Here is a 72,089-nt window from a genome sequence, read left to right on the forward strand (position 1 = left end):
CACGGACTTTCAAATTGGTTAACTTCTACTGTAACCTGGCAATATCTGTACCCCAATCAGGCGGTTGACCATAGACATGATATATTTCATCTATACTTTTATTAGTGTTATCTACATGTTGATGAATAAAAATCAGTTCTAATATGAAATATTTTACATTGGGTGCCATATCTAGTAGAGTAGTGTTAAAGGTTGAGATCTTCATATATAATTAACTTCCTTAAGAATCGTGGTAAGTGTGTCTGTTTCTGCCCTTGAAAACACTAGACCACCTTCAGCCATATTTCCAACACCTGTATTGACGTATGAAAGTTTACGGTTAGCCTCTAATCTGACATGTATATTTTGCTCCACAACAAGTTAAACTCTGATTTAACTTAAAAAGAGAACAAATAAAAACATTTTAAATGATATGACGCAAACACATGTTCACCAATAAATGAAAATTAACACACAGTCTCAGCATCAGTTGCTGCGAATACAGTTATCAATGATATTGGAGGATTACCCACAGTCCAACCGTCATGATCTCTGGAGGTGGGGGCATGAGGGGTGGTTAAAAACCCATTGCACTCAAAGATGTATCTAAAAATATGAAAGTAAAATATGTTTGGAGACCGCCCGCCTCAGACCAGAATTCCAGCCCCTTGGACTCTAATGGTCCTTCTCACTCACCCGTGGGAAAGACTGGAAGATCTGCCCTCATTATACCTCCAGGGAACACAAAGATTACGGAACGCCAAAGGTGTTGCAAAACAAGCATTGGCAAAATCAATAGATCTCACATATGCAGGGGTTGTGGAACCTCCGTTAGGTCGGAGGAGCATCGCCCCCGCCAGCAGCAGCAGCTGCCAAACCTCTACAATACAGCAATAATGAACTATGTTTATTATTGTTGTATTGTAGAAGGGGTGGGGCCACGGGCCCTGACGAGCACAGAGGGGGAATACTCAGTACTCCCCCTCAGTACGCATGTATGTTAGCCGGCCGTCTCAGGCTGGGCAAACATACATGCGCACTAAGCTCTGTCCAATCCAGCAATGCAGTGCTGGGTTGGAGAGAACAGGCAGACTCTCACAGTCTGCCTAGGAGCACCCTGGCTTGGCACTCCCCCAAATCTGAACACTTGTGTCATGATGGTAACATTTAGATTGGCCGCAGGGCAGGCTGGGAGCCTGTGCCTGTTGCCAAGGAAAGAGGTGATGCTTGGTGGTGGTGATGGCGGCAGCGCATTCAGTTAAGTTTTTTTTCTTCAATTATTAATTTTTCTTCACCCCCGCACCAGCCGCCCCCGCCACGCACTGCTCCTGCACATATGTAAACTATATTGATTTAGAAGGAGTGGAGTGGCATTGTGTTGCATGGCACTGTGTGGAGTGGAGTGTAGAGGAGTGAAATTTTATTAAGTGGACTTATGTTATGTTGCAATAAGTATAGTGCACTGACTGAAGTGGAGTGCCTTGGCTTGGGGGAAGTGTCATTTTGTGGCCTGGAGTGTAGTGTATTGTCATTTAGTGGACTGGCATGGTTTGAAGTAGCATTGTGCAACATGTAAAAGAGTAGCATTGTGTGGATTAGAGTAGTGTGGTACATTGTGGGATGGAGTGGCACTGTGTGGCTTGGAGTGTACTGGAGTGGCATTAAGTAGTGTGGAGTTGCACTTAGAGGAGTGAAGTACGGTGCCATTGTGTAGAACAGGGGGCCTTTAAACTGGGAGGTCGGTTCCCCTGGGGGGGCCTCAAATGATCCCAGGGAGGTGAGGCACCAGGCTATGGCCAAGAGAAGCATTATGATGAGAACCGTGCTGTGTCTTAAGCTGAAGAAAATGAGCAGTACATGCCTGACCAGAATAGTATGGTTGGCATCATGTATTTGATTGCATTTTTTATAACAGTAACACAAGTTATCTGCAATATTTAAAAAAGTTTAAACATTGCACATTTAATAGAATAATTGTGAAAAAGTTGGTGTGGGTGTGTGTGTCTGTGTGGGTGTATGTGTCTGTGTGGGCCTGGGGTTAAAAAGTTTGAAGATCAGTGGTGTAGGGTGGAGTGGCTTAGTGCTGGTGGAGTGGAGTTGGTATTGTGTGGTGTGGTATTAAGAGCGGTGTAATTGTGTGGTGTAGGGTGGCATTGTGTGGCTTGGAGTATAGTGGCATGGAGTGTAGTCATTATGTGTTGTGAGGTGTGAAGTGGTGAGGCACTGAGTATAGTGAAGTGGCACTGTGTGGCTTGCAGTTGCATTGAGTGGAGTGGAGCCATACTGGAACCCACAGATATACATGGACTTATGAGAAAAAGAGGAATAGCAATATTCCGGCCATAGACACAGAGGAGTACACCAAGTACAAAAGAGGACTACATGTTGGAATTTGAATAAGACACTATTAAGTCAATGCAGTAGCAGCAGGACAACAATAAAAGGGCAAAATAAAATGCAAAGAGTGCAAAAGAAACACACAGACCCACCAGCCAAGACATAACCGACAACAAGCATCGAGTAACAGTGCCTAGGGGCCGAGCTGAGCAATGAAAAGAGCAACTGCAGACCAAAAACGGTGCTAGGAGATGGTGGGGCAGAGAAGGAGCCTTGCTAAACAACAAATAACAAGGCATCAACTGGACTAGCAAGAACAGCTAAGGTCACACAACCAAGGGCAAAAAGAGGCCTACCTCTCTATGTCAAGAAAGTTACATAAACACAAACCAGGCTTGGCTACTATTGAGTCTCCAACAATGTAAGTGCAAGAAATGCATCCCCGCAAGAGTGAGCTACACACTAATGAAATATACTATCATGAGGTGTGAATAAACTGTCATACAGCATGAGCATTGATACATTAAGACAACAGCTCAGCTATATAAGTAAAGATAGATGCAAATGAAGCACCTTGCAGCTGATGCACGTCTCAAAGGAATAAGTCTGTGTTGATTGCGGTAGATAGGATTGAGGTATATCCGGGTAGGCTGCAGTAGAGTGGACTGAGATACACTGGAATAGGGTAAATTGGGGAATAGTGGATTGGGGTATACTGGAGTAGATTGGAGTGGAGTAGTTTGAAGTGGGTTAGATTATAGTGGAATAGTGTAGGTTGGAGTGGAGAAGAATAGGGTATAGTGGAGTAGATTGAGGTGAAGTAGATTGTAGTGGAGTATACTGCACTAGACTGTAATGCCGTAGATTGGGGTGGAGTGGGTTAGATTGCAGTGGTGTGTGGTACATTTTTAGTGGGATTGATTGGAGTGAAGTGGGGCAGATTGGGGTTAAATACAGAGTGGTAAAGGGTATTAGAGTGGAGTGGGCTAAACTGTAGTGGAGTACAGTGGGGTGGATTGGACTGAAGTAGAGTGGGGGTAGATTAACATGGAGTGTGATACACTGGAGCAGAGTAGATTGGGTAATTTAGAGTATGGTAGATTGAAATGGAAGGTTTGAGTGGAGTGGCATAGATTGTAGTGCAGTGGAGTGGGGTAGATTGGGTTGTATTGAATTGGAGTGGAGTGGGGTAGAATGGAGTATAGCGGTGTGGAGTGGAGTGGCGAGCCGTGTCATAGAAAGTCTTACAGTGGAGTGTCTTGGAGTGGAGTAGCACGGTATGAAGTGAGGCTTGCATGGAGTAGAAGGGCATAGAGTGGAGCAGAGTGTTGCAGAGTGAAGTGATGTAGAGTGTTGTAGGGAGGAGTAGTGTAAAGTGGAGTGGTGTGGTGTTGCCCTACGTAGGAAGCTTATGCCCAGATGTTTATCCTGTGGTCACTGTGCCACTGAATTCAAGCTAGCCTGGCCCATAGGTGGTGATACCCTAAAAACGGTCCCAGAATGCTTGTTTATGGTCCAGGGAGGATCTGGCCTGGCATTTCAGGCTGGACTGTTCCTTGAGCAGTAGGGTAAAAACTGCTTTGCATATGGCAGGTTCCAAACTGGGGTGATATGGTGGCATGGTGGGCAAACGAAATGTTGTAATGGGATGCTGCCCGAGCAATTTCCATGGGCCGGGATTAATTCAAGCATTCCATCCATCACCTTGTCGTTTTTGCGTCCGGTCCAACAGCAAGCAATGAATAGGCTACAAACCCCAAAAGGTATGCTGTATATATTGCAGAGGCAGTAAATGCACTGTGGGTAGTGCAGACCTAAGAATGGAGAGGAGGTGACCCCTAAGACATCAGACGTACGTACACTCCTAAATCCCATACATTCTTCCAGGCACCTGTGGAATTCAGCTTCCCAGAGTCCCAATAAAAACATAAAAAGAAAATGTAACGGGATATGTATAGTCTAACACACTAGCTTTGGTCCAGGGGTCCCCCTGGGACCCCACCAGGGCTTAAAGGTATTTTGTTTTTAAATATCTGCAAAATCTGCGGCTGGATCTGTAGATTTTGCAGAGGTTTAAAAAAATGGTCTCCCAAGTTTCACAGTTATTTTGCCCCAGGGTTGGCCAGGTCCTCAGGGCATTATGGCTTAAAAATAGGATGGGGGCACACAGGATCCCCCCTACTAGTGCTTTTAGAAGCCCCAGAGACCACCACCTCCCAAGGGCTAAGCTTAGTAACTATGCAAGGGCTGCGCCTAGCCCCCACACCCTGGAGACCACCACTTCCGCAGGGCTAAAAGTAAAATAATATGATAGAGGTTAAATATAACTTGTGCACTCGCCGTGCGCTGATAATTAACCCATATATTACAGCACTCATTACATCTGTTATAACAAAATTGATGTGTGGCCATAACATTTGTAGGAAAATGTTCGATGACATAACTGCATGGCGGGGCGGAGGTTCTAGTTACTGTAGCACGGCTGGGTGCGTCGCGCTGACTGTGGACTGTACGGCCTAATGGGGGAACAAAACCTCGTTGCAGCAAGCTGTACAGTTAACTAGTGCGCCAATACCGCGCAGGCCGGGCACCTCTTTATTTTATAACCTCCGCCCCGGACAACGTATGGTGTCACAGCAGGCAACAATGTAGGGGAGAGCCCGGGTGATTGTCTACTTCCCCCACATGTTTTAGTGAACTACTACAAAAACATTCACCCTCGAACAAGGCATATGAATAACAATAACAACCAGAGATACAAAAGAAAAGAGAGAGAAAGGAAAAGAAGATAACAGCAGGAGTTATTGGCTGTACATGCACACCAGTCACTTTTCTTTTAAACACATGAAGTCTCTTAAGACTTTGGCTGGGTTCAGGGTTGGGCAGCAGGTCGTACCTTTCACTTCTCCCGCTCTGCTTCAGCCCTCGTGCGGGTCCCCGATATGGGGAACAGGACCCTTCGAGATCTCTGCTGGGACCTCCGTCACTTCCTGGTCAGCATTCATCTGGAGAACTTGGCTGTGAAACGTAGCCTCCTTCAAGCTCTTCGCCACTCTCCTCCAGCGGGTCAGCTCCTGAATCGCCATCCCGAGGCTCCACCCTCAAGAACCAAGACACATTCCGGGTCACCTGACGCCCCACTTTTGTGGCAGCAGCGATGGTCCCAGCGTTCTTCTCGACTATCTAGATGTCAGGTTCAAAAGGGGTACGGAACTTCCAACCTGGGTGGCGATCCTTCAGAATGACGGATTCCCCCACTTTTAGGTCAGAATGTTTCCCCCTTCTCCTCTTGCTGGCCTAGACATTGGTCTGTTTTCGCTTCTCCTGCGTCTTGAGTATATCCAATTCAGTAGGTTTCCACTGCTCATCAGCGTATCTGCAGTCCTGTGGCGGCGAAAGAAACATCAACGCTGCCGGGGCACACCCCGTCGTGCTATGGGGTGTCTGCCGGTATGCCCTCAGGAACGCATGCAGGCATATCTTGGCGTTCTCTTGTTGACTTACTCCAGTTCGTAAAGCAGGGTTCAAGGTCCACATGAAGTGCTCAACATCCCCGTTTGCCTGGGGATATTGAGGGGTAATTCACCAGTGTGATATGGCGAACAAAACCTAAAACTCCTGGCCGTGAAATGGAGGACCATTGTCCATTGTTATGTCCTCCAGCAGACCCAGGAGAGCGAAAACCTTCTCCAAGACAGGATGGACATGCTCAAATGCCGTGGACGTCACCAGTTCCACCATCGGGAACCGGGCGCACAAGTCAGTCATGACAGCCGTCAGCCATCCATCAGGAAAACTACCAAAATCCAGGCTTACCCGGGGCCATGGTCGAGTGCTGGGAGGTTTGGTCATCACTAGAGCAAGGACGGGATCTCGAGCGGTGATCGCACAGGGATCACCTGTTGGTATCAGGTCATCTACCATGGCGTTCATCCTGGGGAACCACACCTTCTCACGCAAACAGTCTTCGCTGTCCCCTGATGACCCTGGTAAGCTAATTCTACAACTCTAAGGTGTAGACTGCGGGGTATTACTAAGCGCTGGCCCTGGAGAGGAAGACCTTCTGGACTCACAGAGAGCTCCAGCCCTCACATTCCAAATCCACTGCATCGTCTTGCGCTCCTCAGAGTCAAAATCGTACTTCTTGTCAAGGAAACATTTCCATGACCGATTGGCTCAGCCGATGACTGCATCTCGGATTGAGGCATCAATGATCTCCGTCACCATCAGCGCTGTGGGACATGCTAGGTTCACAATCATGTTTACGAAACTCTCTGTCCGTCCATCCTCCTCCTCTTCTTCTACCTGCGAGCGTGGCCGCAACGGATGGCGTGATAAGTAATCTGCAGGATTGTTGACTACAGGCCAGTAGACAATGTAAAACCGGTAGGGCTGGAGGAGCACCGCCCACCTTTCAATTCTTGGCGGGTCAATTCGGGCCGTGCCTGCAAAGAGGGATACCAGTGGTTTGTGGTTGGTAACCATCATAAATTTGTGCCCTCAAAAATACAAGTTGAAATGCTGACAGGCCTGTCGTATGGCCAGCGCTTCCAGCTCAATTTGCGCATACCGGGCATCCGTTGCCGAGAGGGCCATGTTGGCATAGGCCACTGGCGTCCACTGCTGTTGGCTCTGTCCTGCAGCAATACGGCTCCGAGCCCAATGGGGCTGTAGTCCACCATGACTTCCGTTTTCTTGTGCGGGTGGAAGTATGCCATGACCACAGAGTCCAACAGTGAACTTTTGACTGCTTGGAACGCCTTGTCCACTTCTATGCCCCACTCCCACGGGGTGTTGGCCTTCGTGAGCTGTCGAAGAGGTTCGGAAAGTGTGGCCAGATTGGGGATGAACCTCCCATAGTACGTTGCCATACCGAGGAAGCTCCTGACTTCAGTGGCATTGCGAGGTAAGGCTGCTCCTTGGATGGCCTCTACTTTCTTGGGGTCAACCTTCAGAAGTTCCCTTGAAAAGATGTAACCAAAAAAATTCAATGGAGTTGTGGTACAAGGTGCATTTCTTCCGGTGCAACGTTAGTCCTGCTTCTGCTAACCTCTGGAGAGTGGCTCTCAGCTGTTTTTGATGTTCCTCTAACGTGTTGGAGAAAATTAAGATGTCGATTAATGACGCCGGTCAAACCGGACAGTGTCTCCCGTATGGCATTGTGGAAGATATGCACGGCCGAAGAGCCCCCAAAGCTAAGGCACTTGTAACGTTGCAGCACCACCTGGTTTGAGAATGTGGTGACGTTACGGCTTTCTGGGGTTAGCTTCCGCTGATGGTATCCCGAGTATAGGTCCAACTTAGAGAACCACTGGGCCCTGTTAAGATCCACAACAATATCATCCATGGTGGGTGTGATGTGACGTTCTCAATTTATGGCAATGTTGGGAAGGCGCATGTCCACACACAGGCGAATGGTGTCAGGCTGCTTAGGCTTTGGGGCGATGACGAGTGGCGACACCCAGGGCGTCGGGCCGGTCACCTTCTCTATGACCCCCACTCCTCAATTGTCTGTAGTTCACTCTCCACCTGGGGTCGTAAGTGGAAAGTCACCCGCCGGTGCTTTAGGGCAATGGGTCGTACTGCAGGATCAACAAGTAACTGGAACTACTTTCCTTTCCGTTTTCCTAGCCCCTGAAACAACTCCGGGAAATGGGCCAGCACCGGCTCAGCCAGGGAGTCGTGGATTTGCCAGGCGAAAAACACTAGCTCCAGGTCTTCCACTGTGTGGCATCGGAGAAGGGTTCCTTTCTTGCCTTCCAACACATGGCATTTGGCATGTGTCGAACGGCGCTCACTACCAACAGTAACCTCTATCGCCCCTTGCCGGGGTAAAGGGTCCACGCCCCTATGGGCATATATCTTGGTCCAGCATGGTGTGAGCTCTGGTGGGGGAGATATCTTGCTGTATTGTTCCACATCCATAACGTTTACTGACGCCCCAGTGTCTATGAGCACTGTCGTGCCATTTACCGTTATGGTACACATGGGTGGTGGTCTCCACCTCTGGTCTAACCCGTCAGCAAACGAAACAACAAATATCTCCTTATCTTCATCATCCTTGTAGGGTTTGTTGCCTGGGTATGCGTCAACCGCCACCATCCCAGTGCCATCGTCTGGCGTAACTTGCTTTATTGCCGCCTTCCGGGCCAACATGGTCACGGATCTGGGCCACCTCCCTCGGAAAACTTTGGCAAAATCGTTGGGCTTATCACATTTGGAGAAGTTCTTTCCCTTGGCAGGGCATATTCCTGGTATCCTGTGCTCTAGACCACAGCTACCGTACCTCTTTTCCTCCAGTCTCGGTGGTCGAGCCACATGCGGCTGATTGTAGCATCCTTGGACGGCGTCAACCCGTTCTTCCTTTACTGGGCTCAATTTGGCCTGGCCTGGTGCCGGAGCAGATCGCGCTAGGGCAGCATCCATGTCCTCTGCGACTATTGGACAGATTGTGTGACCTTGCAAGGATAAGTATTTCATCCAGCGATATGCCTGTATAACATCACGTTTGGGGAGGCACCGACAGACGTACAAGCTCAAACATACAGGCAGCAGCGGTATTCCTGAGCACCCTCTGACATCAGGGGGAGCGAAGACAGACGGGGATGCGCAGACAGACGGGAATGCGCAGACAGCTAGAACACCGGAAGAGAAATGCTTTTGCATTTCTCTTCCGACCGGGAGGTGGGGCGGGAGGGACAAGAAAGGAAAGGAAAGAACTTACCTTTCTTGTCTCTCACAGCATTTCTGCTGTTTGATCGCAATGCGATTGGGCAGCCGAAATGACCACTAGACACCAGGGAATTTTTATTTTAGGTACTGTCAATAAGGGGAGCAGCCCCTTGGGAAAGGATCGCTCCCTAGGGGTCCATATTATTTTTAGGCCATTTCTGCCGCCCCTGGTGGCAGACAGATCTAATATAATTAGGCCGATCTGCCCCCGGGGGCAGAAAGCCCCTAGATACCAGGGATAATTTTTTTTTTTATTTTTTTTTTTTATGTGTGGGGAGCAACCCCTTAGGCAAGGGTCACTCCCCGGGAGCCAAATTATTTTTAGGCCAATTCTGCCCCACCTGGGGGCAGAAACCACTAGACACCAGGGAATTTTATTTTTTTAGCATGCTGACACATAAGGGGAGCGGCCCCTTGGGCAAGGGTCGCTCCCTAGGGGCCCGTAATATTTTTAGGCCATTTCTGCCCAGTCCCACCAACCCATGGGGGCAGATCGGCCTAATATGAGCCCTAGACACCAGTGATATATATATATATATATATTTTTTTTATATGTGGGGAGTGACTCCTTAGGCAAGGGTCACCCCCTGGGGGGGGCAAATTATTTTTAGGCCATTACTGCCCACAGGGAGGCAGAAAACACTAGACACCAGGGAATTTTTATTGTTTTTATAGTTACTCAGAAGGGGAGTGGCCCCTTGGGCAAGAGCCGATCCAAAGGAGGGGCAAAACATTTGTAGGCCATTTCTGCCCCCACGGTGGCAGATCGGCCTAATATAATTAGGACGATCTGCCCCCAGGGTGGGCAGAAAACCCCTAGAGACCAGGGATAACTTATTTTTTTGTTTCTTTTTTATTTTTTATATGTGGGGAGCCACCCCTTAGTCAAGGGTCACTCCCGGTGGGGCCTAATTACTTTTAGGCCATTCCTGCCCCCCCCCCCCAATTATATTTTGGGTCTTGGTTTTACATTTGGGCCATGAGAGCTTGGTAACTCTCAAAAGTGTGCCACTTGGAATGTTGAGGGCTGCGCTTTTTGGACTTTGGGACGCTGCCATTTAGAAACATCCACAACACCTAGACACATCTGAAAACTTAACATCTAGTTGATTCCAGGATAGTGTGCTTCACATACACCCCACACCATTTTCTTTCCCACAATGCCTTGCAAACCTCCAACTTTGCTGGGAATCACACATTTCTACTACATTTTTGTGATGGAACCTTCCGGAATCTGCAGGAATACACAAACCTCCTACCTCTCAACATTGTCTCATCTATACCGATAAAAATTATGCTGCATTTGTCAGACAACATTTTTTTTATTTCAAACTGCCTTTTTGGACCCGCTTTGTTTCCCCATCGATTTCCACATGTTTTTGGCTCTTCCCTATCACAGGCACTTGGCCCACCTACACAAGTGAGGTATCATTTTTAACGAGAGACTGAGGGGAACATTGGGTGGTAGGAAATTTGTCCCGGTGGGGTGATCCCAAACAGAAATGTTGGAAAATTTAGATTTTTTAGCTAAATGTGAGGTTTGCTGAGGATTCTGGATAAGAAAACATTGGAGGATCCACGCAAGTCAAACCACCCTGCACTCCCTCTAGTGTCTATTTTTCAGAAATGTCTGGGTTTGGTAGGTTTTCCTAGATGGCTGCTGAATCCAGGAACAAAAACGCAGGTGCCCCCCTCCCCACCAAAACAGGTAGTTTTGTATTTAATAATTTTGATGTTTCCAGATAGTGTTTTGGGGGGTTTTCTGTCGCAAGACCTAGGAGTACCCACACAAGTGAGGTACCATTTTTATCGGGAGACTTGGGGGAAATGCACAGGTTTGGTAGGTTTCCCTAGGTGCCGGCTGAGCTTGAAGACAAAATCCACAGCTAGGCACTTTGCTAAAAACAGCTCTGTTTGCTTTAGGAAAATGTGAAGTGTCCACGTTGTGTTTTGGGGCATTTCCTGTTGCAGGTGCTAGGCCTACTCACACAAGTGAAGTACCATTTTTATCAGGACACTTGGGGGAACGCTGGGTGCAAGGAAATTTGTGTCTCCTCTCAGATAACAGAACTTTCTGTCACTGAAATGAGAGGAAAATGTTTTTTTTGGGACAAATTGTGAGGTTTGCAAAGGATTCTGGGTAAAGGAACTTGGTGAGTGCCCCACAAGCCAACCCATTCTGTAATCCCATAGGTGTCTAGTTTTAAGAAATGTCCTGGTTTGCTAGGTTTTCTTAGGTGCTGAATGAGCTAGGGGCCCAAATCCACAAGTAGGCACTTTGCAAAAAACACGTCAAATTTCAATGTAAAAATGTGATGTGTCCATGTTACGTTTCCTGTCGCAGGCACTTGGCCTACCCACGCAAGTGAGGTACCATTTTTATCAGGAGACTTGTGGGAAAACAGAATAGAAGAACAAGTGTTATTGGCCTTTGTCTTATTCAACATTTTTTGTTTCCAAATGTAAGACAGTGTGTAAAAAAGACATCTATTTGAGAAATGACCTGTAATTCACATGCTAGTATGGGACCCCGGAATTCAGAGATGTGCAAATAACCACTGCTTCTCAACACCTTATCTTGTGGCCATTTTGGAAATACAAAGGTTTTCTTGAATCCTATCTTTCAATCTTTATATTTCAGCAAATGAATTGATGTACGACCGGAATAGAATGAAAACCCATTGCAAGGTGCAGCTCATTTATTGGCTCTGGGTACCTAGGGTTATTGATGAACCGACAAGCCCAATATATCCCCGCAACCAGAAGAGTCCAGCAGACGTAACAGTATATTGCTTTAAAAAATCTAACTTCGCAGAAAAAAGTTACAGAGTAAAACGTGGAGAAAAACAGTTGGGTTTTTTTTTCGTCAATTTTATTATTTTTTATTTATGTTGTTATTTCAGTAGGAAAACACTGTAGGATCTACACAAATGACCCCTTGGTGAATTATAAATGTTGTCTATATTAAAATGGGGTATGTCCCAGTAAAATGCCAAAATTGGGTTGAAAAACTGCGTTTTCTGATTCAAGTCTGCCCGTTCCTGAAAGCTGGGAAGATGGTTATTTTAGCACCGCGAACCCTTTGTTGATGCCATTTTCAAGGAAAAAACACGAGCCCTCATCTTCAGCCCTTTTTTCCCTTGTTTGAAAAAACGAAATTTTTGCTGCATTTTGGCAAATTTCTTTGTCTCCTTCAGGGGAACCCACAAAGTCTGGGTACCTGTAGAATCCCTGGGATGTGGGGAAAAAAGGACTAAAATTTGGCTTGCGTAGCTTATATAGACAAAAAGTTATGAGGGCCTAAAAGCGAAGATCCCCAAATAGACAAAAAAATCCCTGGCGCCTGAGAAGGAAAAGTCCTGGCAGCGAAGGGGTTAAACATCGGCAGCGAAGGGGTTAAACATTGGCAGCGAAGGGGTTAAACATTGGCAGGGACGGGGTTAAACACCTCGTTTGAATCTGTGTTGCTGTGAGCCCTCGCGCATGCGCAACATCGCGCTGGGGGAGCGGAGACGGGCACCCGAGCTGAAACATTCAGCAAGCAGCTGAATGAACAAGCCCCCTCTGACGTAGGGGGTGCAGATTCGGACGGGGGAGCGTCAAGCGTCAGTACACGGGCTCTGGGCACAGGCGCTGCAGCCCCGGAGCGCCTCGCCATGGCCGCCGAGCTGGAGTCGGTGGAACTGACCCTGGAGAAGCACCTTCCGGAGCAGGAGCTGCGGGAAGTCAAGAGGATCCTGTACGGGTCGGGGAGCAGGTGAGGGGCAGGTGGCCAAAAGTCCAGGGAGCAGTGGGCACATGGGGGTTACAGTCAGGGGACGCTTTTCCCGAGTGGTCCCATGCCTGCACCTTCAGCCAGTTATTACTCCGTACGCAGCAGCATATTGCAACCGTGGCTATTTAAGCACAATGTTATAATAGTAAAGCCACAACTACAAGTCCCAGAATGCCAGTTGCCCTTGACTGCAAAACCAGGACTAGCTGGAGGTTTCACATATGACACGAGGACACTAGGCAGCCACAATTAAGCAGCCAGGGTACATATGTTGGCAACCGTGCCAAGTTCCCCAATTCCATGCGTGATGTGCTGGTCTAGACCAGGATTTTTATTGGAATTCTGGGACTTGTAGTCTTCTGTATCCCATTATAAAACATTACCACATCACGCATGGACCTGGGAAACCTGGCAGCTATGTGTTGGTTGGTCCAGAAAGCGTGGAAAGAGCGGGTCGAGGGGTTTACCAGAGCTCAGGAGATGTGTCGACTTGAGGACATCAGGGAATACGAGGATAAATAAAATGGAGAGGTCTGAAAGGGCAGGTGACGGGAGGGGGTATCTTGAGGCCGGTGATATTATATCAGCAAACAGATGGAAGGAGATGGGCGAAAGGGAGAACTAGGAATGAAGGGGTGTTGGAGATCGTTAACTGGCCAGTAAGGGGTGTGCGAAATTCGCATCATTTTCTTTTGCTCAGCTCTGCCAAGTTTCCCAGGATACATACACGATGGGCTGCTCTAGTCCAGTTTTTTTCTTTACATGTGGGACTTGTTCATTCCATTTTAGGGTGACCAGATTTCGAGGAGCCAAAACCGGGACAGGTCCGACATAAAAGAAGGACTAAAAACTTTACTCTCGCTTTTATATCTGGCCTGTCCCGTTTTTTTGCGTAGCTTTGTGAATGTGTGGCTATACATGTGTGTGTGTGTATATATATATATATATATATATATACACATTTACAAGACTACATATATAAAATTAGCTATGGCTTGATCTCCCACACTGCACCCCCAACCTGCGCCCACTCACCTCTCTCTGCTCTCCAATCTGTCTCTCTACTGGGACCAGACAGGGGACTGTGTTGCCTGACAGTAACAGATAAATTACTTTAATTATTTCATACTTTGTAGGCGTCTTTAACTCATGCTTCTCTAGATGATCTGACCTTTGTCCCAAAAACCGGGACATTTATTTAAAATTAAGAGAAGCGTCGGGACACCGGGACAGTCCTCTAAAAACCGGAACTGTGTCCTGGGTAATCTGGGACCTCTCGTCACCCTTTTCCATTACAAAAACAGGACTACATGTCCCAGAGTTCAAAGGAAAAAAATCTGGACTGCAGCACATCATCACCTCGGAAATTTCACGCAACATGTGTAATGTGAAATGCCCAAAAATATGCAAAATTACACTGGTATGACCAAGATTTCAACTTGGCCTGCTTTTTATAAAGAGTGCGGCTCTCATTTTGCTACCTTTTATGATAAAAAACGGACCTGTTTAATTCATATATCTTGTACAGCGCTGACTTGTTGCCTCATGAACGCATGTTAGCGCTTGAGTGTGCTGGGTCCATCCAATTGTCTACTTTGGCTCCAGGATGGCGTTGCAGGGTCCTACACACAATTGTCGGTGTGGCCCTGTCCCTTAGTCATGACTGTTAAGTGACACCTCCCCCAATGTCAGGTGAGGATGGCAAGTGATAAGTAATGACTTTTTAGAAAGCATGGATTTCCTCTGCTGTTCTGGTGTCTCGGCGTTCTGGACACCAGCACAGGTTCCCCAGCAATCCTGGTGCTGCTCTCATACTAACCCTAGCATGAGAGCAGCACCAGGATTGGACTGAGCGGCTTGGACTGTCGCTCAGACACTGCCCTGGGATCTGTGCAGTTTCTCCAGCCCGGCAGTTCAACACAGCCGGGTTGGAGAAACCTAAGTGCACATGTGTGGTTGGCTGGCCTAAGACAGCCGGCCAAACACACATGCGCACTTCATGCACTCCATTACTCCTCCCGCCTCCCCTGGCCCAGCCCGGCCCCTCCCTTCTCATGCTGGCGCAGCCGGGGGGGAGGGGACGCTCCTCCGCCATTGCAGATGAGCTACCCGAGGTAGGCGGTGGGGTTTCACAGAGGAGGAGATAAAGACTTTAATGAGTAGATCGGGGTTCTGGGGAGCAGACAAGGATATCTGGCAGCAGGAAGTATGTTGGGATATTGAGTCCTAGCAACAGGCATCACTGAGCACCCCGGAGGGGACAAGGACACAATTAAGGTAAAGACAGTGGGTTCACATGGCTACTAGGGAATAGGTAGGTTGATGCAGAGAGAACGTCATAAAGCGGTGTGTGGTGCACCATGGAGCAGGTGGGTATTAAAGACCAGCAGGAACAGCAAGCAGTTCAACATCATCAGGGCGCAGCTCGGGACACAGTTGTAGTAAGAAGGCAGTTTCAGTCAGCACTGATACGGCTGGTCACTGTGGTTCTGCAGACGCTCCTGCTTTAGGGGATGCTTTTAACCACCCTTATCTCCATTTGTCTTCTTCACCTATTCGTTTGCTCTTTACAAACCTGCAGCAGCAGCTGGTAATATATGAAAGTGGGGGGCATGCAAAGTGCCCCACCCTATCACAAAACACAAACATAACACAAGCATACAAAATAAAAACATTTTCATGCATTACATTTAACAATAAAAATAAAATAAATGTACTTACTCGGGCTGCGTCCTCTGACCACACGAGTGGAAGAGGAAACTTCCCTAAGTAATCCAGGCGCTGATCTCATGCTGTTAACCAGCATGAGAGCAGTGCCAGAATTGGATGGAGTGGGCTGGCTAGATGATCTTTTAGGCGCTTTAGTCCTGTGTTTGGTCTCCATCCAGCTGACCAAGGCAGCTGGGTGGAGAGCTTCAAAGTGCGCATGTCAGTTTGGCTGGCTCAAGTCTTCCGGCCAAACTGACATGCACACTTTGCAGGTCTGGCCAGCACTACTCTAGTCCTCCATTCAGCAAAGGACTCGGCCCTCATTTCTCCCAGCTCTAGGGCCGGCTCACACCTGCAGCGCACCTTGTGAAAAATAAAATGGCAATGAAACCATTTTATTGTTCAGATTTAGTGCGCCTCACAGTGGATGGGGGTGGGGTCGACGCTCCCCCACACTTATGGAGAAACCGCCGCTGCAAACCTGAATTACACAATTCTTTTAGAACTGGGGGGCTATGGCCCATTGGTTTTGACTTCTTATCCAAATGAAGACATTAATGTTTTCATATAAGTGCGTTCCTTCTGCAAAGCGACCCCTTCAAGATTCCACATTCCATTTGTACAAGAAAGCAATCCAACACATACCCTTAATTTCCACCCAACAAACGATAAACAGCCAACACATACCCAACAAATGGAATCACAATATGACTACACCAGCCCTTTTTCTTTGAAATGGCTTGTTTGGCCTTGTTATTGGCCTTTCATTTTTCCAGATGTCAGAACAAGAAACACTGCACTATACTGATGATAATATTGCTAAAATAGCTAGTGGCCAATCTCTGCTTAAGCAAAATAATCTTTCTACAAATGTACACAAAGAATCTCTATTAGCTAATTTATAGCAATTGCTTAAGAGACTAGTGGGAACTGAACTGCATGCAAAATTCCTTACTGATAGTTTAAATGCAAATATCGTCCAGTTGGCCTTCAGGTTTGTCACATACTATTTTCTTTGTTGGTGATGAAGAACTTTAAGAATAGTTCCAGCTTCTAGTCTAATAAATGCTCACACAATTGGATGGCTGTAAGGGCCTGATTGCGAGTCTGGCAGTCAGAAAACCCGACCGCCAGACTTGCCGTGAGGAGACCGCTGCAGAGCTGGAAGTCTCCCCACCATACCCATTACAAGGTTTTCAAACTGTGCAGCAGCATTGGACTCGACTCCACATGGAGTCGAGTCCAGTGCTGACGCACAGGTGGGCTGTCCAGCACCCTCAGGAATGCCCACTGTCTGCAAAGCAGACAGTGGGCATTCCGAGGGTGCTGGGCAGAGGTGCCCATGCCTTTTGATGGGCAGTGCAGGGGCCCCTCTGTGGTCCCTGGCACTGGCTTTCTGACAGTTTTTTCATGGCAGGGTCTCCACCATGAAAAGGCTGGCAGAAAGTGGGGTTGTAATCAGCCAGACGGAGCTGAGTTTAGTGTCGCCATGGCTGGTTACAAGCCCAACCACCACCACCGGGTTGTAATCTGGAGATCGGACCGCTAGGGGTGTGGTGGTCATACAGCCACCATGGGTGTGACGGTTCTTGGACCGCCAAACTCATAATAAGACCCATACTATCGAAACTGTGTTGAAACATAAAATTAAAGTTGAAATTGCTGTACTGGAAAATACAATTTTAGAAGACCAGAGTGTATCAAATGCTAAGGATTGTCTAAAGAATCTGAGGACAACAGTAACAGAATTTAAACAAACTAATGCTCTTAAAAAATCAGACAAATTTCAGAAAGACATAAAAAGATATATTGTAAATATATTTACCCATACTTTAGGAAAGACTTCTTTCATCAGGACATTGGTAGTTCCGGTCAGGGGCGTGGAATTTAATAAAATATCTACTTGTCCATGGGACAGGTTGCTTCTTAAATCTACTTATCAGGTAAAAAAATCTACTTGTCCCTTTGGTGCCATGTACTACAGTGACAAAATATGGCAGCAATCTTATTATATAAGAGCTCTGAAAATAGCCTCTCTGATTATGCCAACGCTACTACATTATTAGGGCATGAATACTTTCAATTTCAATCCGTAGTATAGCAATTTCCTTATTTTGCCACCTTTCCCCAGATCTACATACTGGGGCTGGAGGAAGAGGTAAGCAACAGATACAGGGCTGGACTCCCTTTGAGTCTGCAAACCTACTAACTTGCATGTTTTAAGGATTCTCACCAGCTCTTCACTAATCTTTTACCATAATGAGAATGGTTGGAAATTTACACCTGGCAATGGCAGAAGTAGAAGTTCTTCCAGGGTTGGGAAAAAGTTGTTGGAGGGAAAGTGCACTTGTAAACGCTCAGTAGATTTTCACATGAGCAAATCTACACATGCATATTTGCTCGTGTTAAAATACAGTTGACAAATATTTTCTAGGAGTACAATTTCTTGGTCTACTTCTGTAAGTTCTTGTGAATTCACGAAAGCCACTAACTCAAAGACATATACCATGGGTACACTTTTGTGACTTTCTTTAAGAATTGCGTCCCTAAGTATAACTGACGGTAAGACAGACATTTTGTTTTTATTAAACTTCTGTTTCACTCTATCTAATGGCTGGCTTGGCTGTGAGTGATTGCATTCTGCTCTTCCACAAAGAGCACATTGGCACACAAAGTAGTTATGTTCAGTACCAGGAACTACTATGGCAACCAGTGATGTAACAAAACTGGAGGGAGCCCCCATGCAAAGAACATGGAGGCCCCTCTCCCCCTCCAGACTCACTCAGGGCAGGTACTGAGTGGGCCCCCAGGAGGGGGCTGCAGGGCCTTGGTTATGCCGCTGGTGGCAATGTGGGCATTTTGAGACCAAAAACCTTTTTTTCTTTTTGTCAGTGATTGTTACAATGGTGAGGACCTGGCAGCTCACACAACAACAAAGTGTTACAAATGCTATGTCAAAACAAGATGCGCATTGACAAAACCAAAAGACTCACAAAAAATGGTGGATCAGTGGCTTTCCCAGCGCTTGTTTATTTTCATGCTTTCCATAATGTAATTCAAAATGGTTGCACTGATTTTCCATTAGGAATATTTTTTGGCAAAACTAGAATGCATCAACACATTTTACTAATTGACGCTTCAAAGAAATAGCACCTAAAATTTCATAGTAGCGAAACGTTTTTTTCCTACTTGCATTTTTTTCTGAACATTTTATTTTGAAAGCAAAGAATCATCACTTTTGCTTACAAGCTTCTGCAAACATTTGCCTCTAATCAGAGAGCATTTTGGGAGCATTATACTTAGCCTCATATTGTTAAAGTGTACACACAGTTGAATATTTTTTTTTTTTTTTTTTTTTTTTACTGGAACAACTATCATTTAGTGCAGTGTGACCTTAAAACGTTTATTTACAGCGCTCACCTTAATAATAAAGGCTTTTCATTAATGAACCATAAATACAAGTTCGAACAGCATTAACATATGGGCATGCTTATTACCTCAACTACAGACAGTTCCCTTCTCTGTACACTGGCAGCCAAAGGGTTTGTGCTGCGGGGGCTAGGCTTACTTGTCCCAAGGTCAAAATAAACATGAAAACGTGTTGCCCTTGACCCCAAACAATATATCCTGGGCATCGGGTGATAGGAATTCCACAGCCCTGTGCAGTGGACCCAACAAAGGGAAAACAATTACCTTTTCCCCTCGCCCTTTGTTACTAGCATCTTTGGTCAAATAGGTGGACTTGTTAGGGTCAAACCTTCCCAGTGGTGGAGCATTAATTATGGCTGTTTTTATATCATTAAATGCTTTTTGGCACATCTCATCCTACAGACATGTTTTACTTTTCTTGAGTTGTAGTTGCCAAATAGTTAGGTGTACTGACTTTTTACTATTTAAAGATGGTTCTGCCTTCAAAATTGATAAGTCCTGAAGAGTCATGTTGGTGTGATGCAGATAATCTTCCTGACGTTTTCTCCTTCAGTTGTAATGATGAATGTAGACTCCTAACTGAGTACATTAAGTAGGGGGTGATGGTGTCGCTCTCCCCTCACAGCTTCTCGTCGCCAGTGTTATAATAAGTCCAAAGCACCTAGTAGTTCTTCAGTAATGTTTAATAATACTCCATCAGCTTTTCAGTCAAATAACCTCTCTCACATCCAAATCTAAACAGAATCACTGAGTGTTCCACTGACAGGAACATTCCATTAGAATGGGAAGGGGAGGAGGAAAGGAAAATGGATGAGGGAAAACAGTAAGATAATATACGCAATGGTTCGACCCATAGGTCAAGTGATTACAACAATGTCAATACACCTAATATGTTTGTTGAATGTTCTTAAAGTTACCGCTTTTTCACTCTTGAATTGTGTAAATGCTTCCCTACATTAGTTACCCCATCTTGAGCTCTCGCTCTTCTTGAGAAGCACATAAGTAGCGCTGTCTTTTTTTTTAATGAAATATTATACAAATTGAGCACAAAATTTAACAAGGACCAAAAATTAATTGGTCTTTGTTCTGGAGATAGGTTCATCCTTTACTGCTATTAACAGATTTACTTTGGACCAAGGATGTCCAAGATAATCAACACTTTCTACAGATATCTTGCATGTCTCACTTTTTAGTGTCATTCTACAGTCCTTCAGGATGGTCAACACTTTGATTTGTTAATGTTTACTTGCCCTACACACCAGAATATTGCCTGGGACATAAAATACTCGCCACCATGTTTAAATAGAAAATGCAAGTCTCTTTGAAATACTGCACACTCTGATACTAGTCTGAACATCATTCTTCGAAATTGATTCACTCCCTCTGGAGTCTCAAATGAAGTTAAGTGATGCAGTTATTTGCAGAGCTACATTTGATGGTAGGCCAAGGACATGTCTAAGAGTAGTAAATACGGAATCACCCTTCAGCAAGCACCAGTATTCCAGAGATAATAGGAAGTGGACGGTGACCCAACTAGAAGCTGGAATGGAGGTTATGCAAATGCAAACATATCCTCTCCGTACTATTAGGCATACATGCTAAGATTAATAGTGCCAACCACTCAAAACGTTAATTTTCCTCAACAGGAAGAGAAGAACTTGGGAACTTGTGAGAAAAAGAAACTCCTTTTCTTAAGTTCTCTTGAGAAACTTCAGTGAATCTTCCCAAATGTCTTTCTAAACCTTCTCACCTCCTTGATAAATAGATCTTGGTCAGGATCATTGGGGTCAAATACGAAGTTAAGTGTTTTGCTCTCCCCTGCTTTGAGATACAACCCATAACACTCATCTCAGATGAGCCCTAAGTTACAGTAAAGAGTATAATCATGGCACCATTGACTAACCTAATTCTCACCTCCTACTTCTCATTTTCTCCGTTGTCTTTCCACAAAGCATTGACACCTCTCTTCCGGCTAACAGTGTCGGTGTACTCAAGCAAAGAGACTGTTCTTGATACGTTTGATACAAATCTGGAGAATTCTGCACATTCCCCCATGAAACTTACTTCCATTCTAAATCTGATTTTCACCTGTCATCCCTTGCTTCCTTGTTCCATACCCCTACTTATGTCTTCCAGAGTACAAACTTCACCCTAAGTTCATCCTCAGATGATACTGATACTTCATTCATATACAGGGCAGTGTGCTCAATACCCCTAAGTTATTTTAACCAATTGTCTAAGCTGGGATACTCTGTACGCAGTCGTCTTTCTTGCATCTCATTGTTCATGTCTTCAGATAGCTTGATCTCTGATCGTCTCATCTTTGAACTCAGGACCTCAGATCTCAATGTGCCCACAAGTGCACGCTTTCCCAGCAGAAGTACCCTCTGGAAAAAATTGAACAATTTGAGAACAGAAACCTACTGATCAATAAGAGCCCTTCCCCGTTTTCTTACAGTTATCTCCTCTCTAAATACATATTTAAGTAGATTTCTCCCCTCAGGACCTAAGCTATGTTTTACAAGAGATGGGTTTCTTCTTAGATGTGGAGACATCTACCTCAGTTACATCCATGTAACCTTCAAAACTGCCCTTTTGTTCTCTGCTGCCTGGCAGAGTTCCTTGTACTATCAGGCAAGGCACATTCTGCACAATGTCTGTTGGCTTTGCCACAAAGTTTAGAACACTGGTGGCGCACCCTACAACTTGCTCAGTGGTTCAGCGATTTGCCGCCAAACACCAATATCAATCTCAGAGAATTGACTAGAAGAAATAAGTATAACATAATGAATTCATGGACTATTTGCCCACAAGATCCTTCAAGCGTTATGGTAACAGCTTTAATTACCAGTGCCCTTCAGGTCACTTTGGTAACTTCATCAAAATAGTGGTGAAGACACCATTAAAGATTTTCCAGCCGCAAGTAAAGTAAAAAGTCTGCATGTTACTATAACCTTGCTCACTTCATATTATAGGCGTTAGCTGCTGTTAAGATATACCATGGGGATTCAAACAATGGAGCATCTAAAGAATAGGCTGGACTGTCTAAAATAAGATCATATTAATGTTGGACTCAGTGCAGTGCATGTACTGAGTCTTTATAATGTGGAGCCATTAACCATCTTTATTTTTTAAGTTTGCGCGGGTCGCTGTCCCCATCACCCCGCGCATCTCTCCATGTTCACAGGGGTGATGGCTATCTCATTATACTTGTGCTGTCAGACCAGGATCAGTACAACATGGCCACTGCTTTACCAGATGTGTGATGACATGCTGCACTAACCACCATACTCACAAAGTGCTGTTGTGCGCCACAAGATGTGATTTTTGAAAAGTACATGCTATGCATAACACGACCTGCATGGCACGACCAGTGTCTCTCACTGTAGGAAAGTGCCATCTTGCCTGGCATGTTACCCCCATTTTCACTGTATGTATGTTTGTTTTTGCCCTTGTGTCACTGGGATCCTGCTAGGCAGGACCCTAGTGCTCATAGTGTATGCCCTGTATGTGTTCCTTGTGTGGTGCCTAACTGTGTCACTGAGGCTCTGCTAACCAGAACCTGAGTGTTTATGCTCTCTCTGCTTTCTAAAATTGTCACTGCAGGCTAGTGACTCATTTTACCAATTCTCATTGGCACACTGGTACACCCACATAATTCCCTTGTATATGGTACTTGGGTACCCAGGGTATTGGGGTTTCAGGAGATCCCTATGGGCTGCAGCATTTCTTTTGCCACCCATTGGGAGATCTGACAATTCTTACACAGGCCTACCAGTGCAGCCTGCGTGAAATAATGTCCACGTTATTTCACAGCCATTTTTCACTGCACATAAGTAACTTATAAGTCACCTATATGTCTAACCCTCACTTGGTGAAGGTTAGGTGCCAAGTTACTTAGTGTGTGGGCACCCTGGCACTAGCCAAGGTGCCCCCGCATCGTTCAGGGCAAATTCCCCTAACTTTGTGAGTGCAGAGACACCATTACAAGCGTGCACTGGACATAGGTCACTACCTATCTGTAGCGTCACCATGGTAACACCGAACATGGCCATGTAACATGTCGAAGATCATGATCCCCCGGGTCTCTAGCACAGAACCTGGGTACTGCCAAACTGCCTTTCCGGGGTCCCCACTGCAGCTGCTGCTGCTGCCAACCCCTCAGACAGGATTCTGCCCTCCTGGGGTCTGGGCAGCCCCAGCCCAGGAAGGCAGAACAAAGGATTTCCTCTGAGAGAGGGTGTTACTCCCTCTCCCTTTGGAAATAGGTGTGCAGGGCTGGGGAGGAGTAGCCTCCCCCAGCCTTTGGAAATGCTTTGATGGGCACAGATGGTGCCCATCTCTGCATAAGCCAATCTACACCGGTTCAGGGATCCCCCAGCCCTGCTCTGGCGCGAAACTGGACAAAGGAAAGGGGAGTGACCACTCCCCTGACCAGTACCTCCCAGGGGAGGTGCCCGGAGCTCCTCCAGTGTGTCCCAGACCTCTGCCATTTTGGATTCAGAGGTGTTGGGGGCACACTGGACTGCTCTGTGTGGCCAGTGCCAGCAGGTGACGTCGGAGACCCCCTCTGATAGGCTCTTACCTCTCTTGGTAGCCAAACCTCCTTTCTTGGTAGCCAAACCTCCTTTCCGGCTATTTAGGGTCTCTCCTCTGGGGTATTCTTCAGATAACAAATGCAAGAGCTCATCAGAGTTCCTCTGCACTTCCCTCTTCGACTTCTGCCAAGGATCGACCGCTGACTGCTCCAGGACGCCTGCAAAACCGCAACAAAGTAGCAAGACGACTACCAGCAACATTGTAGCGCCTCATCCTGCCGGCTTTCGCGACTGTTTCCTGGTGGTGCATGCTCTGAGGGCTGTCTGCCTTCACCCTGCACTGGAAGCCAAGAAGAAAACTCCTGTGGGTTGACTGAATCTTCCCCCTGCTAACGCAGGCACCAAAAGACTGCATCACCTGTCCTCTGGGTCCCCTCTCATCCTGACGAGCATGGTCCCTGGAACACAGGAGCTAGATCCAAGTGACCCCCACAGTCCAGTGATCCTTCAGTCCAAGTTTGGTGGAGGTAAGTCCTTGCCTCCCCACACCAGACATCAAAATTGTGCACTGTGTGATTTGCAGCTGCTCCCGCTTCTTTGCACTTCTCCAAGGATTCCTTTGTGCACAGCCTAGCCTTGGTCCCCAGCACTCCGTTCTGCAGTGCTCAACGCTCTGAGTTGGACTCCCACGTCGTGGGACCCTCCTTTTGTGACTCCAGTTCACAAATCTTCTAAGTGCCTGCTCCGGTACTTCTGCGGGTGCTGCCTGCTTCTGCGGGGGCTCTCTGAGTTGCTGAGCGCCCCCTCTGTCTCCTCCTCCAAGGGGCGACATCCTGGTCCTTCCTGGTCCCCAGCAGCACCCAAAAGCCTCTACCACGACCCTGGCAGCTAGCAAGGCTTGTTTGCAGTATTTCTGTGTGGAACCACTTCTGCAACATCCAGCTCGCCGTGGGACATCATCCATCCAAAGGAGAAGTTCCTATCCCTTTTTGTTGTTGCAGAATCTTCGGCTTCTTCCACCCGGAGGCAGCCCTTTTGCACTTCATCCGGGGTTTCCTGGGCTCCTGCCCCCCCCTGGACACTATTGCGACTCTTGGACTTGGTCTCCTTGTCTTGCAGGTCCTCACGTCCAGGAGTCCGTCTTCAGTGTTTTGCTGGTGCCTGTGGTTCTTGCAGAATCCCCCTATCACGACTATTGTGTCTTTCTGGGGTAGTAGGGTAGCTTTACTCCTACTTTTCAGGGTCTTGGGGTGGGGTATCTTGGACACCCTGACTGTTTTCTTACAGTCCCTGCGACCCTTTACAAGCTCCCATAGGTCTGGGGTCCATTCGTGATTTGCATTCCACTTTTAGAGTATATGGTTTGTGTTGCCCCTAGACCTATGTTCACCTATTGCATGCTATTGTGATTCTACATTGTTTGCACTACTTTTCCTACTGTTACTTACCTATTTTGGGTTTGTGTACATATAACTTGTGTATATTACTTACCTCCTAAGTGAGGGTATTCTCTGAGATACTTTTGGCATATTGTCATAAAAATAAAGTACCTTTATTTTTAGTAACTATGAGTATTGTGTTTTCTTATGATATTGTGCTATATGATATAAGTGGTATAGTAGGAGCTTTGCATGTCTCCTAGTTCAGCCTAAGCTGCTTTGCCATAGCTACCTTCTATCAGCCTTAGCTGCTAGAAACACCTCTATTCTACTAATAAGGGATAACTGGACCTGGCACAGAGTGTAAGTACCACAAGGTACCCACTAAAAGCCAGGCCAGCCTCCTACATTGGTGGTGCAGCGGTGGGATAAGTACTTGTAACTGCTTTACCACTTTGTCATTTGGTACTTTTCATAAGAAAATCATATACCAAATAGTTCAGTATATGTACACTTAACCAAAACTGTTTGTTTAATGTTTTAGAGTAGAAAAACAAAGTTTTGAAAACTTCTAAAAGTTTTTCCAAAGTTTGAAAAAGTTTTTTTTCTGTGCTTTCTAAGTTCTAAAACTTTTTCTCTTACTATCCTTAAACTTTTTCTATCATGTCTATTGTAGAACCCACTCCCAAAACTGTTAATTCAACATATGAGAGTTTGAACTATAAAAGTTTGAGGGGTCTCTGCCTGGATAGAGGTTTGAGTATAGGTAAGAATCCTACAAAATAGTTTCTCTTTAACATGCTCATTGTAGATGACCAGAACCAGTCTGGGTACATCTCAGGAGAGGTTAGAAAATGGGGAAGCTTCCCAGTCAGATTCAGAGGAATGCCCTGAAGAAGCTGGGGAGGGTTCTTACAAAGTCCTGCCCCCTAGCAGGGCACCTAGTGACACTGGTAGTGTTAGAGGGTCCCACACCAGTATCTTTCACCCCTAGAGGCCAGGTTACTAGGGTCCAGACAGTTAGGGACAGGTCTCCCTCTGAAACTTCCCACATTTCCTCTATGTCTAAACATTCCCAACCCACCCACCCTGAGGATAACTTGATAGAAAGGGAACTTAAAAAGCTGAGGGTAGAAGAGACCAGACTGAAGTTTAAACAGCAGCAGCTGGCCTTGGATAGGGAATCCCTAGACAGAGAAAGAAAGACAAAGGTTGGGGTTAGTTCCCTATGGTGGCAATAGCAGTATTTCTGATAGTAATCCTGTTAGAGAGCAAGATTCCAGGAATCTGCACAAGATAGTCCCCCCCCTTACAAGGAGGGGGATGACATTAATAAGTGGTTTGCTGCACTTGAGAGGGCCTGTATGGTACAGTTGGTCCCTCAAAGGCAGTGGGCTGCTATTTTGTGGCTATCTTTCACTGGAAAGGGTAGGGATAGGCTCCTTACTCTCAGATAAAGTGATGCCAATAATTACAATGTTTTGAAAGATGCACTCTTGGATGGATTTGGCTTAACCACTGAACAATACAGGATTAAGTTCAGAGACACCAGAAAAGAGTCTTCTCAAGGCTGGACAGATTTTGTGGACTGTTCAGTGAAGGCCTTGGAAGGGTGGTTGCATGGCAGTAAAGTTTCTGACTATGAAAGCCTGCATAATCTTATTCTGAGAGAGCATATTCTTAACAATTGTGTGTCTGACTTGTTGCACCAATACCTAGTGGACTCTGATCTGACCTCTCCCCAAGAATTGGGAAAGAAGGCAGAGAAATGGGTCAGAACAAGGGTGAACGGAAAAATTCATACAGGGGGTGACAAGGATGGCAAGAAGAAGGATGGTAAGTCTTCTGAGAAGGGTGGGGACAAAAGTAAACATTCTGAGTCTTCATCAGGCCCACAAAAATCCTCTGGGGGTGGTGGGTCCAAATCCTCTTGTAATAATCAGAAAAGGCCTTGGTGTTATTTGTGTAAAGGCAAAGGCCATTGGGCAAGTGATTCCACTTGTCCAAAGAAAAACACCAAACCTCCCACCACCACAACCCCTGCTGCAAATTCTAGTACCCCTAGTAATAGCAGTGATGGTGGGAAATCTACTACTAATAGCCAATCCAAGGGTGTAGCTGGGCTCACTATTGGCAATGTAGTTGGGGTTGGTCTTGTTAGGGAGACCACAGAGGCTGTTTTAGTCTCTGATGGTGGCATTGATTTTGCCACCTTGGTTGCTTGTCCCCCTAATATAGGTAAGTACAAGCAACTTCCCCTAATCAATGGTGTTGAGGTTGAGGCCTACAGGGACACAGGAGCCAGTGTAACTATGGTGATAGAAAAACTGGTCCACCCTGATCAACACCTACTTGGTCAGCAGTACCAAGTGAAAGACGCTCATAAAAACACACTTAGCCACCCCATGGCTGTTGTGAATCTCAACTGGGGGGGGGGGGGGGAGTTGCTGGTCCAAAGAAAGTTGTGGTAGCCACTGATTTACCTGTAGACTGTCTACTAGGAAACAATTTGGAGACATCAGCTTGGGCAGAAGTGGAGTTGGAGGCCCATGCAGCAATGCTGGGCATTCCTGGGCATATTTTTGCTTTGACAAGGGCTCAGGCCAAGAAGCAAAAAGGACAGGGAAACTTGGATCCTGGAACAATGGACCAAGTGCTCCCTAAAGCTAGGGGTAGAAAGGGTAAATCCCTACCCATTATCGCTCCCTCTACAGCTGATTCCCCTTTTGAGGAAGAGGAATCCTCTCCCTGTGCAGAACCTACACCAGAGGAGCTGGCAGCAGACACTGCTGAGCTTTTGGGTGCAGGGGGGCCTGCCAGGGAAGAGCTGAGTGTGGCACAGCAAACCTGTCCTACATTAGAGGGTCTAAGACAGCAAGCTGTCAAACAGCAGAATGGGGATGTCAGTGACAGTCATACGGTGTACTGGGAAGACCACCTCTTTTACACAGAGTCAAGGGACCCAAAACCTGGAGCTGCCAGGAGATTGGTCATTCCCCTGCAATACAGAGAGTTTCTTCTCACCCTAGCACATGACATTCCTTTGGCTGGGCATTTGGGCCAGACCAAAACTTGGGAAAGACTTGTCCCCTTTTTCACTGGCCTCATATGTCAGAGGACACAAAAGACTTTTGTAGATCCTATGTGACCTGCCAAGCCAGTGGCAAGACTGGTGGCACTCCAAAGGCCCATCTAATTCCACTTCCAATGGTTGGGGTGCCCTTTGAAAGGGTAGGGGTTGACATAGTTGGCCCCCTTGACCCTCCAACTGCTTCAGGCAATAGATGTATCTTGGTGGTAGTGGACCATGCCACAAGATATCCTGAAGCCATTCTTTTTAAGGACCACTATAGCTCCTGCAGTGGCAAAGGCCCTCCTGGGAATCTTTTCCAAGGTGGGCTTTCCTAAAGAGGTGGTGTCAGACAGAGGTAGCAACTTCATGCTTCATGTCTGCATACCTAAAAGCAATGTGGAAGGAGTGTGGTCTTACCTAAAAGTTTACCACCCTTTACCATCCACAAACAAATGGTCTGGTTGAGAGGTTTAATAAAACTCTCAAAGGTATGATAATGGGACTCCCTGAAAAACTGAGGAGGAGATGGGATGTCCTGTTACCTTGCCTCCATTTTTCTTACAGGGAGGTACCCCAAAAAGTAATGGGCTTCAGCCCCTTTAAACTCCTCTTTGGACACCCTGTAACAGGTCCACTCACTCTTGTGAAGGAGGGTTGGGAACAACCTTTAAAAGCTCCTAAACAGGACATAGTACTTGGCCTAAGATCCAGAATGGCTGAGTATATGAAAAAGGCCAGTTAAAACCTTCAGGCCAGCCAGGAGCTACAAAAGCAATGGTATGACCAGAAGGCTGTCCTGACTCAGTACCAACCAGGACAGAAGGTGTGGGTATTGGAGCCTGTGGCCCCAAGAGCACTCCAGAACAAATGGAATGGACCCCATCTATATTACTTACCTCCTAAGTGAGGGTATTCTCTGAGAAACTTTTGGCATATTGTCATAAAAATAAAGTATCTTTATTTTTAGTAACTCTGAGTATTGTGTTTTATTATGATATTGTGCTATATGATATAAGTGGTATAGTAGGAGCTTTGCATGTCTCCTAGTTCAGCCTAAGCTGCTTTACCATACCTACCTTCTATCAGCCTAAGCTGCTAGAAACACCTCTATTCTACTAATAAGGGATAACTGGACCTGGCACAGGGTGTAAGTACCACAAGGTACCCACTATAAGCCAGGCCAGCCTCCTACACTCACCTCCACCCGAAATTTGAAGTTGAGAAGGATGTGTCATCGACTGCAAACTGGCATGACGGCACAAGTCAACACCAAAGTCGCCACAGTGCATCCTTACCAGTGCTCAATTTGTGCTTGTTGTTTCTGGTGCGAAGCACCAGCACTTAGTTTTGAGGGGCGGCACTTATTTTTCTGCCTCACGCATTTACTGTGAACAAAAGATACATATGGGAAAGATGGAGGAAGAGAAAAACAAAAAAGTGTCACAAAGGGAGAAAGCAGAAAGCTGCAAGAGTGAGCTGAAGGGGCAGGGAGTGGTTTTAAATGGATTGAAAAGGCCCGAGATGGCTTCCGAATTACACTGCCCCAGTATTCAGTGCTCGCAAATTTATTTGCAGCAGCCGTGTGTTTAAGAGGAAGGCTTAAGGCAGCGGCATGTTTTTATTCACAAATTAAACACTGATCCTTACCCTAAAGATTCTGAAGAAGATCTTCAAATGGCTCCCAATCAACACTAAAAAATGGTCACTCATGCGCTAGTCACTTACAAATAGGACTATGAGAACACCCTCTATGCCAGGATCACCAAGCAACTCTCTAAAACCACAAACCATCCAAAACTCAGCAGCCAGGCTCCTCCTTAACATCCCACACAGAGCTCACATCACACCGCACTGGAGGGAACTACACTGGCTCCCGCTACCAAAACGTGCTCAATTCAGACTTCTCACACATATATTCACAGAACTACACAACTTGGTCACTACTTACCTGAACGGTCGCATCTCCTTCCACTTATCACCCAGATCCCTCTTCTCCGTAGGACTCCTACCTGCAGACATCCTGCACATACACAGAACCAGATCTGGGGGATGGGAATTTTCTTATTGGTTCTAAAGCATGGGATGACCTCCCACTCCACATCAGAGCCTCCTCCTCTCTTCTTGAATTCCACAAGAATCTAAAGACCTGGCTTTTCAATTAAGCAACCAGCCATAGGCAGGGCAAGACACACACCTGCTCATCCCAAGAATACCCTTGTGAGTGCGCTTTACAAATAGACATAACGTTTCAGCATACACTGCCCCTAGAGATGCTAGTCAGTTAGTGGCTCTCGGTCCTCTGTCGCACTGCACTCCTCCACAGTACCACACCCAGCATAGGAGCCCTGTTGTCTTTTCATGATGCTTCCTGATGTGAAAAATGAACAGCTTGCTGAAGCTATGCATCATCAAGCTTCATCTCAATGCCACTCAGAAGAAGCAATGGCTCCAACTAGAGGTATGAAGAGTGATATTTTCTGGAGCCAACACCAACTGTTGGACAGTTGTCATCCAGCACGACAGGGAGCCCCATTCCTTGGAAACCTCCGCTAACAGCATCCCTGAACCAGTAAGATCTCACATTCCATTGTACAAACCAAACAAATTCCTTCCTCCAGAACCAGTGAAAGGTCCTAAAAGACTGGGCACTGTGGTTTGTTGTAATTGAACTCTAGGCGGCACTGCAGTTTACTTTACATTTGCTTTAAGTGTGCTATTGTTGTTGAGTTATTGGTAAGGAGCCACAGCGAGGCGCTGGGCAGCTCATGTTGAGTCCTACAGAGTTCCTTCTGTAATTTTGCAACATCTGCTATTTAGGATTAGAAGAAGGATATATTTCCTTTGAAGAGTGCTGCATTGTGCCCACAGTAGTAGGGGAAAAAGTGCCTTTCTAGAGCCCTCTGCTAGGTTTACTTAGATGTAGGCAGACAGGCTCCCTGTAGGACATTTGTTGCTGTATATTTTGGGGTAGTCCGCTGGTTAAAGGTCGAGGTTACTCCTTTCACTAACATATCCAGGATATTGGAGGGTGTAGAGTCAGATTTAGATAAGATTTCTAAATCACTTGATAGCGGTCTTTTTGACAGTGGTCTTGGCGCTGACTCTTTAAGGGATGCTGAAAGTGATGTCTTGGGATAAGCAGAGATTAAATGCATCAGACTACATAGTAAGATTTAACATTTTAAACCTGTGATTGTTCTTCAATTGAATGAAACTGAGAATTTGCTTATCTTCCAATATCATAAAAAGTGTCCAATTTCAAAGTATCGATTCTAGAAATCAGCAAATAGCAAGACCATGTGATGGTGAAAATGTTCTGGGCAAGGAAGTCGAGATGGATGATATTAGCTTTCGCTTCGGAGCATGATAACGTAGGACGAGTGACTCGTTTGACAAGCAGATATTCAAAAGACATGCATTATGGGGCAAGTATTTCTTCTCGTTTGCTGCTCACAGCAATGACTGATGGCTTGAAGGATCAGGATGCCTTAGTGTTTAACAATTAATGGGGCTGCTGTTTAAAGCGAGTTAGCTAGACTTTGCATCACCGTTATAGTGAGCCTAATCACCATTGTAGACAAGATCTGGGTTATGTGGTGGACACAGGATGGGTTGAAGTACAGAGCAGTGGCCTTCAGGCTCTACAACGATGACTGAGGTTGGTGTCTGAGGCCAGACAGTATTTGGCATTTGATGTGTTGTCAGCTTTTTTGCTCTACGCCTAAGCCTGTATTTTTCATTGGGTTCCATTGCCACCTTTGCTCCCTTCTTCCGTAGTGCCGCTTTCAACGCATAGTGTAAATAATGCGTACATTTTTTGTTTTGTTTGTAAGGTCAAAGTTCTTTGTGATGTTCAAATTAGCTAATATCTATAGAAATATAATCTATTAAAACTCGTTCTGGCTGCTGGTTGAGAACCTGTGACAAAAAACTAAACTACAGTCAAGTTAATACTCCAAGTAAGTTGTAAAAGCAGTATTGCTTATTGCAGTTATTGCTGCGCATTCGTCAATATCGGGCTCCAGCACAACAGCGACAGCCAGTCTATTGAACGATGCATTCACTGGATGTCCTCCCACCACTCTTCAACAACCCAGACTAAGCACAACCCAAGAGAAACCCAAAGCATTACAGATCATTCACTTTCCCCACCCCCACCAATATTCAATATCCCATTCCAGATACAGACTCACAGCTGTGGATTGACTGATTTGGATGCAAAGAATCCCACTAGTGCACTTGTTCAGACACTGCATGTGTGCACAGACCAGGCCAATGTGCCAGTGGTAGGGAAGTTAATATTTACTTTCCAAGGTCAAAAATCCATCCGTCTGCCAGGCCAAACATGATGACGTCTATTGCTTACGCAAGTGAAGCTCAGATCAACACTAAGAAAAGTAGCAATGATTATATATGTCCCTAATCATTTGTGTTAAATTGTTTTTGTGGATTTTATATAAACAGATTTTGTCTTCTGCTGAGTCCCCAACAAGGAAATATCTTAAGCAAAGTATATTCGAAAGATGCTTACCCAATTATTCATGTGAATCGAATGCCCATATTACTCCACAGTTTACAAATACCAAGAAACTGTGGAGTGGTGTTGCTGTGATTTTGGGAGTGCCCAAAATCTATTGGCTGGGAGTGGCGCACAACTGAGCATCTGGAGCGTGGAAACAATAAAGTTTGGAGTGCAGAGAAAATTGGCCTTCGGAGTCCTGACGAAAAGCTGGTTGGGAGATCTCAGAAGCAGGTTATTAGGAAGTTCTAGCTTAGGAATGATGGGAGATTAGGGATTGTAGAGTTCTGTAAATTGTACATTGGGACTGGCAAGAAGTTGGGATTTGCATGTCCAAGATATTGCTCGTTTGTATTTAGTTATAAGATTTGTTTAAGTGAGATTTCCGTTTCAATTTGTTTTATTGTCTTTAGAGTGATCTGACCTCCACCTACTCCTAATTTTGTGTCCTGAAATGATTTCCTCATCTCTCATTCTCCCCTCCTTGTGTTGCCTTATTACCGCCTGTTCCTCAAGCATACCCCAACTATCACAAACTCAAAAACGTGCCCAACTAATACCTGAAGATTGCAAAATGAAGCTTTGTTAGAACAGAAGAGTCTCATCCATTTAAATCTGAGGGCTGCTAATGCTAGGACTGAATTTGAGTTGGTTTTATGGCACCCCTGGCCATTTTCCACTCATGTGCTTGGTCTTAAGTTCTCTCAACTTCTTCTCTGTTCCACTAAGGGACGCACTTGAATGGTGTTTGCAAGGGACACATGTAAAAGCAGTTGTACACAGGTGTGTCTGATGATCTGGAATTGCAGCCTCGCTGTTGAAATAAAATGATATTATACAACGTTAAATTTAATCATGAAAGTAATAATCGGTTTTGTCGTAGCGGGACAGCCGTCTGTCTCCACCGTTATCCGTGATGTAAATACATGCAAAAAGAAAGGTTTGATTCTTGAGTTCTGCAAAATGTTCATTGCAAAATGCTATTTCTCTGCTATCGTCCCCTCTTTAATTATTTATTCCTACAGTATGTGAATTTTGTACAGGTAGTGAGGTGTCCTAGAGAGTGGCATGTTTCTGTGACATTGGCACCGCACCGTTCTGCAAACATGTTCTACCCTTTCTATTGAGCACCTCCCTTGCCTGTGTATGTGCCATACACCCACATGCCCTGTGCTCACTCACCTGTCTCCACCTCTGCAGGAAGCTAGATTTGCCCCAAGATGCAGTGGAGGCGGCGTCGAAGCTCGGCTTTGAACTGCAGGGTCACCAGCTGGAGGCAGCTCCAGAGCAACTGCGCAAACCTCGCATTGTGCGGGTGGGACTGATCCAGAACCAGATCGTCCAGCCAACCAGCAAGCCTGTAGGAGAGCAGGTAGGGTTTCAAGGGCCTAGGGTGCTATTGATGAGGTGAATTACTGCTTCACACATGCAGGAGGGGTTGCAGGGCCCATGCTCCAGGTGGGCTCCAGCACTAGGAATTCTGGGACCACTGAATGTGTAACTCAAAGGCCACACACACGCAGATGGATGCTGGGATAGGTTGCAAGGCCCAACCCCTGTGGTAGGAAAACTTCCTAACAGCAGATGATGCTCCTCTAACTAAGGCCACAGTAAGCAACATAAAGGGGGTTATTAAAACTTTGGAGGAGGTGTTAATCCGTCCCAAAAGTGACAGTAAAGTGACGGATATACCACCAGCCGTGTTACGAGTCAATTATATCCTATGGAACTCGTAATACGGCTGGTGGTATATCCGTCACATTTGGGACGGATTAACACCTCCTCCAAAGTTGTAATAACCCCCAAAGTCTTGTATCTGGCAAACATTGCAATTTATAAATGAGCACAACATAACAAAGAGTGTGAGATCAATAAAAGAATGATTGAGGGGGAAATGCATAAAATGAGGTAGGGACACCAGGAGACTGAAGACGATAAAAAAAAAAAAACAAGACAACACGTCTGCTCCATGTATGCACTCAAGATCTGGAACAGCATCCCTGTATCATTCCTGAGTGCCTTAACCTTGCTGCAGTTTAGCAAAGTGCTGAAGACCTAGGTCTTTAAAGAACAACACATAATAATGCAGTAACAATGTCCACTTTAATTCTTGGAAACCAGCTACCTCTCCACAAATTGTTTTGACTGGATCTTTGCCCCTGTGCGGTACACTGCTGCCTTTTGGATAGGTTTGTGCTAAACAAACACTGCACATCTACATAGAATGGGTGTCCATAGATGCTGTTCTGTGGTCTCGGCACCTGGGAGCCCAGAATACCCATGTCGAAAACGAGACTAGTTTAGTTTTCAGGAGTTTCCTGAAGCACTTCCAATTGGATCTCAGTGAGGGGTTGTGGACCTGCCACAGTCTTAGAACTTGTGTTCCTGTAGATCTGACTTCAAGTTTCATCCACTTGCCCGGATGTTGCTGGAGACAGTTGGCAGCCAATTAAGGAAGGTTTCTAGCTGAGTAACAGATTGTGGTCTCTTCAGGAGTCAGTCGAAGTCACGCAGAAATTGCACGTTGGTATGCTAAAACCTCCATCACTTGGTAAGGGGTCATTTCATTTGGTGATCATTTCATTTGTTAAATCCCTCCTATTACACATTTTATCAGCCTTTAAATTTTAATTTACCACTATTTGCAAGACCCCCTGTAAACTCCACTCAGTGCCTTGAGACAAAGGTGGTTGGTTCTTGGGTTAAGTGTCATTATTTGAGCATAATTACATTGTGTTTTGTGTCTTTGTCTCTGTCTCATCCTCCCCCATCTGCCCCATAGGTAGCAGCACTGCACAAGCGCATCGGAGACATAGTGGAGGTGGCCAGCCTGTGTGGAGTGAACATTGTGTGCTTTCAGGAGGCCTGGAGTAAGTACTTTCCAATGACCTTAAAGGAAGTGGTGGGAATGGGGTCTTGCCTGATAGGTCTTTCCTTACCCGATAGTGTTGGCCCGTTGCAAATATTGTGTTTTACTATTTTTTAAACACTATTCTGGATTGAAATGGACCACAAAGAAGAGGCAACTTTTGGTCCTGCAAGGCTGTGCTCAGAGGCGAGTGCTGAAGGTCCTGACCATTTTTGTCTCTGGAATGTGGCTAACTGCAGAACGTAATTTTAGCATCTTGTTAGTAGATTCTTAAGCAAAGAAACACCATACAGTAGTGAGCAAATAAAGCAGTCAGGCCCAGAGGTATGATTCTGAAAAGATGGCCCAAAAGGTCTTGTGCCAGTAATCCATTGTATCTTTAGTGCCTGTTACGTGCCCCAGGATTTACTGCTTGCACACACAGTTACAAGCCTAGCAACCCCTGTAACACAACTTTGAACTGGAGCAGCCACCCTTAGTATTTACCTAACGGTGCGTAAATCACCTCTCACCTTATTTTGCCCACCATTTTTGTAGGTCACACTTAGTTTGGTATAGAATAAACAATTCGATATTTGCTTCTACTACTTTGAAATAGCTGATTGATTTTCTCTACAGGATTGGCTTTACTTGCCATGGGAGTGTGTATTTTATTCCTACTTTGGAGCACAGAGCTTTTTAATCACACCTCCATATTCTAATCAATTTTCCCAATTATTATAATTTCTGAACATTCCTCATGCATAACTTTACACTTCCGCCCCGATGATGACCCTCTGAATGATACCCCTGGGCTGAAACATCACCTTCATACAAGAGGCATGCAACATTGCTTCAAGAACTCAAAAAATCACGATTTTATTGGCGGTGACCCTTGAAATATTTAGCCACTTTCATAATTATATTCTTGGGTTACTTTATTCCTCCAAATGAGCTTGTCCTTGCACTATTACTGTGTTGCATTTACCAATGTGTCACCATGCCAGTCTTCACTGTACCATACATTTTAATTGAGTGTGTGATACGTCTTGATAAACTCAGTGCAGATACGAAAAATAATTGTGCTTCATCTCTCTATCAATATGTACAACTGAATTATTTTTGCAAAAAAACCATCAACTTTGTCTGAACATATACCCCAATAACAGTGGTTCCCAACCTTTTGACTTCTGTGGACCCCCCACTTTATCATTACTGGAGCCTGGGGACCCCCACTGAATCTTTACTGGATTCTGGGGAACCCCCCCCCCCCCCCACATAGTTATTACTGAAAGCTGGGGACCTAATCTGTTAATATTATTTAATTTTCTAAGCAGTCGCGGACCCCTGAGGAGACTTCATAGACCCCCATGGGTCCCCGGACCACAGGTTGGGAACCACTGCCCTGCAACAAAGACATGGTGATAGGAACTTTGGGCAATACAGTTGGACACACAGCTGGTGGACATATCTCTCACCTACACAAACACATCATAGACTGTGGTGTCTGAACAACTTGGACCTACAAAATAGCTGTTACCTTTTCAGAAAGTCTTGGAACCATTTCTCTTCTAAGATTGAGCACTTGAACACAATTTTTCTTCCACAAATGTTAGGTTACCCATAAGGTTTAAGAAATGACCAGCTGATGGGGGCACAGTTATAATGTCATCAATCAAGCCTCTGTAGATTGGGTGCAGTAACAGTGGGCTCTGTACAGACCTATTCTGGTAATCCTACCCTACTGATATGGTGTCAGTAATCATGATGGATGACCTGGTATGTCACCACAAACCTTAGTCACACAGGCATGTTGCAGAAACTATGATCCAGGCACTGGTGTAAAGCCAGCAACTGAACTTGCATAAAGAATTATGGTATCATTAGGGCCCCTTATGCAAAGAAGACTCCTGAGGGTTCCTTCCTAAATTGATACTGATTGACTTATCTCTCACAACATAAAGAAAACCTTACAGTTTGGGTGAATGCATTTAATTTGTTAAATCAGATTCACATATTTAAAGGCATGTGTTCTCGTTTATTTACCCAAGTTATACAATTCTATCTAAACCGCATCAATAAGAACATTTTGCAAACAGCTTATAAACAAATGTACCGCCAAGAGCTCAACAAGGAAATGCTTGATAATCTTCCATACTGCACGTCAGACATTATTGGAACATATTTCCTCCTACAGATTTAATGTAATTCTACCACACTTTACAGCACACAGTGTAGTGCCTTGCATGATTTAGAACAGAACCTTTCTGGCTCTCAGCGGATTCCGTATCAGTGTGACATAATTTCTAGAATAGAATGTAATGAAAACTTGTTTTTTGAATGTTGGAGTTCACAGGGACACATAAAGAAATAAAGACGTGTGATTGGCCGAGTCATTGGCTGGTACCCAGGCTGGGATAAAGGCTACAACTGACAACGAGATAGGGGATCAGTAACCTGAAGAAGAAAATGCTGTCCTGGAGAGTTTTCAGTGGTGCAAGCAAGCTGCTTGTGCATGCCACATGTGCCTTTGTCAAAGTGCTGAGCCAATGGTTGGCATATGTGGAGTCAAAGCGTAACTCCAGCCAAGATGAAGCGTGTTAATGGAAAGAAAGTTTCACTAAGAAATCTACACACAGTTAGTCAAGAAGCTATGACCAAGATTGTCCAAAAAGGTAGCGCGCTGCAGTTCAAAATAAAGCCATAGAGTGTACGGAGCGTTAACGTTGAAGGCAGAGTCAACCCGGTTTACAAAGTACAGCTGAAGACAATTGCATTTATCAAATAACTCTGCGAATAGAAGTGCTGCAAAGCAGAGAGAAACCCGGTGTTAAACAATGCAAACTGAAGTGTAAAAAGGACGAAATAGATGACTTACTGAGCCCGCTAAAGAGAGTCATTGTGCCACAGCAGTCACTGAAGTCGCTCAGGAAGAGGTGCTCCAGATTGTGCTCACCGAGCTGTCCGTACCCGAATCAGTTGCTCATCAAGCTGCCTCGTGGGGCTCAGAACAACTTCATAGGTCTTCCAAGAGCAAAGAGTTGAAGGCAACATTTTGGCCTGTGAAGCTGGCAACTAAGAAAGAAGATACCATTCAAACTAATATCAAAGATGATCCTGAAGATCACATCTCAAAAGACTTTAAAGAGTGTTTGTACAAAAATGATCATCCTACGGTGTCAGGGAGCACGCTACTCTCAATATCAGTAAGTTCCACCCTGGTCTACAATGCTGCCGCCTTCCTGAACCTTCCACTCCATTCAATACTGCCCAAAAGCAAAATATCGGCAATAGATGGACTGTCTGGATAGAGACAGATGAAGATTTCATGGATGCACTAGAAGAGACTGACAACAGAAAGATTAGCAAATATCTCAAAAATCTTGCTGGTGATGGTGTGAAAGACGTTATAAAGAAAATGCTGACAACTGACAAAGAAGTCGCATACCGTCAGATTAAAAATGTGTTGAATCTTTTTATTTTCTTTTTTTGTACATTTTATTTATTAAAGAGATTTGATATCATGGCATAACCAATTTCAGTTACAAACTGAGCTCAGCGAAGCAATAACATCAAATTCAATAACATTAACATCCTCTCGAATACCCTCAAGTTAGGGACGGCTGAGTCCTTGTATCCACCCCTAGGCCAGGCTAGTGTCTGTCATCTCAAAAAATCTACCCCAGGTTTGGGAGAATCTCTTGAGCCCACCTGACCTCATTGAATACTTCTGTTCCTGATTCCTTACTTGTGCCGTTTTAGCCATTCTTCAACAGTTGGAACCTGCGGTTGCGCCAGTTTTTTAATAAGAGGGATCTAGCCAGCGCTGTGGCGATGAAGACTAATTTCACCCACCTAGGTGCAAACCTTGCCCCAGGGTCATAGCCCAAAACCAGTAACCACACACTTGGGTCTATTTTAATCTGTAAAGCTCTTTTAAAAAATGTAAACACCTTGCCCCAGAACTCTTGAATATGCCCCAAGTGCCTATCACATGTGTCCAGTTTGCTATGCCATTTGCATGACACCGAAAACAGTGATTGGGCCAAGAATTGCGGGGTACGATAGAGCAGCCATTTACTAAAAAACAGCATTCTGTGCCAATTTGCTCCTCTCAGTACCCCAAAATTGAATCCATTGACTTTCTCCCAGATATCATTTGACAATTTTAGCCCTGCATCTTGATCCCATTTCCTGATAGCTTTTACCAGAAGATTAGGGTTTTTCGACTGAGTAGCCTTCTCCATTCACCCGCTCGTCTATCCCCTGAGGGACGTCTATCAGTTCTTTCACTATCTTCTGAGTGTTGCGTATCTGACCACAATCCAGATCGGTAAGGCTATTAAGCATATTACCATAAGCAGAAAATTGTGTTGCACAGCAACCCATATATTCGAAAGAATTTACAATCTATCACCAGCCAAACAATCTCCAATTTTCCTATATCTGCCATATTCCCATTTCCTGATTATCTTCTGATTGAGCCTAGAGTCGGACCTCACCGTAAATTCAGACAGAAGAGTGAAAAAGTTCACATATGAGATTGCATATCTTCGAAAGAAATCCGACCTCTTTTTAAAGAACCACCTCAAGATCTTATAGCGTACATTCTTTGGGGATTTCACCAATAATACGGGATCCCTTATACCATATTCCCTACAAATTAATTCACTAAAATCTTGAATGAATGGACTGCCCTGGAGTTATGCAGGTTTGAAATTTGCCATATATTGGGCAAAAAATGCAAAATAGTAGTCTTTCAGATTAGGGAGTGCCAGGCCTTCTTTTTCCTGATCTGCATATAAAGTCCTTAGTGCAATTCGGGCGGGTTTATTGTGCCAAATAAATTATGTAAATGTTGAATCCAATTTCCTGAAAAATAAGGAAGTTAACACATATGGAATGGCTGAGAACAAGAAGTTAAACAGCTGCAAGATTGCCATTTTAATCAGGGCGACTCTACAAAAATGTGTTGAATCTCAAATTCAATCCAGTATCAAATGTCAATTATAAATGATACACCTTCAGTCAAGAATGTCAAAGAGTTGGTGAAACAATCGATGAATTAGTGGAAAGACTCAACACACTCATCAAACAATGTACACTCAATGAATTTAATGATGAAAACACTATGTGGTTGAGAGTTGCAGAGGGTTGCTTTTCCAAATCATTCAAGCAAAAATGCAGCAAGAAACGCTTAGCCTTGAGCGAGTGCTGATGGCTCCCAGGGCTGAGGAACATGCTGAGAGGCAAGCTGCTGACATGGAGGCCAGAGGTGCCCAGAGCGAGTCAGTCATGAGTGTGAAAATTATTTCAAAACGGGAGACTGAAGGACACAATGTGATGTCTACCCTCCAAAAAGAAGTTGTGTTTTAGATGTGGATTTGCAGTTCCACACAAAGAAAAGTGTCCTGCCATTGGAATGATACACAGAGGCTGTGGTAAAGAAAACCATTTTGTGACAATGTGTAAGGCGAAGAAAAAAGTAAGTGTGTCATGGCTGCCAGAACGTTCCCGAAGCAACATTCAACGCATGCCCACAAGCGGAGACATCAGTTGAGGCAAATAGATACTAAACGAAGATGATTGTCATCTGAATCCTCGTCAAACAGTTCTTCCACCTCAGTAATAAGTGAAAGTGAAGAAAGTGATTGTGCCATGTTGATGTTTACCTCAGAAAAGCCTGCACATGTCAGACTGGTCGCATGTGAAGAAATAAATCAGTCAAAGAAAAGTCGACATGTCAAAGCAACAAAATCATATAAACACTGTCCAAAGATTACTTTGAAAATAAATGGGTGCTCAATACCTTTTGTTATCGATAGGTGTGCATCAATAGATATAATGCCTGTAGAGAAGTACAATGAACTATCTCGGTTACCGCGGCTTACGCCGTCAAAGACCATGGTGTATACTTGGGTTGCATTGACGCTCACAAACAGTTGAGGTTCATTTATAGCGTCAGTAAAGCATAAGAAAACAAAGGTACTTGCACTAATCCATCTTCCTCAAGGTGCTCAGTTTAAACACGGCTGGTGACATGGGACTGATTTCTGTGCCTTACAGCATGAATGCTCATTACGAAATAGTAAGTCAATTCCCTTCATTGTTTCATGGGTTAGGTCAGGGGTTCCCAAACTGTGCGCCGTGGCACCCCAGTGCGCCACCAATCTCAGACAGGGGCGCCACGGTCACTTCAAAACTATCAATGCTGCACACATTATTCAGCAGTGAACCTTTGCAGATCGTTTCAATGAACTGCAGTCCCTGTGATAGCCACCGGATGCCAGTATGAGCACAGGTTTCCAGACTTCGGAACAGCAGCTCTAGTTGCATCATTTTATTGCTGAAGGACAGCTTTAGTTCTACTTATCCCTGTTTCCACTTTTGTAAGCCACCTCATCCAAACAAAAAGTGCAGTTTTTCAGAAGAATGGTACCCCTGCCCTACACACTCAAGGTGACTCCGTTTTGTTTTCATTGTTGCATTCTCTCAGCTTTGCTGGAATACTGCTGATATTTTACTCTCTTTTGAAGCAGTGAAACATGCTGGTGTTAACATGTTTTTCTACATTCCTGTGTTAGTAACATTCAGTCGGGCCTTTAAATTATCATAGATTCACAGGCTTACCCCTGCAACAAATTGATACAATTTTGATTCCAGAATGTATGTATGTGTAGTTCACAACCAAGCATAAGCGCTACACAAATCCAAGGGCAGTCTTCCAGATTCCATCAACACTTGTTTTGCTTGGATGCTGCCTTCTATTGGGGAAATGATGCACACATCCCTCACTACAACCCCCAATGAATCATTATTGGAATCCGGGGATCCCCCCCCCCCCCCCCCACACTGAGTCATTACTAAAGGCTGTGGACCTAATCTGCTAATATTATTTAATTTTCTAAGCAGTCGCAGACCTCCAGGGGTCCCCGGACCACAGGTTGGGAACCGCTGCTGTAGAGTACTCTTCTAGTTTGGTTACACACTGGTGAACAGCTTGGCAGTTCCTCCCATCACTTTCTTCTTTCTATTGTTAAAAGCAGTTCAATATTGGTGAATGTTTGACAGCTGAACTCTGTGTCCCATCTGTATGTTGACATCAAGGCTCAGTGTTGCCTCCTTCATCCATTGCTTAACTGGTTAGTGATTTCTCACGCTCATTTTTTTTTCAGCCATGCCCTTTGCCTTCTGTACAAGAGAAAAACTTCCCTGGACGGAATTTGCGGAGTCAGCTGAGCAAGGTCCTACGACGGCCTTTTGCCAAAAGGTACAGAATCCAGCTAGGCCCTTTGGTGGGATGAGGCAGACTTCAGGCAGGGGCCAGGCGTAGGGGGTGGGGGGAAAACAGAAAAATTATTTTCTGATGAATAGTTGGGTACAGGTGCTTTCAGTTGGGTATAGTGAGGTGTCCATCAGATTTCACCTGGGATTTTTGCTTGCGCACACTGACAAAAAATATTATCTTTGTCTCACTCAGTACTCCTACCAATCAGGATTCCTTTCCACCGCCTCTTAAGCCGCTCTCGTGTGCCTTCATTGTCATTTAATCTATTTTAACATTATATGCCGGTGTGATTGTCGGGAAATCTGAAGCTCACACCCCCCTACCCCCAATCTCACCGACCAAGCTACCCCCTGACTTCAGGTTTTCTTTTAAGTTAGTTTTGATGCGCATGTTTGGTTTCGCAGGATGCCCAATTGGTATTTTGTCTGCACAGGGATTCTGATGGGATTTGTCTCTGACCCAAGAATTCTGGTGGGAATATTGCTCGATGTAATAGTTACGTTGAGAAAAATGAGTGAGGTATTAATTTTATTAATTCATTCATTCACACAAGGTTTTACAGGGGATGTTTCCTGCATGGGAATTCTGATGTGCCAGTTTTGTGGCACGTGCTCTCCACAAGTATATTCTTTGGTGTACATGCCTTCATGTGTACGCCCACTTGCCCCAAAAATCTAGTTGGCATATTCAGTGTAACAAGAATCCTTACGGGCAAATGTACTGGCACAAGATGCCCAATGAGCACAGAATGACACTAGACTTCTGGTGATCTACTTCTATGGCTCAACAGAACACGTGCGCATGTTCAGTGGCACTGATGGCAAAGGTCATTTTAGTGGCCCTCTTCCATGGCACGATTCCTAACAAGCATTTTTGTTACACAATGAATTCTGATGGCCTTACTCACTGGAACAGGAATTCCATAGGATACATTTGCACAGGATTATCCATTTGTAGTTTCAGCAGCCTGGTGGTTTTAATAATGATCTCTGCTGGTATAGTTGTTTTATTGGCCCTATTCAGTGGTAAAGAGATCCTGATGAAACATTTTATTTACCAGATGTCTTGTTGAGCAGAAGGTACATTTAACAGCAAAAAATAATGGACACAGATAATGCATTTTTTTATGCATGTTTCATTTGAAGCAACAGACAATACTCCTCTGAATCAGAAGTCCTGCAATGAATCTCTGTCGATGAATTCAAATAACAGAGCAGAGTAACAGAGTCGTGTTATTGCAAGGTTGATCTGATTTTCATAAAATAGCAGTGAGTGAGCAAAATCACTTGCATAGCAGGCTGTATCGAACCTTTACCACAAGGTGATACTTAAACATTTAACATGGTCATATACCTCCCTGTACTAAACATATTTACTCACAGAACTAAACATGGCGAAAGAGGCTCTAAGTTGAGAACTATAAAAAATTAGAGAGATAATGTGCCTGCAGCCTGTTTTGCAATCATAAAGTGTGGGTGATTTTCTACATTACCACTAAACCAAGAACGTTAACTTATTATGACAGTTGTGGGAAGTTCTGCATTTGTGTTGCGGGGTTGACATTAGTGATGTGCAAAATGAATAATCCACCTGCAAACATGAAATCTTTTAGACTATGCAACTGTCTATTACTGACTGCTAATAGACTTTAAACTTAAGTGAAAAGTCCTTTGTTTAGCTTCGCACAATTTCACCTGCCAGCAAAATTTCCAGCAAAAATATTGTGCTACATATATTTTTAAACCAAAATTTCTTTTTTTTCTCCTGTTTCTGGAAATGTTGAGTTACTTTTTTCCTTAGAACTTCCACCGACATTGAGAGGTTTCTGAAGTTGGAAAAAAACGTTTGAATTTGATCAAATTTAACTTCACCAGCATAGCACACCCTTAGTTGAATTACAGAATAAAGTAAAATATTCCTAGTTAGCAGATACATTAATTAGTTTTTTTGTGGTTGCAAGATCCTCATCCTGGCCAAATCAGTATTCCCAGTGGAAAGCTTCAAGGCACCATCTGAGGTAAAAGGCACAGCAGTTTAAAAGCCGGAGTTTGTGTGAGAGACTCCACTCACTCCAGGATACCATACCTCTTCTCCCCACCACCCCTGCCTACATCACCAAAACTGTCCTTAAATACCAATAGTTTTACTGAATGCTTATGGTCGAGAATACTGGTCACAGATATTAATGAGGTACGTTGTCTCCCTAGTTAGCAAAGCAGTACAATATGGTGGTGGTGTCTTCCATCCTGGAGAGAGACGAGGCACACGGGGACACTCTCTGGAACACAGCAGTGGTCATCTCTAACTCTGGTGCCGTTCTCGGAAAGACCAGGAAGAACCACATACCACGGGTGGGAGACTTCAATGAGGTAAGATTCAGGTGAGGACGGTACTGATTGCCTCGGCGGGTGTTCACCAGGGGGCCTAAAGGGCACAAAAATGGAGACCAGATGGAAGTGGTTCTCAAACTGGATGCAGATGGAAAGGGTTTGTGAGGTATTGGGTGTGCGCATATTTTATTCTTGCACCTCTGTGTTGGGTATGTGTGGTTGATTGGAAGTGCTTGGTTGGTTGGAAGTGATTGGTTGATTGGGAGGTGGTAGTTGTTTGGAAGCTTTTAGTTAGATGGAAGGTATTTGAACATGTTGCTGGGAAGGTGTATTGGTTACTTGGAAGGTTAAACTTGTTTTTAAGGGGGTGGTTGTCTAGATAATAATCCTTATTGGAAAGAATTGAAATTTAGTCAGTTGCCAGGGGTTTGAAGGTTGGCTTGAAGTGGTTGAAAGTTGTGATGGTCGGCTGTAAACTGCTGGAAGCTGTTGGTAGGTGTCCTGGTTACGTGGAATATTTTTGGTTGGTTAAAGAGTATTGATTGATTAGAAGAGGAAGGGTTTATTTGAAGTAGTATTTGAGAGGAATTGTTTTTCAGAAGTAATTGATGATTTGAAAGTGTCTGGGAGCTTTAGGGTGATAGCATTTACTTAAACGGTGTCTGATCAGAAAATCCTAGGTAAAGACATTGCTGTTATTTTCCCTTTACTCACCGGATGCAAGGCATTGCAAAACAACAGAACATGATTAAGGCTACCGTGGGTTCATTGGCTAATCGAAAGATGCTTGGGTATTCGATACTTCGCCACACCGGAGTCGCTACTGATTTTGCAGGCATTAAATGCATGTTGCTTACAGATATGTTCATTGGAAGAAGGGGTGTTTCTGATGGTTAATGGAAAGCCACTGGGGATCTTTTGTTAGTGTAAATAGTTCATTATCTGTTCCTTTTATGGCAGAAGGTGCTGAGTTGATAGTGGTAACTTTAACAATGTGCTTGATGAGAAGGCACTGGCTAGTTAGAAGAGTCGGTTAGTTTGATAATGTGTAACAACAAGCCCTTTGGGCATTATTTGGTTTCATGTGCCGGTTATTTTAAGGGAGCTGCTTAGGTGTCTGATAACCCTAAACAAATCCTCCCCATCCTAAACCTTGTAGGGTGGGAGGACAGAGTGACCGTTTTGTGTGCGGGGGTTCCTTCTGTGAAGCACCTGCAACACTTTGGGGGGAAGTGAACACACCAATTTAATTTTCAGTCTACCTATTACATGGAGGGAAATACTGGTCACAGAGTATTCCAGACGGCTTTTGGAAAGATCGCTGTGAACATCTGCTACGGAAGGCATCACCCTCTCAACTGGTTCATGTACTCCGCCAACGGAGCCGAGATCATCTTCAATCCATCTGCAACCATTGGGGAGCTGAGGTCAGTGCCCTCACAGTGTAGCCCTGCATGTTTGAGAAGCACCTGATAACCAATTCAAAACTCAATACAAAGCAAAGTGGTTACACATGCTTAAATGTCTCTTACAGTGAATCACTTTGGCCAATTGAAGCAAGAAATGCTGCCATTGCGAACCACTGCTTCACTTGTGCCATCAACAGAGTTGGAACGGTAAGCTTGCACGTCTCCTATACCCTACCTCACCTGGGCCATCATCAGCGAAGAGGGTACGGTAAGCTTGCAGGTTTATTACTCTACAGCCTCACCTGGGCCATAATGAACTGTATTGGAAGGGTGAGCTTGCACGTCTCCTATACCCTACCTCACCTGGGCCATCATGAGTGAAGTGGGTACGGTAAGCTTGCAGGTTTATTACTCTACAGCCTCACCTGGGCCATAATGAACTGTATTGGAAGGGTGAGCTTGCACGTCTCCTATACCCTACCTCACCTGGGCCATCATCAGCGAAGTGGGTACGGTAAGCTTGCAGGTTTATTATTCTACAGCCTCACCTGGGCCATAATCAACTGTATGCGAAGGGTGAGCTTGCACGTCTCCTATACCCTACCTCACCTGGGCCATCATCAGCGAAGTGGGTACGGGAAGCTTGAAGGTGTATTATTCTACAGCCTCACCAGGGCCATAATCAACTGTATGCGAAGGGTGAGCTTGCACGTCTCCTATACCCTACCTCACCTGGGCCATCATCAGCGAAGTGGGTACGGTAAGCTTGTAGGTGTATTATTCTACAGCTTCACCTGGGCCATAATCAACTGTATGGGAAGGGTGAGCTTGCATGTCTCTTATACCCTACCTCACCTGGGCTATCATCCGCGAAGAGGGTACGGTAAGCTTGCAGGTTTATTATTCTACAGCCTCACCTGGGCCATAATCAACTGAATGGGAAGGGTGAGCTTGCACGTCTCCTATACCTTACCTCACCTGGGCCAACATCAGCGAAGTGGGTACGGTAAGCTTCCAGATGAATTATTCTACAGCCTCACCTGGGCCATAATCAACTGTATGGGAAGGGTGAGCTTGCACGTCTCCTATACCCTACCTCACCTGGGCCATCGTCATTAGAGTGGGAAGGGTAAGCTTGCAGATCTCCTATTACACTGCCTCGCCTGAGCCATCGTCAACAGAGTGGGAAGGGAAAGCTTGCAGATCTCCTATTACACTGCCTCGCCTGAGCCATCGTCAACAGAGTGGGAAGGGTAAGCTTGCAGGTCTCCCATCCCCCGCCTTGCCTGGTCCATATTCAGCGGAGTGGTCTTATTAAGCTTGCAGTCTTATTTTTCCTGCTTCTCTTGTGTTGGCAATAAAGTGAACATTGTACATGGGCTGCCATGGAATTAGCCATTCTTGTCTGGGCACTGTACAACTTATAATTTGTATAGTCAAGTTATTTGCTAGTGCATAGTATGCTGTGACCCTCCTAACTCTTGGATGCCATGCGTGATTTGATCATTTTGCGTTATTCTGTCAGACGAGGGCCTACAGATTAGGAAACCCCTTCGAATATAACCCGCAGTTTGACCCCGCAGGGATGTACAGGATGAGAAGTGACATAAACATTAGGGGACGGTCCTGAATACAGAAGTTGGGCTCTGGTGTGACCAGTGTAAATCGTTAATTGTAAGGCCTAGGTTATATTTGGTGAGTTCAACCTACAAACCCCACAATGCTAGATGCAGACCTTTCTGAAATGTTCAATGGTAGCATGGTCATTGCACACTTACACCTATTTCCCACCTGGCATGCGTCTCGAATGCAAAGACAGTACTCATTATACTAGTTACAACTAACTTTAACAATTGCTTTCTTTTTCTCCCAGGAGCATTTTGAAAACGAATTCACATCTGGGGATAGCAAACCAGGTAAATTAACTTTGCTACCCCCCTGACCTTCAACATTTTATCTTTATCCCTTCCAGGCTTAAATTGAAATTCACTCTGTAACCCCTATTCAGAGTTCTCCTACTGCATTGTGGTCAGTATAGTCCCATAAGGCAGATTTCCTCTAACTATTCATTAGGAACAGTGGTGGCTCCTCCGCTGTGCCGGAGGAGCGTCGCCCCCGCTAACAGCAACCGCTGCAAATCCTTTAACAATGAAAGGATAATAAACTAAGGGCCAGATGTACCAAAGGGTTTTTCCCATTCTGTGTCTATGGGAAAATGCGTTGGTACCTATGGCCCTAAGTTTATCACCTTCATTGTTAAAGGGGCGGGCATTGGGGATGACTGGGATGAGGGGAGTGCGCACAGCATTCCCCTCAGTGCGCATGTGTGTTTGGCCAGCCGTCTCGGGCCGGCCAAACACATGCACAGTAGGCTCTCCAGCCGGCACGGCGTTGCCGGGCTGGCGAGAGCAGGCACGGGCTCCCAGTCTGCCTGGGAGCGCCCTGGCTGGGCACTCCCAGCCAATCCTAACACTGCTCTGAGCAGAATCGGGATTGGCCGCAGGGCAGGCTGGCAGCCTGTGCCTGTGAGGAGCGGTTGCACCGCGTGGAGGGATGTTGATTTTATTTTTATTTTTTTTAAACACACCCCTCACCCCCTGTAACCGCTGCGACTGGTTGGGAATCTACTGAGTGGCCTGTCCTATGCTGGTTTTGTGGCTGTTGTGCAGCTGCTGTCTTTGTTGTAACCTTTGTACATATGCCAAGAAATGTGGTACTGCTGCCACCGATGTGTGTGGAAAGCTCACACTGCTGGTTGCACTGTGTACTTGTGCTGTGTTGGCTGTGAGTGAGGGATGGTTGTGCTTCTGACACTTGTGCTGCACATGTACGAGATGTTCACACTGCTGGTTGTGCTGTGCATCATGCAAGCTTGCACTCCTGTCACCTCTGCTGCATCAGCTGCATGTGTGAGGTATGTTTGCGCCGCTGACACTCATGCGGTATATGTTGTCAGAAAGGCTCACACTGCTGTTTGTTCATACCCCGTGTGAATTAATAAGCTAGTCGCATTCCTATTAACAAGTAAGGTAAAAACATGTACATTCATCAGACTTAGAAATAGAGATAACAAGGCACATGTCCCAGACTGATGTTGCATTAGGTGTTCTACTGAGGTAATTGTCTGCGCATCAGGTGTCTTATCAATGTCCTTGTCTGAATGACTTGACACTTTCACAGGTTCTTGGAAAGATGAGGACAAGCAACATCTGCCTCAAATGCAGACATGTCAAGGATTGTGCAAAAAATAGAACAAATGGCGTCTCGGCCTGCTCAAGGCGAAATCTGGCTAGTTGGACTTTACGTCACGTTTTTCTTTTAAATTCCCCAGGTTATTATATGGCCTGATGAGACCCTCGTATCCTCTAAAGGGTTGAAACGCCATTGACACCTGAAAAGAGAGACCTTTGTGTTGGTCATTCTACACTGGGAAATTACCTTGTGTGACGAATTGTATTCAAACAATTGTGTCCTTCTGAATATTTTCTACCAATATACCCGTCATTTTCACAATATTTAACACTTTTTTCCTTGTTTTGGTTTGCTTCACTTGGGGTGTACTTACCACTGTGTCACTGTTCACCAGTGGTGAATTTTTGACTCTTTCTGCATTTAGAAATAAAAACTTGTTCAGTGCTTACTGGTTGAATGTACTTTTTGCTTTGTTTATCACAGATTTATGCCTGACAGAATGCATACTGTCTCAAGGGGAATGCCCTGTTACTGATTGATTCTGTCTTATTATATTTATATTATAAATAAATCAGCTTCATGTGAATGGTTGCTCTATGCTTTAGTGTAATACCGATGTTCACGTGGAGATTCGGGTCGCTCTTGTTTTCCAGAAGACTTTTTTCTTTCGATCACTCTCTTAAAAAGGCTCCCAAGATACTGGCAGCAGACTGATTCACGCTGAAAATGTTTCCCAGGAAGACAATTTATGCGCAAACAATCCCTGTGGTGGGCAAGGCAGACTTCTAAAATGATGCATATTTAGCTTGGCGTAATTAAAAGTTTGTCCAGGCCCAGTTCAAACAATTGATAATTACTCACTACAATGTATAGACCGGTTCGGTTTGATGTTTATACACTGGTGTAGAATGCTACCAAGTCCTGCATTAAATTTACAATATGTCACATATCAATTTGGGTATTCCTTCACAATTCTGTTAATACTTAACAATATATACACAGAAATTAAAATCAACTCAGTCATTTTTGAAGTATATTGCCCTTTATTTCCAAAAGTTAATTCATCTAAAATATATAATAAGTTTCAGTTTCCATAGCTGGAGATGTGCAAGAAAGACATTTATGCCTATGCTTTGCAATGATATGTTTCGTGAGATTACTTTCTTTGACATTTCCTTGTGAACAGTTTTTTGCAAAATATCGAAATATTGCATATTGAGTTGTACTGTAGGACAGGGTTTCCGAGCCTAGATGAACTACTTTGGTGCCAAGACAGCATGCCTGTGAGGTTCAGCAGTAGGGCAGGAGTGATAAATCAACAATTAAATGTTAAGAATTTTAGCTTTGATTGTCTTTTCAAGCCCACCATGACTTTGGACAGTTCTATGGCTCCAGTTATGTGTCCGCACCTGATGGGAGCAGGACCCCAGGCCTTTCCCGCACCTGTGATGGGCTTCTGGTGACAGAGCTGGACTTGAATCTTTGTCGGCAAGTCAGTGACAAGTGGAACTTCAAGGTATGTTTGCTTTATCATTCATTCCTTCATTCTTTCGTGGCCTCTTGAGGCCTCTTTGGGACATCACCGGTTAAAAATCCTGAAACAAAGCTACACACAGGTGAGGAAATTACACACCAGATGTTCTCTCATCCTGGGTGGACTTCGATTGTAAATTATGCACTTATAAGTGCACCCAGGATGAGAGAACATATGGTGTCTATTTTCTTGCTCTGTCAACCAGAAAGAGTTCCTGTACGTGTCAAGCTCTAGCTTGAGTGGAAATCTTTATTTGAGGGAACTGCCTACCACTTCCCATTGTAAAGTTCTTTTGAGTCAACCATAACCGGGTGTTTGGCCTTAATCATGTCTTCAACATGCATGATTGGTAACTGCACGGATATAGTGTCTTGTTTGTTGTGGTGAATGGAATGGCGAGTGTGAAAGGCCGTTACACTCCTTATGTGTGTGCTGCACAAGATGTTTTTTTTCCATTAAGCAGGGAGGTGTCCTTTTTGGAGCTGGCTACCCACACATGCACAGTTATTGCCCCCCCTCCCAGATACTAGATGTGCCACAGGGGAGGGAGAATGAGATAGGTAGCCCATGTCATTTGAAGTGCTAGAATGTACATGTCCAGAGTGAAACTTGCCCCTCCTCCTTTCCTGTCTGTGACCAGCACCGCCTGTGAAATGGCTTCCCAGACTGTCCACACATTTGGCCTCTAACAGCATGAAGAAGAATCCTCCAGGACCAGGAATGATCTTATCATTCAGTAGATACAGCCTACCTGATTGATCAAACCTGGCTACCACAGGATGATACATATTAAAGGCAGACAGTACTTTGGTCACTGTATCTACTTCTCACATATTAAGTCTTGTGCACCAGGAGAAGGAAAGAAAAAACTGAAGGCCCTGGAGGAAGCCTTTGCTCTGGTAATCATTCTCTTTCCAGACTTGGCCTAAGTCCAGGAGATCTGCAGAGTGTGTCCTTGCAGCTGGACCTTTCCTGCTAGGAGAAGTGATCTGATCTGCAGAAGAGAAACAAAGCTCAGCTGAATGGAAGGACTTATGTGGGGGACATCTTCAGGCATTGAGAATGTCAGTGATCCATGACATCACTCAAGCCACCTGCACAGGACAAGCACAACACTGTCTTTCATTGAGGAACCACTTCTTTGCCTTCATCAGCAAGAAGGGTGCACCTGGATTATTCTCAACCCCACCCATGATGTGCACATACCTTATTTCCACCTTCTCATGTCTGGAGAAGTCTGGACTTCAACACCTTGATTGAGGTCCTATCCCATCAACATCAGCTGGAAGAGACCATCTTGATATGAGAACCTGTGTAATTATCCTTCAAGCAGCTAAGATTTCAGGGTGCCTTCCTGGGTGCCTTTGCCACTGAAAAATCTTGACTACAACCAGCAGTTTCTGAGCAACAAGTATCTAACTCTTTACAATCTCTAGAGTGGGTACCTAGTGTGGACTGAAACCTAGGCAGCCACTAGCCACCAGTGCCCATTCAGGCAACTGGATTCCTAACTTGAGTGACTTAACTATATCCCCTCACTGGATACCAATGACCACTTACCAGATCATTACGGGGTGCACCCCAATATGTTCTTTGGATAGACACTTTCTTTGTTTGGGTCAACAGTCCTTAAACAATGGTCTCCTGAACCTAGGGGTTCATGACTCCTATTCAGGTGGTTTGCAACTGTTTAGAACATTAAATAATAAAAGTAGAAATAAGAAAGTACATGTACAGAAAAATCTAAATTAAAATATTTTAAATGCTTTGTAAATTTGAGGGAACTTGAAATTGGAGGCTAACAATTAAGTTGGCATCCTTAGATTTATATGTGGCCTCATCTGGTGTGTGCAGACAGCAAGGCAGGTATGCCATTGGAGCAAAAAACGCAAAGGGATATGCTAGAACCTCATATCACTTAGCTTATCACTTCATCTTTTGGAAATAAAACCACATTTTGAAAAGCAGCATTTCCATTAAAATTAAAATGTTGAATTTTGTATATTTTTGTCTGTGAATTAAATGTCAAATTTAGTCATTTGTGTATTTGATTGGTGTATACATATTTCTATATTTTTGTGTATTTTCCGGTTCAAATCATAGAAATTGTTTAGACTGGGTCTGTGGTTTCCAGTAGTGATCAGAAGGGTCCTCACAATTCAATAAGTTAAGAACCGCTGGTTTAAGTGACAGGGATTTTTGTTCGGTATGTGTAGTTATACTTTTCTTGTCTTTTAAAGAGTGATTTAGTGGTGACACCTTTAACTCAAAAGCATCCCGTTGAGTGCCACAGACGACCAGAGGAAATTAGAGTCTAGGCACCAGTATCAATGTTTGTGTCCCAAAATCAAAACGCCATTTTGGCTCAGGGATCCGAAACGCCTTGGAAAAGACTTCAGACAATTCAAACATCCCCTAAAGGATAACACTAGCTACAGGGTCCCATCTTCACGTTATGTATATTTTTGTTGCACAGGCGTTTACCTATCTGGATTAAAGTCCTTTTCTTCATGAAAGTTAACAGCGGGCTGTACTATCAGGATATTAACTGAATTGTCGACTTGTTTTGACCTTAACGCCATACCACTTCCAGGAGTAAGCCTTGACTGTTCAACCTCGCTACCCTGAGAGAGTTAATTGCTAAGACAGTACTTGCTCATTCAGTTTGAATGCAGTGGTATTATGGCCCGGGACACCAGAGGTATACAACAGTCGCACCCCGGATACCTTTGGCAGCCTTGGGGACCCGAGAAGAGGATACACCTTCAGCTCATGAGCATGTTTACTCAGGTTTATTAATTTTTCATTTGTACTGTTGTGGAGTAGGTAAAGTATTATTGAACAAGTTTCCACAGAGGCTCCTGGTGTTGCTAGCATGGCATTTCCCTCTGGATTTTATGTTCCTAATCTCTGCTGTCAACAACCCCCTGCATTTCCACTCTGTGTTTTCTCACCAAGTTCAACATCTACCTTGTTTAGATCATCTCAGCTTGCCAGGACCGTATCATGCACACCTTATGTGTCGAACAATCGTTCTTTGTGTTTTGGAAGCACAGGGTTAGCCTGAATGCTGCACGGACATTCCATCCATCTCAAAAGCTTCATCAGCCTGAACGCTGCACTGGGATTCCATCCATCTCAAATGCTTCATCAGCCGGTTTTCTTGCCCCTTCTTATCATTCGGAGATGTACAAGAAATGTTATTGGCTTGAACATAACCGCGATCTGAGTTTTTGTGTGCTAAGGATAAACAAGTTCCAGTTGGATTATCAGATGTTCGAGGTGTTTGCTGGTCCTAAGAAGGGGGAAACTGAACATCTTGAGGTGGATCATTACGTACATCAAGACTTATTATGAGTTGAAAGACACAAAGTTGCATAGTCAACCACGGGTTGCACATCTACTTTCACTCTTCAGATGGCTATGCTGTTCCTAGACATCTGTCTGCTTTCCTGGTCACATTTGCAAAACATTGCTGTCTGGATTTCATGGCACAACAGTAGACCCAAGGAGGTCAAACAGAGCTGCAGCACTTCCTGCATTTGGTTAGCAGCACTCTTTGTTCTTCTGGCATTATTCTCGACTAATTGCAGTTCCTTTGGAAATCTTTCAAAAGGTGCTAAATGTGCAAGAAAGTTTCTGTTAGAAGAAAGAGATACTTCTTCCAGTTGTGGTCTTTCTGATGGCTAATGCCCTGCCACCCTTCCTAATTGGATGAACTATGTGTGGGTCCTGCCCGAGAACATACATTTAAAAGATTTAGCAATTTCACAGTTCTCTCTCCTTTGGTGCAAGGAAATTGAATTACGAAGAAGGCAAAGAACACTGATAGCTTCACATGTATTTATCAAGGAAATCCTATCCCTCACTATTAGGGATGTGTTCTGATTGCAAATTTGTGGAAGCCCTTCAGGCACCCTCACTGTAGCAGTACTATTGTTTTCAAAATATCAGTCTGCTCCTAAGACTATTCCAGTAGATCCGTCTGAGGTAGGAAGTGTTTTTACTAAGGGAAGTACCTTGCGCTTGTTAGTTCTCTCACAGTTATATTTTGAACAAATTCTACAGTCTTAATATCACCAGACGTGATATCAGACAGTTCTGTTTTTTTTTTTTTTTTTTTTTTTTTTTTTTTTAATCAGCGCCGAATTTTGAATCTATTCAAAGGTCCTAATTTCTCTACTCTCAATCTTTTCCTACAAACATCAAAAAATAGATCCCTCTCTTCCTTAATGTGAGGGGGCTCTCTGAAGTCAATGTTTTTCTTGGTAATTCTTCTGGGATGATAGTTTTTTTGGGTTATGCACTGAAGATTTCTGCATATCGCCCTGAAAATGGGCAACAAATACAAAATTATTTCAGTGATATTGTTAGTAAAAAAAAAATGTAGTGTTCTTGCAAATGTGGCTTTGTGTGTAACAATTACACACCACTATCGTAGTACAGGATATAACAAGACTACCGAAAGGGGCTTCTGCAGTAGCCTGGGCTTTTTCATAACTGCATGTGCCGTTTTGGACATACGTAATTAGATGACTGCAACGCAAACATTTTCATGTTTTTATCAAATATCAATCTTGCCACTGGAATGGGGTATGATTCTTGAGTAATGATGAAAGTACTGGACTTAAGGCCTGATGTAGATTTTGGCAGACGGGTTACTCAGTCACAAATGTGACAGATATCCCATCTGCCATATTACAATTCCCGTATGGTATAATTGGATCATTATACAGAGGATAGGATATCTGTCACGTTTGTGGCGGAGTAGCCCCATCGGCAAAACTCTAAATCAGGCCCTTCGTTGTAAACGTTACCGAGAACGGTAGAACTTCAAAAAAGAAAATGAGATCAAGCAAGGAGGTGGTGGGGTAGAGGTTAGGAGTTTGCTAGGATAGAGTAGTTTAAAGTGGGTGACAGGAAAACAGGTATCACTGGGCCTCTAACAACAGGTGTGAGGTCAAAGATGATGGGTAGGGTCCTAGAGGACTTGAAGAAAGGATGATCGACAATGGTATGGGCCGGACTCAAGATTGTCTTTCTTAATTTTAGTTTTTGTTTAATTATAGTGCAAACAGGCCCTAGTGGGTTTCAGACTATTCCTCGTAGTCAGATTAGTTACTAAACTTACACAGAGTAGTATATTGCAAACCATGAAAAAGGGAAACAGTACTAATTGGTGCCACGCTAGGGGAGGCGGCTGCAGGTGACACATAGGAACAAAATTCTTTTTTACACGTTTTCACAGGGAAGGATTGATATTTAAAAATAGGTGGAGGGATTCACACTGCTAATGTAGAAGTAGGCAGTACTGTTATCATGGATTTATAATGGTTTAACCAACTGATCCTCAGCAGTCGACAAATGTTTGACTAGACCGACATAGAGTGACAAGTAGTAGCCAAGCTTATGGTGTCAGGGAGGCTACTTGCCTGGAAGCCGAGGGGATACATGGAAGTCTCTTGAAGGCAATAGGTAATGGACCTCCTTAGAATGTAAAGAAGACAGTGAAACAGAAGAAAGTAAGGGCTCAGGGATATAATGGGGGTATTTAGGGTTGGCAGCCAGGGCTCTAGCAGATTCAAGAACCTGATGGATGGTGAAGAGGGTTGGTGGTGGCAAATAGGGGTCCAGTGGTTCTTCAGATATAAGTGAAGACGTTTAGTTGGGTATTAGAAAGAGGCATCGATACCAACCCAAGTGTCATGAACTTCTTTGACTCTCCCTCTGCAGATGACAGGAAGATACGATCTCTACGCAGAGGAACTTGCTGAAATCATTCACCCCGACTTCAAACCGAACATCATTCACGAGTAGCGATGCAGCCCAAGCTATATGGGTTCCTTCTGTGCCGATAGAGATAACTGTGGACAAAGTCATCGCCCAAGAACCCAGTTTGTCTTTATACTGTTTCTGGTAGCCACATTGCTCAAAGTTGAGTTCAGAAACGTTTTGGCTGACTTGCGTGCTCGCTTATAGTACAGTCCCAATGCCAGAGGAATTGTGCTATTGTATCTAAAATGTTGTCAAAATTATTTCAAGATACGTGGTATCCTAACTCAGTGTTAACCTAGAATTATATGCAGTGGCTGGCAGTTTTAAAGGCTCTAATGTCTAAACTGTGCTTTACAGTGTCATGGCTAGTGACTCCACTCATAGTTGTTTAGTTTAAGAAAATACAATTACATTTTAAATTGCAAATAAATAAAAAGAGCTTTGAGTATTAAAGTAAAAGTGATTGGTAAATCACAGTTGTACTACTAAGGCTCTGGTATGATAACATTTAAGAAATATTTTGTGCAAGTTGGTGTGCCAAAAATTAAAGAATTCAGCCTAAGTGCTTACATGAAGCGACTGACGATGTGTGTTGAGTTGTAGGACAGAAAATCGAAAAATATGATAAAGTTAATTATTTAATTTAACCTGTACAGAATATTTGCCTTCACAAATAAATTTTTATAACTGATCTTTCCAAGTTTCCCATTTTCCAGTCACCTGGATGTGAACATTTTCATAAGAACAGGTTTTCTGTTTCCTGATATGTAGGATTGTAGCAAAGAAACATCTCCAGAAACACAGGAACCCACAATTTCACTGGGAATAGTCACTATCATTGGTGACACTTCATCTAAATGTAATGGTAATTCATAATGATACTTTGTTGGAAACAATTAACATCTCAGGTGAATAATAAATTGTAATGAGTGTGAATTGCATTTTTTATTGTATTTAGAGCAGTGTTTTCTAAATGACAAATTAATGTGCTGAATGTGGATTTATTGCACATTTTAGAAACATCATTTTACCCAACAATATTTTGAGGTGTCTTAATTCATAGATGTCTTGTTTTTCTTTGACTGTTTTTGTGCCTTACTGGCAACAGGATTGAATGTGCTAAATAACTCGACTATGCAGAGGATTTTTTTGGAAGTAGACTTTTTATAGCAGTGACTTCAAATGAGAAACCTCGATTGACAACTCTTAAAGCTATCTTGACACTTGTTGAGCCAAACCATTTTCTGGCTATTTAAGGAACTAAGGGCCAGATGGGTTTTTCCCATTCTGTGTCAATGGGAAAATGTGTTCGTACATATGGCCCTAAGCCTTATTCTCACTAAGGACTGAAGGGTGAGGATGGAAAATATTGCAAATGGTGAAATGAAAGTTCTTTGCAAATTGTATGAAAAAAATCATCTTATAGTGCAGTGTTTCCCAAACTGTGGTTCGTTAACTGGTTTTTGATGGGTCAAGAAAGTCGGAGCAGTAAATAAGGATTCCTTTACATTCCGTTTTTTACCTGTCACACTTGCGTTTAAATTGTCACACTTGCCCTGATTCAGGCCGAACGTCAAGCTGATTGATTCTGTTAACATGGGAATTGGTGTTAACTTTTCTTTCTATTGCCACCAAGTGAGAGGAGTTTTTAAAGTGAATTATGCCACAATGTAGGATGTTTTTTTGTTTTATTACATACAAAATATAAATACCTGTAAATGAACTCTGTATCCAGCAGTTAGAAAAGCAAAAATGAAGCTTTGTAATTTTGATGTGTGCTGGAAGCAGAGATTTTAAGAGTGTCTTGATTTGTTTGGATCCTTAGTTGGTGATACACAAATGCAAAATATTCACATAATCCTGATTTCCATGCTTTATCATTTGTTTGCTGTATGGTTTTATTAGAAAAATTGTGGCCCAAATTTATGAAAAGTGGCACTGCCCCTAGTGCAATGCCACCATGTGTGCGCATTATTTAAAATATGGCACACCATGGCGATAGTCGGGGACTAGCATCATAGTTTTTTACTCTAGTCCTGCGCTTTGCAGGACTAGCATAAAAAATTATGATGCTAATCCTGCAAAGCACCCAAGGGCCCATTGAACACAATGGGAGCCTCTTTTTATTGCCTTCACTTAGCAGATATTAACCAATGCTGATAAAAATGGTGCAAAGGAATCTCATAGACTCCTTTGCACTGTTTTTATGCCCCCCCCCCCCCTTTGCATACATTATGCCTGGTGCAGGCATAATGTGGCACAAGGGGTTACCTGGTCAGTAAACTGCTCTGCCTCCCGTAGCTCCACCTGCTAAGTAGAGCCCTAGTTCCTCTGAAATCCTGACCCCTGTCAAGAGTTTAAGGCCCTCCTCCACCCACAGGCTTCTGCCTGCGCCTCATCCCTGGTGTCTAGTGGGAGAGCTCTGCTTTCCTACTAGTCTGCCTCTCTCCTCCTTTTCTCTGCTTCTCTCTCTATGTGCTCTCTCTTCCATGTCTGCCCTCCTGTGCCCCTTTTTGCCGTTCGCTCTTCTCTGTGCTCTTTTTGACTTTTGCTTTACTTCTGTGCTTTGCCATTCGCTCTCCTCTGTGCTCCTTTGACCTTTGCTTTACTTCTGCGCTTTTCCCTCCACTCTCTCTCTTCTGCCTCTCTCTCTCTCTCCCCCACCGCTGCTGCCCCTGCAGCCCCGCCCCTTCCTCTCTCTTGCGTTGCACTCCAGCTGCTGCTGACCCTGCAGCCCGCCCTCTTTTTTTGCACTGTTTTCGTCCCCACTCCCGCCTCTTAGCTGTCCCCTCCTCCCCCCTCCCTACTTAATGGCGGCTGCTGGCGCACCAAAGGCAAGCACGTCTGTGCCCGACCACGCCCAGCACCAGAACCCCTGGCCCTCACTCCTCCCACCCCAGCTACACCCGTCTTCATTACGATGCTACCACCCCCTACGCCCTCAACACCGGCTGCTCATCCGCCTGCCATCAAGCCACTCCACAGCTCACCAGCGGACCCTTCTCCTGCCGGAACTGTGCCTCCATGCCAACGACCCACCTACCAAGGCAGGACACAACCATCTCAGATGCATCTTACTCAACACCATCTCCGTCCACAAACATGCTGTCGTACTTTGGGATCTACTCAGCTTCCCCAGACATCGCCTTCCTGACCGAGACCTGTATGAACCCCTCCTCAGCACCAGGCATCGACATGGGACCGCTCCAACAAACCAGGAGGAGGCATCGCCATTGTCCACAAGAACACCCTCAGGATCACGATCAGCACCGAAGACAACCTCAGCACCGCCGAACACCTGCATTTCCAGATCCACACCGACCCAAACACCACCCTCCGAGGAACCCTCGTTTACAGCCCCCCCGCAGCCCCCGATAGCAGTTCAGCGACTCCATCACCGACATCATTAGCACACATGCTCTCGCATCCACACATTACATACTCCTTGGGGACTTGTACTTCCACCTCGAGAACACCAACAATAACAACTCCACCACCCTGCTCGACAACCTCTCCAAACTCGGCCTCAAACAGCTCGTCACAACACCCACCCACTCTGCAGGACACACGCTCGACCCCATTTTCTCCGCCAGCAAACACGTCTCCTTCAGCCACACCACGAACTCCACTGGACGACCACTGCTACATCCACTTCTCCTTTGAGAAACCCACAACATACCATCACCCGCAATGGATTCCCCACCGCAGACAGAACAAGGTCACCGAAGACCAACTAATCAATACCCTCGCCCGGAACCCACCCACCGACACCACTGACACAGCTGCCCACAACCTTAGGCAATGGATCGACGACTGTGCCAACACTCTTGCCCCAATCAAAAATCCTTCCAACAGATGCACTGACAGAAAGGCCTTCTGGTTCACTGCCGACCTCCAAGAATCTAAGTAAACATGCCAAAGACTCGAAAAGAAGTGGCGCCAAGATCAGACACTGGACAACCACACAGCCTTCAAAAACGCCATGCAGACCCCACCAACTCCTCCGAACCATCAAGAGAACCGTCTTCAAAGAACGCATCAACAACCATGTATTCAGCCACAAGGAGCTCTTCAACATCGTGAAGGAGCTCTCCAACCTCGGCTCCAACGTCAACGACATTTTGCATCACAAGACCTCTGCGACTCCCTAGTCACCTTCTTCCACTGCAAGATCGCAGACGTCTATGACAGCTTCAGCACTCAGACCCCCATCAACCACCAAGACCACAGACTCACCACCCACCAGCTCCTGCTCTCCTGGACCCACGTCAACGACGACACCATCAAAAATCATGAACACCATCCACTCCGGCTCACCATCCGACCCCTGCCCTCACCACATCTTCAACAAAGCAAGCTCCGTCATTGCACCCCAACTCCGGAAGATCATCAACAGTTCCTTCGAGTCCGGCACCTTCCCAGAGAGCTGAAAACACGCGGAGATCAACGCCCTCCTCAAGAAACATTAGGCGGACCCAAAGGATCTCAAGAACTTCTGGCCCATCTCCCTGCTCCCCTTCCTGCAAAAGTTATAGAGAAAGTTGTCAACAAACAACTGACCAGTTTCCTCAAGAAAAACAGCACTCTGGACCCATCCCAATCCGGATTCCTCATCAACCACAGCACCAAAACTGCCCTCATCGCTGCCAACTATGACATCAGAACCAAACGGGACCAAACTTGAAATCGCGGCCCTCATCCTCCTGGACCTCTCAGCCACGTTTGACACCATCTGCCACCACACCCTACGCACACGCCTCAGCAACGCAGGAATCCACAACAGAGCCACGAACTGGATCACCTCCTTTCTCACCGGCAGAACTTGGAGAGTCCGCCTCCCTCCATTCCGCTCTGAAGCCACCAAAATCATCTACGGCGTACCCCGGGGTACGTCCCTCAGCCCGACCCTCTACAACATCTACATGGCTCCAATCGCTAACATCGCCCGATCTCGCAACCTCAACATTATCTCATACGCTGATGACACCCACCTGATCCTCTCCCTCACCAAGGACACCGCCAAGACCAACCTCCACAAAGGAATGAAGGCCATCGCCAAATGGATGAAGAATAGCTGCCTTAAACTGAATTCCAACAAGACTGAGGTCCTCATCTTCGGCTCCACCCCCTCCGCATGGGACGTCTCCTGGTAGCCTGCCACACTGGGAACTGCACCGACACCCACCGACCACGCACGCAACCTGGGATTCATCTGGACTCCTCACTCTCTATGATCCAGCAAGTCAACACCATCTCCTCCTCCTGCTTCAACACCCTTCTTATGCTTCGGAAGATTTACAAATGGATCCCCACTGAAATCAGAAGAACAGTCACCCAAGCCCTTGTAAGCAGAAAACAGGACTATGGCAATGCCCTCTACGCAGCAATCACGGCCAAACTCCAGAAAAGACAGCAACGCATCCAGAACGTCTCCGCACGCCTCATCCTGGACATGCCCTGCCAATGCCACATCACAGCCCACCTGAGAGACCTGCATTGGCTCCCCATCAACAAGAGAATCATCTTCAAACTCCTCACAAGGCACTGCACAACACCGGACCAGAATACCTCAACAGACGGCTCCCTTTCTACACCCCAACCCGGCAGCTTCGCCCCGCCGACCTTGCCCTCGCTACCGTCCCACACATCTGCAGAACAACCACAGGCGGCAGATCATTCTCGCACCTCGCCATCAAGACGTGGAACACTCTTCCCACCCACCTGCGTCAGACCAAGGACCTCCTTACCTTAAGGAGACTTCTCAAGACTTGGCTGTTCGAGCAGTAGCAGCCCCCCCTCCCCTAGCGCCTTGAGACCCTCATGGGTGAGTAGTGCGCTTTACAAATTTCCTGATTGATTGACAAAGTGGTGCAATGCTTGCATCATAATTTTGTACGCTAGGCCAGCGCTTTGCAGGACTAGCATCAGAAATTATGACGCCAATCCCGCAAAGCACCCAAAGGCCAATTGAACACAATGGGAGCCTCTTTTTAAGGCCTAAACATCTCATAGATTCCTTTGCGCCATTTTTATGCCCCCCCCCCCCCCCCCCCCCCAGCGCTGGAACGCCCGCTTGCATATATTATGCCTGGCGCAGGCATAATGTGGCACAAGGGGTTACAAAGTGGCACAATGCAAGCATTGCACCACTTTGTAAATATGACGCGGCGTTTTTGCCCTTCCAACGCCACATTAGGGTAAAATAAATTAGGTTAATCTGGCGTTGGAATGGCGCTAGGCCACCACAGTCTGGGACAGGCCACATGTCTGTGCAATTGTGACCATTTCAATGGAAAATATGCTGTGTGTAATTGACAATGTGCTACCACACCATGCTTTAGTTACATTCAAAAATTGCCCCACCGTGTCCCTTAAAGGTTTGTGGGTTGCAAACGTTTGTTGCACTAAAAAGTGGATCATGGTTCTTAAAAGTTTGGGAACCACTGTTCCCAAACACGCAAGAGTTAATTTACAGATCACTGTTAGAGTGATAACACTGTGGTAAATGACAAACTGAAACCAATGGAGAAATTACAAATTACACCATCACAGCTCAGAAGGAATATCTTCATAACCTGGATGAAGACAACTGAATTTTAAATGACCACTACCATTTTTTTTATTTAATTCTCAATTTTATAGAGCCAATTTAGGGACTTACCTTTCTTTTGCAAGTTTTAGGTCATGCAAAGAAGGCTACTTTTGATATAAGGCACTGTAATTAACGTGTGTGATTTGGTAATCTGTGCTCTGCTGTTAGGAGTGACATGTGCTGAAACTGGAATGTTGCTCCATGGCTCAAAGCAGCATGCCTCCTGTCCTAAGTTCCCCAAAGAACATTTTCTAGCTGACTGGCCTCTCCTGCTAAAGCAAGGGTTCTGCTACCTATTTCACCCAAGTCCTTTGCTCCATCAGTGCGAACTATGGATGGTGCATCAATATTTGTTCTGTAGATGAAGGCAGAGCATGGAGAATATGTGTGACTACAGGGAAGCAGGAATCATTTTTATCTCTTGTGTAAGTATGGGTTGAAGAATGGAGAGAACCTGTGCGAGAGGGGGCATAGATTGGAGGTAGTCCCTAGAACATTCCTGAAGGCCTTTGAGGTAAACCAGGCTCCTGTAAAAGGAAGGCAGGAGGCAGACAGAAGCCCCTTTTGAAATAAAGGGACAACTCCTGCACCCTTCCTGATCCAGTCTGCCCCAAAGATGTTCGCAGAAGGGTTTTATGTGCCAGGTGAGGGAACCCAGCTCCTTTGGTGCAAGATGCCCACCCACACATGTTGGGTACCATTTTTATCAGGATGGTAAAACGTGTTATCTTTTGAATTTTTGACTTCCAATTATAAATTGATGTGCACGAAAACATTTTGAAAACATCCCTTAATCACCCAGCATTGTAGGTAATCTGGGAGCCACACATAACTTTCACAGTGAAATATCGCTGTGAGGCGTGGCTCGGTTGATGACTCTGGGTATCGCAGGTTTTTGGACAACATTCAAAAGCTATCTATCTGCCATGGAAAGAGTCTAGCAGACGTCCTGGCATTTTACGTTCATAGTTCCTCCATCAGTGCAAAAACCTACAGATGAAAACGTTCTAGCACATCTCTCTTTTTATTCTGGTTATTTTCACTATTTTTTTAATTCAACTATGTGTGGGAAAGCCTTGAGCAATCCACATATGAATTGAGAATTGTCTGGTTTTCAGAAGTGTATAGTTTTCTGGGTCCGCCAATTGGTTATACAATTTAAACCCCTTACAAATTACATATAGTTAGAAACTTCAAATATTGGAAATATTGACCATCACTGAGAAAGTTGCAAAAACTGCTGTAGGATTGTTTTTTTTATATATTTCTACTAAGCTCATTTATATAAGCTGGGTAGGGGTGATCCTAGCACAGGAAATATTGTGTTGATGCTATTTAAGAAAAAACACACATATCCTTGCACAGCATTTTTTTAAGAAACAAAATTATTCCATATTTCTCCCATTTTGTCTGGCCTCTCCGGGTTATATCACAAAGCCTCGTTTCCTTTACTGTCCCCAACACGTGCAAAAACATACACACATTTCACCTGAATAGGTCTTGAAGAAAATTATATTATAAAGGTTGAAGTGTACTCTGTCCCAAAATGTCAAAAGGGCTTTGCACTGTGGGGGAAACCCTTGGCACTCAAGGAGTTAAAGATAAAATATACAAGTTCAGTTTTGAGACAGCTTGAAAATCTGAATCTTTGCTGTTGTTATGAACAGAGGTACAGCTTGTGACTACAAGAGTGATTTGGTTGTACTTCAAGATGAATCCTTTATGATTTATGTCATTGTTGGTTCCTTAAGTAAGGTGGTCCAGTTTGGTTGCAAGCCAGATGCTCATGTCCACAGTGATGGTGGTAATGTATTGGACAAGGTTGGTGGTTCTGCCTGGATGTTGCAGTGCATTTGGGGAAGGGGTGGGGGCGGGGGTGTTTATGTGCACATGAAAGATGGAATCATGAGACTACTATTTTAACACTGTTTGAAGAACTGAAGTCCTGCCTGTTGAGTTTCTTTGCAAATTCTTGATACTCGTCAAAGGGTGCCTTCCCCTCTGCCATCCTCCCTGTTTGGAGTGAAGAAATTGTAGTTTGCAGAGGTGAGATCTGCCAAGTAAAAAAAACAAATTTCAACACAAGTCTGTGACAGCCAGAAGGCTGAGGAGTGGGTGGTATTGGCGGGAGAGGGGTTTATTCATGATCCAGTCTTGGAGTGAGTTTGTTAAAGGTGGATTTGGCATTTAGAAGGCAGCCTGGGTCGAGAGTGTTAGACAAGGGTAGACAGGTGTGACTGTTTCATTTTATAGTCAACATTTTTGGGTGCAGTCAGCCTCTTTTGGGTACCTCCTACCACTATCCAACCTGACCGCATCATTTCTCTCTGGCCCGGCTGGGTGGTATCAATATCATTGTGATTGTTGAGTTCATTATGTACATTACCCTATGAACCAATTAAAATGAATGCAAGGAAATGTTTGATAGAAAACTATCAGAGGATCATTCTTCATGATCTCTGCTTAGAAATCCCGGATACAAAGTTGTCATTTTCTTGTTTCCTGTGATAAAGATACATTTGTGACCTTCCCCTCATACTTTATATGGGGTAATTGTCGTGGTCCCATTGCCATATAGGTGGATTTTTCTTCTCTTTCTTTATGCAGTGCTGTTTTCCATATCGGATACATGTTCTGCAGTGCTACTCATGCTGCTCACAATGGTCCTATGCAACATATGCAGTGAGCCTCTTCACATAATAAGAGGATCTGGTACCATGATATGGTGGTGGTGAACTTTCTGACATCTTTCCCACTGGTCACAAATGACTTTGTACCAGGACCATGTCTCTGGTCTGATACAGTCAGATGTGGATGTGATTCCATGCAGCTTCACTTATCCAGGGACATGAAGTCCTGCATGTTATTCATCCTTCTCTCATTCCCTCTCAGTGGAGGCCTAGGTAGGACCTGCTCTTTATCAGATGTGCAATTCTAGTAATACAAGAAATTCCACACCTTTGCTGTTATAACCCCTCCATTCTGAATCACACAGATCCTCATGTGCAATTGTGCAGTGTCCTTTAGTGGCCTTGGGTGCAGTCTACCCAGACAACTCCTATTTGCCAACATCCCACACATACACAGAACCAGATCAGGAGGAGGAGCGTTCCTTTACATTGCTCCTAAAGCATGGAACGACCTCCCACACCCCTCTTCTTGAATTCTGCACGAAGCTGAAGACCTGGGCCCATATTTATACTTTTTTAGCGCCGCATTTGCGCTATTTTTTTATGCAAAAGTGGCGCAAACATACAAAATTCAATTGCATTTTGTAAGTTTGCGCCGCTTTTGCGTTAAAAAGCGGCGCAAATGTGGTGCTAAAAAAGTATAAATATGGGCCATGGTATTTCAATTAACCAACCTATCATAGGCAGGGCTAGACGCACACACCTGCTGAGTACCAGGATATCCTTGGGGGTGATAGTGCTCTTTAGAAGTACACATAATATGTAATCCAGAGTCGTACACCTTTCTTTTGAAGGCAGAAGCTAATTGAATACACTCTATCCCTACTTTGTTTTAGTAGTTCTTTGATACCCATTCCAATACAAGACTTATTTTCTCTTGAAGAAGTGATGGATTATTTTTTGGCTGTCATTCCATTGTTCTGTTGTCGAAAAAGATACAGTAAACATTGGTTATTGTGTTTAGTAGCCACTTGTTTTAAGTATCTGTTACATAGGTATAGATTTTACATAGACTGAGGTGCAGACACAGAGCTGGGCCACTTTGTGTTCATGCATCAAGTTTGCCTCTCTCTGTGGAACTGGTAAGGTGTATGTGGGAACTTGTTCAAGAGCCCCAGGGAAATCAGGCGTTAGTGGGCTCAGACTTTATCCATAAAGCCTTTACTACTGGTATCCTGGGGCTTTACTTATTGTTGATCCCAAAACTGTGCCCCGAGTGCACGTTTAGTGCTTGACCATCTAGTTAGACATCAAGCATGTACAAAGCTTACTCAAGGAGGTGGTGTGGGTTCAATCGGCGATTAATAGCAGGAAGGAATTCTCTGACCAACAACCTGACCTGAATGCTGTTGTCAATCCCAATTGCAATTAAACAGAATCACTCATGTACATCTGACAGGTCTCTGTCAGGACTCGCGCAAACGCAATACAGACAATATAGATTGCCTTAACTGTGGGTCCCATGAACAAAGCCGCTTATGGATAAACCAGTGGACCCTGATTGAGATGAATGTGTGGTGGTTGGTGTTCAGATGTACAGCCAGGTGTCTAAGAGATGGACTCCTATGAATAGCTGGCCTGACTCACTGTAAAGGGGGACCTGGTGCCTGGAGGAGTGCTGCGTGGGATTAAATACATGCAATGTGGACGACTGATATAATCTAGGTGTGCTTGGCATTTGACTTTGCTAGAACGGGTGCTGTGTGGACTTCTGTCTCGGTTCTGTGAGGGCCTGATGTGCCTTGAAGTTTGCTGGTTCCATCTTGTCACTGATGCCCGCAGCATCCCCGATCATAGGTAGTAATGAAGTGTAGCCCTCTTTCCAATTGAATCCCTCTGGTGTACAGAAGTGTTTGTCCTGGGGTAGGGTGCAAATACGTATTGGAAGGTTCTACCCCCTACGACGAGGTATCCGGGTGGCCTGGGCAGGTGCCATCTGTCCTGGCGGTTAGTTCTCAGTGAGGGACTGCTGGAGATGAAGGGTCATTTGCCCCCAAGGCTGTAATACAGATCAACAGTCAATCTTAAATCAGCTGTGTCGCAACCCACCAGAGAAGCTACGGATCAATCAATCAATCAAGGATTTATAGAGCGCACTAATCACCCGTTAGGGTCTCAAGGTGCTGGGGGGGGAGAAGCTACTAGTCATAGAGCCATGTCTTGAGGCGTTTCTGAATGTCAAGAGGTCTTGGGTCTGGCGAAGGTGGAGCGGTAGGGAGTTCCAGGTCTTGGCGGCTAGGTGAGAGAAGGATCTTCCTCCGGCAGTGGTGCAGCGGATGGAGGCGAGGGCGAGGCTGGCGGAGCGAAGATTGCGGGTGGGGGTGTGGAAGGTGAGACTGTCGTTGAGGTAGGCTGGGCCTGTGTTGTGGAGGGCCTTGTGTGCGTGGATGAGGAGTTTGAAGGTGATCCTCTTTGACACTGGTAGTAGTGAAGGTCTGTGAGGTGGGGGGAAATGTGGTCACAGCGTGGGATGTCCAGAATGAGGCGGGCGGATGCATTCTGGATTCTTTGCAGTTTTGTTAGGAGTTTGGTTGTTATTCCTGCATATAGGGTGTTTCCGTAGTCCAATCGGCTGCTCACCAGGGCGTGGGTGACAGTTTTCCTGGGTTTGACGGGAATCCACTTGAAGATTTTGCGGAGCATGCAGAGAGTGTTGTAGCAGGAAGAGGAGATGGCATTGACCTACTGAGTGTGGAGTCCAAAATGAAGCCTAGGTTGCGTGCGTGGGTGGTGGGTGAGGGCGCGGTTCCTAGGGAGGTGGGCCACCAGGAGTCATTCCAAGTTGAGGGGGTGGTGCCAAAGATGAGGATTTCTGTCTTGTCTGTGTTTAACTTGAGGTGGCTTGATTCCATCCAGCTGGCGATGGCGTGAAGTCCGTTGTGGAGGTTGTTCTTTGCAGTTGTAGGGTCTTTCGTGAGGGAGAGGGATGAGTGTCGTCTGCGTAGGAAACTATGTTGATGTGGTGGGTTCGTGCGATGTTGGCGAGGGGGGCCATGTAAATGTTGAAGAGCGTGGGGCTGAGCGAAGATCCTTGGGGAACGCCACAGATGATTCTGGAAGCTTCTGACAGGAACGGTGGGAGGCGGACTCTCTGGGTTCTACCTGAAAGAAATGACGAGATCCAGTCGAGTCCCTTGTCACGGATTCCAGTGTTGTGTAGGTGTGTGCGGACAGTGTGATGACATACTGTGTCGAAAGCTGTGGAGAGGTCCAGGAGGAGGAGTGCTGCTGTTTCTCCTTCGTCGAGCATGGTCCTAATGTCGTCTGTGGCAGCAGTGAGTGCAGTCTCAGTGCTGTGGTTTCTGCGGAATCCGGATTGGGAGGTGTCGAGTACCTTGCTGTCTTCCAGGAACCGGGATAGTTGGCTGTTTACAATTTTTTCGATGACATTGGCTGGGAAGGTCATCGACACACTGGCAATGATGGGGAAGAGATAGACCCGCTGGAGACTGTTAAAACTACGCTTCTGGGACATAATGAGAAATTTTATCCAATACTGCAGCAATAATAGGCATCATGAGTGCACTGGAGACAAAAACTGAGTCAGTAGGCTTTGAAGTAAGCCTGCTGAGAGCAGACCATAAACATAGGAGGAAGAATCCGCAAAAATCTATCTAAGCTAAGCTCCCTGAGGCCATTGGTACTTGAACTGCAGTCTCAGTTGAAGGAGCTCAGAACAATAGTGGAACCATCTAGAGATGCAGAGGCTGCTCCAGTATTCTAACTGGACGCATATGTGGCAAGCTGGGATGGTCAATAGGGTAAGAAATTCACCAATAGAGAATGAAACCATCTACTGGACACTACTAAAAGAGTGTGGAGAAATGCTAGATACACATTTACCAAGTGTAATTATCTGCAACAGACATATCTGCTCCTGCTAGATTAAAGCATATGTGCCAGGTGTGGATCTCTGCAGTTGTTTTTCATGTGGTGTGGGAATGTACAGAGATACAATGGCTCATATTTATAATTTTATAGCGCCGCAATTGCGTCATTTTTTGACGCAAAATCAGCGCAAACTTACAAAATACAATTGGGGCATATTTATACTCCGTTTGCGCCGAAATTGCGTCGTTTTTTTTTAATGCAATTTCGACGCAAAACTAACTCCATATTTATACATTGGCGTTAGACACGTCTAGCGCCAAAGTCCATGGAGTTAGCGTCATTTTTTTAGCGTGGACACCTACTTTGCGTTAATTATATGCAAGGTAGGCGTTCCCGCCTAAAAAAAATCGACTCCGAGGCATGTGCGTGGGATTTATACTCCCGGGCAAAAATCACGCCGGGAGTGGGCGGGTCAAAAAAAATGACGTACGGCCGCTTTTGCGCCGTTTTTTAGCACCTGCAAAAGGCAGGCGTTAAGGGACCTGTGGGCTCTGAAGGAGCCCAGAGGTGCCCCCCCATGCCCCCCAGGGACACCCCCTGTCACCCATGCCCACCCCAGGAGGACACCCAAGGCTGGAGGGAAAGGTAAGTTCAGGTAAGTGTTTTTTTTTTTTTTTTGTGGCATAGGGGGGCCTGCTTTGTGCCCCCCTACATGCCACTATGCCCAATGACCATGCCCAGGGGACAGAAGTCCCCTGGGCATGGCCATTGGGCAAGGGGGCATGACTCCTGTCTTTGCTAAGACAGGAGTCATTTCTATGGGGGTTGGGAGTGAAAAAAAATGGCGCAAATCGGGTTGAGGCGAAAAAATTGCCTCAACCTGACTTGCCCCATTTCTTGACGCCCAAGCTCCATCTCCCCCTACGCCGGCGCTGCCTGGTGTATGTCGTGTTTTTTAACGCACACCAGACGGCGCCGGCGGCTAACGCCGGCTAACGTCATTCAATAAATACGGCGCCCGCATGGTGCTTCAGAATGGCGTTAGCCAGCGCTAATTTTTTTGACGCAAAACTGCATTGGCGCAGTTTTGCGTCAAAAAGTATAAATATGGGCCAATTGTATTTTGTAAGTTTGCGCCGATTTTGCATAAAAAAACGACGCAAATGCGGCGCTAAAAAACTATAAATATGGGCCACAGTGTTTTAGGAAAAAAATAGTCACACTGAACCAGGAAGTGGTCAAAAGCTGGTTCAGTCTTGACCCCTAGACGTGTCTGTTGAGATGTAAGTGTAGAACTAAAGGTTCAAAGCAATCACACAGAGAAATCAATCTGGCTGTGGTGACAGCCAAAATAAATATTGCCATGGGGGTAGAAAGCCAACAGGACACTGAATTTTAGAAAATGTTTAAAATGTGTGGAAAATGGATTATGGCCGAGGTTAACAACATAACGGCAGAGATGTGGCAGGACCGGGGTTATCCCTGACTGCGATTCTGTTCTTGCACTCATAGCTACAAGTTCAGACAATAGGCCTCCTGAAGGATCTCTGGAGGCCTGAGATATGGGCGTTTGGAAGGCAAGGCGGCTGGGAGGCGATGCATCGCCAGGAGCAGGTTTGAGTGGGAGGACATTGATGAAGGGTCTGGTGGATAGCTAATGGAATGCCTCTTCGCTAAAAGATTTTCCTTGATTGTATTGCCCCCAATACCTACATACATATATAAAGTCATCTTCAGGCCGATATTATTCTTCAACAAGTATTGTGAGCAATGGAAGCTGGTCGGGGATAGGAGGATTTGCTATGAATTATTTGCAAACATAATGTGCCTCGGCCTACTGTACCGTGTATAGTTATTAACTATTGACAGGGCAATTCTCCTGTTTTATTTGACTCAACCTGGGCCTGGGAGCTCTAGCTGTTTTGCACTGATATATCTGGAATACTTAATTACGAACTTTATGTGAAAAAACAAGTCAATAAATAACTGTCCCACCAGATCAAAGTATTTTCGTGAAAACTCATAATTAAGTACTAACATAAATTGAAGAGAGCACCGTGAGGTATACTTGGTGAGTAATCATTGTGTGAGGGAAAGAGCTGATGCCGACTCAGGTTGGTCCGAGACCCT

General features: G+C 45.0%; 1 protein-coding gene across 1 annotated transcript; it reads left to right on the forward strand.

Moving 5' to 3' along the window:
* The first annotated feature begins 12,509 nt into the window (after positions 1 to 12,509).
* On the forward strand, positions 12,510 to 57,782 carry UPB1 (beta-ureidopropionase 1). The gene is made up of 10 exons (XM_069215116.1): positions 12,510 to 12,805; positions 33,671 to 33,842; positions 35,253 to 35,340; positions 42,494 to 42,588; positions 44,814 to 44,975; positions 46,194 to 46,363; positions 46,471 to 46,552; positions 48,219 to 48,261; positions 50,899 to 51,053; positions 56,805 to 57,782. The coding sequence occupies exons 1-10, from the start codon at positions 12,705 to 12,707 to the stop codon at positions 56,886 to 56,888; spliced, it is 1,152 nt and encodes a 383-aa protein (XP_069071217.1). The 5' UTR covers positions 12,510 to 12,704; the 3' UTR covers positions 56,889 to 57,782.
* Positions 57,783 to 72,089: the final 14,307 nt, after the last annotated feature.

Source organism: Pleurodeles waltl, chromosome 11 (genome assembly GCF_031143425.1).
Source record: "Pleurodeles waltl isolate 20211129_DDA chromosome 11, aPleWal1.hap1.20221129, whole genome shotgun sequence".
In the NCBI taxonomy this organism is placed as follows: domain Eukaryota; kingdom Metazoa; phylum Chordata; class Amphibia; order Caudata; family Salamandridae; genus Pleurodeles; species Pleurodeles waltl.

Excerpts from the sequence above, each read along its gene's own strand:
- UPB1 (XM_069215116.1), top strand. The coding sequence starts at position 12,705 with ATGGCCGCCGAGCTGGAGTCGGTGGAACTGACCCTGGAGAAGCACCTT. Across the intron at positions 42,589-44,813 it reads CGACGGCCTTTTGCCAAAAG|TTAGCAAAGCAGTACAATAT; the intron begins GTACAGAATCCA and ends TTGTCTCCCTAG. Across the intron at positions 44,976-46,193 it reads GGGTGGGAGACTTCAATGAG|TCTACCTATTACATGGAGGG; the intron begins GTAAGATTCAGG and ends TTTAATTTTCAG.